Raw genomic sequence first — 72,089 nt, forward strand, 5'->3', positions numbered from 1 at the left:
GTGTGACCGGATGGCCACTGGAGGTTTTGATCGGGACATGGGACCAGCAGGGAAGAGCCAATGGCAGTAGATCTCAGCATAAATGGGAAGAAACGGGAAACTAGAGTTGGCAAATGTACACAACCTTTCAAGGAGGACCAGCAAATATTTGTTAAAGTTTGACTAGTGCTGAGATTTTATTTATATGGACTCAAATTAATGCTTAAGAAAAAATTAAAAAATAAATTTATACAAAGGACACACTTCAATTCATGTCTGCATGCTCTTTAAATGCTAACCTAATTGAGATTCAGAAAGCAAACAAAATTCACAAATTGTGAAAAGCTGAAACTTTCAAAATTCACAAGGATCCTCCCAAGAATATAGAAGCAGCAAAACTACAGTAGACGGGGACACTCTCTGACCATGGCACAAGACAATTCTGTCACTGCAGAAATAACCTCACATAGAATAATTTAAAAAAATCACACAGTGATATTGGATACTTATTCATATTTATTTGGAAGTACTAAAGTACAGATTAGAGACTGTAGGTAGACAGTACATCTATTTGTTTATATTTATTGATGATTATTTTTAATACTTATTTTAAATATGATACTTTTATTACTTCTTTGAAAGTTTCATAAGATATATTTTGATTATATTTATCTCCATCCCTCCCCCAGATCGTCCCTCTCCAACCCATGCCAAACTGCTTTACCCTTTTTAACTTTATGTTTTTTGTGTCCTGATTCTTTAAAAATAACCCAAGTCCAATTGGTGTTGCTCATATACTCATGGGGTGTTGCCATCCCATGGAACATGGTCAACACATTAAGGAAAACTGACTCTTCCTTCTCCTAGAAGCCATCAATTGCCAATAGTTTTCTTTGGGTGGGGTGTTATCATACAAATGAGTTCCACAATAGTCCAGAAAGGAGTATAACAAAGATTTATTTATCTGGGAATAAACTCACAGAAAGAGTAGTGATCTGCAGTCCTCTGCATATGCTGGGAACTAGAACCAAATCCAGCATCCAAGAGGCCCTCGCACACTTTATAGTACCACATCCAAAGTGGGCTGGTATTTTACTTTTTATTTTTTTAAAAGATTTATTTATTTCTTATGTATACAGTATTCTCAGTACTCTACCTGCAGGCCAGAAGAGGGCACAGATCTCATTACAGAGGGTTGTGAGCCACCATGTGGTTGCTGGGAATTGAACTCAGGACCTTTGGAAGAGCAGGCAGTGCTCTTAACCACTGAGCCGTCTCTCCAGCCCTGGGCTGGTATTTTAAATGCTATTGGCTGGAAGAGTTCTCACAGCAGTTGAGGTTCCTGTGCCTTTCCATGCTAGCCAGTGTTGTCATTTCCAGAGGACACACGGCTCTGCTATGGTCCTCCCTGACCTCTTTTACCATGATCCTTCTTCCTCCTTTTGGTCCCTGAGCTGTGGTGTGGGTATGTATGTATGTGTGTGTGTTTATTTGTGTGTGTGTGCATGTAAGTGTGTGTGTGTGTGTGTGCACATGTGTGTGTGTGCATGTGTGATATTTATTAGTGGTATATAACCTTTTAGGAAGATCAGGGAGTAAGTCACACTTTTAAGTAGGTTCACCAAATGTCCAACTTTGGAAGAAATCTCTACAGAACTACTTAGTTTTCAAGAGAAAAACAACCCAGTTTCATTTGTGAGCAGGAGAGAGCATTAAGACCACTAATTACAGCATACTGCCATAAAAGGCATACTGTGAAAAAAGAAGTTTGAGGGTCAGATTTAAACATGTCCTTGCTTTGAGTCACATACCTTAAACTTGTGTCCCATTGTAGGTAATATTCCTGCTCAGTTTCTTCAAGTAAACATCATCTTCTCGGGGAGAAGGACCGAGGGGGGCTTGTGCATCAAGACAAGTGGAGAGCGGGATAATTATGTACACTTTCTACAAGGCCACTTGATTCCACTGTGTGACTCACAGCTTCCAGCAAAATACCTACACAGGGTTGGAGATACTTGCCTCTTGGGCCTCTTCTTGCTAGGGTCAGAGCTCTGTGAATATTGATTTCTTTATTTTATAAGCTAATACGATTACCTTTTTAGTCTATGCTCTCTTACAAAATCATTTTTAAAAAGGCCATCTACTGTTACTTTTTTCCACTTTCCAAGACTATGTGTAAAAAAAAAAAAAAAACCTTTAAACAGCTTTTCTACATTGTTTTAGAATTTGGGAAGGGAGAGGAGTTAAACACATGGTTGATGAGTGTGTTTAACTCGCTATTTTCCTATCCGATCTGTGTGGCTGTGTGCGAGATGATTCAGAGGCGCAACTGTAGTCAGATGGCTGTTTCTATGGTGAATGACAGCCAGGCAGCGACACAGAACATGCTCAGTGTTTGGAGACCAGAATAACTTTTCAATCATTTGACATTTAAACTATAGGCTATATATATCTATATCTATCTGATTCTTCTAAGTCTTTTTTTCTTCTCAAAACAACATGTTTAGATGATTGCTATGATTCATGAAACAGCAAAAAGTTGAGAGATGAGCTCTGATCAAATGCCAAAGAAAGCTTGAAGAAATCCACTTTTCCTAGCTATTTTTGAACTATTCTAGAGTCTGTATAATACGAACAGTTATTTTAGGGAAAATGAGCAGAATTGCTTAGTTTGGTGCAAATTTTAGAATTTGGAATAAGGGTAGCATTGCATTATCTTAAGAAATAAATGATATCTTGAGGTCTATGAGGAGGTACAAACTGCACACCTTTGATCCCAGAACTTGGGAGGTAGAGGTATAAGGATCAGGGAGTCAAGGCCATCTACAACATATAAAATAAGAAGTCAGTCCAGGTCTACATAAGATCCTGACTCAATACCATCTTCCCTATACCAAAAAAGAATGCATAATTTACAAGCAAAACGTATGTTAACTCTATATTTCTATAAGGGAAATAATTTCTGATCAAGTCAGCTAACATATGTTGTTGTTATGTTTTTGGTGAGAATTAGGCTTATTGCCAGAATTTTATCAAACAATGTAATTTGTTACAAAGAGTAGTATTTTTCTAACCGAATAAGTTAAAAACATAGAGATATTGCCTCACTGATCACAGCTTTATGTATTATACTGTATCATAATATGTAGAATGTTTGTTATTGATTTAGTACTTTAAATCAAATTGTTGTACTTATTGCTTATTATATAATCTAAATTATGATTTACTTTTAAAGAAACAAAACCTATTACATTCTGTATGAATATGTTTTATGTATGTGCATTTCCAAAATATCTAAGCTATTTTTCTATATCATAAATATACAAACTTAGTGTCTAAAATGTTTACATATAAAGGTTAGAGTAAAAATTTCTGATTTATTCTGAGGGATGAAAAAGAAAGTCTTGCCTAAATATTTCTCTTTGAATTGGAGATGACCATTTTTTTTCTGTATTTTTCACATCATTATGCCCCTGTATAAATTCTGTGACCAAATTTTCTACAGTTATATTGCATTAGGGTTCAGTATAGCACATGCAAATTTACTATTCTTGCAAAGACTCTGTCTTCACAGATTGTCATTTTCTGAAAGCCAGGGTTTATGTCCTCAGTATGTGAATTTTGAGACAAAAATTCATTTTATAAAAGCTATCGCCAAAACAAAAAACAACACAGCATACAATAAGGCTACTGTGGTTAAAACAGCAGGGTTGGGGGCACAGAGGGCATTACAGCTGGGTATGAAATAGTCACACTAAGGAAGAGGAAGGACAGCACTATGGACACAGCAGGGGGTGGCAGGCTCCAGCTTGTCCTGTGTTATCCTCCCCTACTGCAACCCAGGAGCATATGCAAGACACTGGTACTCAATCCCCTAGTAAACCCAACTGTGTGGGTCGTACCTCCATACACATTCTTGAAGCTAATTGTATCAGACTAATTGTAAGGAAGATTTAATACCAATAATTCTTTTTCCTGTTTCAGGAAGGATATCACCCCAGAAAGCTTCAGAGGTTGGCAGAGGGAGGAGAAATGGTGGCCCAAGACTGGCCTGTCCAGATCCTAGGTGCAGTCTCTCGATGTTGCTGCCAGTCTCAGCCTGCCTTCCACTCTGGGGTGTGTACATAATTTCCACATTCCCTTTCTCACCTACTGAAATGAGCTCTGACTCCTGACTCACTTTACCTGTGCCACAGTGTGATTCTTTTCCTTCTAGCGCTAAGAGCCAAGACTGTTACAGCTGGATTAGGAGGGAATGTGAAAGGAGACATCGCTCTTTGTCTATAACCAGCAAAAAGCAGGGAAGCCTGTTCATCTCTTTCCCAAGGTGGAGGCTCAGTAAATACACTACTCTTCATCCTCCAGCATTGGGAGACAACAGCCATCATTTAGCAATACTCAAGTTTGCCTTCTTTTAGGCCACAGTGATTTGCCACAGTATGGCTTCCATTTACTCTGCCTCATTGACTGTTAGCACTGTTCACACTTCTGTAACTCCCTCTAGTGAAATCATTTAAGGGTATCAATCATATCCTGCTGACACCCTGACTGAATATACCTGTTTAACCAAATATACCCTTGAAATCTATTGGTTTTGATTTCAGGTTATATGGATATTTAGGATATCCCCATGTCTGTTCTTCGACAAATAGCTTATTTTTACACAGATAAAAGTTTATTTGGGTTAGAACTTCATCTTTGAAAATTAATTTTTGGGAAATTCTAAGGTAGAGTTTATTAAGTTGCCTTTGCCTTGACTTTTCATATGTCAATATAAGTTGACATATATGCATATAAATAAACATTGCAATGAAAATATGTATATAAAGTATAATATATACACATATATACATTACACATATATGTTTAAAATTAGCTGATTTTCTCAGTGCCTGTCTTAATGCCATGTTATATAGCAATGAATGATGAATGCTTATTATGTATCATTTTGAAACCAATGTGGCTTTCCTTGACTTTCTGGGAATTTGCAACATTCAGAATGACCTTAGAAGTCACATGTTAAAGACTGTGATTCCCTCTCTTTATATGTGCACTTTTAATATCAAAATTGCATATCTCATGTGAATCATATAATATGTCAGCTCCGTGTTGGCTTGTCTGCCTAGCTTTTAATGGTCAAACCATTTCTCTGGACCTGCCTGATTATTTTCTGCATAAGTTCCTGGAGAATTATTCAAGTTGGATACATTTTTTTTATTTTTAAATTGCAGACTAGTATTCCACAGGATAGATGTATAATGTCTTAGCTGCTCACACATAAAAGCACATCTGGGTTGTTCAGTGTCTTTGGTCTGCTAGCAATGAAGCAAATCTCTGAGTGACTATGTGCCAGACTTTTGGTTGAAAGCCCCAGTTTCCATGTCCATGTGCTAAATGGCCAAAACTATGTTTATTGGTCTACAAGGTAAGTGTGTGTTTAGCTTTAAAAAGACGTGGCTTATGGTGACTTGAGTGGTAATGGCCCCAGTAGACTCTTATATTTGAATTCTTGGTCTGCAGTTAGTGGAACTATTTGGGACGAATTAGGAGACATGGCCTTGTTGGAGGGGGTGTGTCGCTGGGGGTAGACGCTGATGTTTCCAAAGCACATGCCGTTCCCATTTAGCTTTCGGTCTGCCTCGTTGTTACCTCAACAGGTAAAGCTCTCAGCTACTGTTTCCATGCCATGTCTGCCTGCTACCATGCTGCCCAGCATGATGGTCATGGATGCATCCTCCAAAACTTTAAACTTCAAATTAAATTCTTTTATAAGTTACTTTTGTCATGATGTTTTGTCAAGACAATAGAAGAGTAACTGGGACATGGACAAACTGCATTTCAGAGTGGCTGGACCATTGTTTTCCCACTAGATTCATTATGGCAGCCATTTCATAACATATACATCTTAATATAGCAGACGTCTCAGTATATCTTACCACATGCAATTTTAATTTAACAATTATATATCAATAAGTTATGTATTCATGGGGGTGGGTGCAAAGGAAAATGCTTTTTCAAAAGATGATAAGACAAACTCCAGACCAGGAAAATATATTTGCAGGCCAGCATTCGAAAATCTCAGATTTGAGGGTTTTTTAAACCCGTTTTTAACAGAAAGTTATATATTTTATATTTAAGTGTTTGAGCTCTTCTGAGAGAGTTTTTGACATGTCTGTCATTATTTAACTTAGTCCCACAATGGGGGAAACTGACCTGGAGGTGGAATAAATTATGTTTTCCCAAAACTTCAAGATGGCATAACTTATCTAGATATCACAGGCTATCAGGTGGACACATTCCCACAGAAGCCAGATTTCCCAGCTTACAGAGCTTCTCGGTTTCCAACAAGGAGTAGCCATTACTACCCTACAGAGTACCTTGGAGGAATCAAGGGGAAGGGTAGTTTGTATGACTGTAACACATTCATATTTTTTTCAGACTCATTCGTTTAAAAGGTTATTATACAATTTTATAAAGAGAACTTTAGGCTTTTGACAGATTTTCTCTTGGTGATGGCTTCCATCTTAAACTAGGCAATACCCTGAAATGAGATGAACACTCTACAAGCTTGCTAAATTGGATCATTAGCAGAGCTATGGCTAACCTTAGTTCTTTTATTATATTATCTTTACTGAGCTCTACATTTTTCTCCGCTCTCTTCGCTATCCCCCACTCCCCGCAACTTCAACCCTCTCCCAAGGTCCCCATGCTCCCAATTTACTCAGGAGATCTTGTCTTTTTCTACTTCCCTTGTAGATTAGATATATGTATGTCTCTCTTAGGGTCCTCATTTTTGCCTAGGTTCTCTGGGATTGTGACTTGTGGGCTGGTTTTCTTTGCTTTATGTTTAAAAAACCACTTATGAGTGAGTACATGTGATAATTGTCTTTCTGGGTCTGGGCTAAGCTTAGTTCTTTAGTCTTTGACATCACCTGTGAGGCATGGATATACGCAGTTAGGAACTTGCGACTACATTTTATGAGTATTGAAATGGCTCCTCTCTTCATTTATGGCTCACTTAGGTATTTTCTTGCAACTAGATAGTATGGTTACAAAAGAGGTCCAGTAACTGCATTTTATGTATTATAAGCCACATACTGTTACTAGAATCTACGTCGTCTTCCAACTGGTATGTTCAATCCTAGAGCATTTTAAAGCTTTCTACCAAATAAATGCAGGAAATGCCTTCCACATCTAGAGGACATGAAGTACAGGGCCATAAACACGTCATTCCCTGTTCTGTGGATGTGTTTCTGTCTCAGACTAAAACATTTCAATTCCTATTGCATGCTTTCAATGATATTAACTAGATTACTCCTGCAACCACATATGATATTTTGTGTTCCTAGCTCTGGGGTGTGGAGTACGACCCCATTAACCTCTTAACCTATAAAAGGAAGAAATGGCATAGCTGTGACAAGAGCTTCTCAGGTGTAGAGTTCAGAAGCTGCTCACCTGAGTCCTCACAGACGATGCTTATTTTGGGGAGGCAAGTACATAAATCACCCCTTTTGATATATGGCAAAATGGTTGACACAGGCTCTCATCATCCTGTATTTCTTTATTTCTCCTAACCTTTTGGCCAAAGGGGGCAATATTAGACATTCGAGCATGTTATTTTCTGTTTCCATATCAGTAGCTTTATTTACTGGGTAAAACAGTATTGCTAATCCACAGAAACTTATGAAGTATTACTGGCTATTCTTCAGAAAGAATCAAATGGCTGGTATAGCTGATTCAGAAATGAAAATTTCAAGAACCAAAGGAGTTTAAAAAAAAAAAACCCTTAAATTACTGTAAGACACACATTGTGGTTTCATATTGTTTTAAAAACAGAATATTTCCATAATTTCATGGTAGCTTTCAATGGGTTTATCTAGGTAGCAGTAATGATCTCATTCTTTGATATCCATGAAAATGATTGCTCCTGAACAGTTGAACAAACTTAGTGGAATTTCTAGATAACTGTCACTTTGTGTTCAGAGAGCATAAAGTCATTGGATTAAAGCATAAATCTTGGTTGTAGTCTAAAACCTTGTATTAACTATTTCTAATAAAATATAGGTCAGTAAAAGTCAGAGAGTGAACTCTTGTAGCTTAAAAGAAATTACAGTTAATTGCCAAGCACTCTTTTAAGAAAAGCTGCAACTTTTTTTTTGCATACAACGGCGTGAAAGGTAATAATTAAGAAGGATATTTTGACCACTTTTAGACATTAAGACCACTGATTTTCTTATTTCATTTTTTTTGTATTTTATAGTATTGAAGAGTGGAAAACTATGTCTAAATGCAAGAGACCTTCTATATTAAACATGGCACAAAATTCTTTTTTAAAAAAGATCTATTTTTATTGAACTGTATGTGTATATGTGTGTGCCATATGTGTGTAGGTCCTCACAGAGGCCAGAAGAGGGGATGTAGTTATGGGCAGCTGTGAGCCTCTTGTGGGTGTTTGGTGCTGAACTCAGATGCTCTGGAAAAGAATGAAGTGTTGTTAATCACCGAACAGTCTCTCCAGGCTCCTGAAATAAACAAAGAAACATCTGGCTTGACAAACTTTTCCTTTCTTTAAGTAATACTCTTTTTTTTCTCATCAATTATTAACATAACATTAATCATAACAACTCATATTCATACTTTTCCTCAGCCTTTTCCAAGTTATTATCAATTCCTATTCTATCTAAATAAAAACCCAAATATTCCAGTTTTGATGAAGAAATCTAATCTTTATTTCTATGATGTTAGCACAATATACTCACACGATAGCTTCGATCTGTACTTAACAAAATACATTTGTAGCACTTTACAAACTTCCTCAGTGTGGAAAACATCGCATAACATTTTATTAAACACAATACTTTGTATATATTATATATCCATAATTTTATTTACTTTAAAAAGATAATTAACTCTCTTTATTCAATACTTGGTTTTATCATCAATAAAGCACAGCCTAACAAAAGAAGAAGTGCTCTCGTTAGCAAATAAGATAAATAGAACACTAAGGAGAGATAACACCTGCTAGTCTGATTTGTTTTAAATTAAGGTACCAGTGGAATGTAAACAAAGTTTTTGTAATTATTCATTTTTTTTACAAAAGATGCGTTATCAAATATACATGCAGAGGTCTGAATCCTAGTGTCTATCGTTATAGTTTCTTAACAATGTGGTACAATTTGTTAAGTCATTAAAAACGGTAGCCTTTGGCACTCGGAGTAGAAAAAGAATATATCAATAGTATGTAAAGAAAAAGAATTCAATGACTAGAGAAGTACTTTAAAATCTTTTTTTTTTGTTAAGAAATAGGAAAGATTAGGAAATATCATATACTGCACCTCAAATACTGCAGCTTGGTTTTTCTTCAGAGTACTAAAACCAGTCCACCCTTCCCTCTAGGAACTGGCCAGGCCAGTAGGCGGGGACAGCGATGGTGGTGATGGTAGAAGTGGGGAAGGCAACATTTTACACCCACTTCCTTCTCTGAGAAGGAAATTGCCAGAAGGGTTACTGTTGAGTCTGTATTTTATTGCCAGAGTTTCAATTCTGCTGGTTTCAGCTAAATTCCTAACGCCTTAGGAGGTTGAGTTCTCTTAAAAAAAAAAAAAAAAAAAAAAAAAAAAAAAAAAAAAAAAAAANAAAAAAAAAAAAAAAAAAACCTCTGTCCTTTGCATGTAGACGTGGATAATGGGATGAAAGGATTCCTTGCTGGACAGTTGTTCTCACTGAAACCTGCACTGAGGTCAGACCAACCAGCTCTGCAGTTTTCTTTTTGCTGCCTCTTGGCAATCAAGTGTACAATATAATCCTTAAGACACGGCATTAAAGTATTTAATACCAAATTTCAAGAGCCAAATATTTCTCCACCCTATAAATCTCTAACCTGGAAGAATACTTCAAAATGTTTTGATGGTATTCTTCTTGCTACCAATAACATGGTTTCCTTTGATTGAGGCTCAAGGCTTTTGATTCAAGACAGGCAGCCAAAACTACAGGTTGCGGTCTAAGCACAAAAGCTGTGTCTACTCTGACGTCCTGAAGATACACTTTCTTACTTTATACTGTGAGACACTTTTATTTCTCGATTAGCGTTTGCCGAGATTATTACTGTTAGTGTCTCATTACAGGCATGTGAGGGAAGAGAGTCATGCTCGCCCCATCGTGGCTCCAGTTTATGATGAGATAATGCAAAGATGAAACGCGCTGGAACAAAATGAATTTTTATCATTGCTTACTGAAGCTGTAACCTTTGCCATCAGGTTGGAGACATCTTGAACTGGACCAACATGTCTGGCAACGGAACCCACAATCTCAACTTTTGGCTCAGATTTTCTTATTTATGAATTCACAGCAGTGTAGTTTGCACAAGGAATGTAAATAGTTAATATGTGTGATCTCAAAAACACTTAATAAACTAAGGAGAAGCCATAAAGTGGAAAATATAATCACAGTAATTTCAAAATATTCTCTAAAACAATGTTTAACTATGCAAATGTACTCACTAAAAATACCAGAAATCAGCATTACCAATACTTAAATAAAAAGGAGAAAAATGGTGCAGATAACTATTCCCTTTAACTGAAAACATTCCTACAGAGTTTCAGATATTGAAAAATGCATTTTTTTCAAAGAAATGCTCAGAACCCTTTTTAAACTTTTTTTTTCACTGTGAGAGGGCCACTACAGGGAAGCCAAGGATGGCCTAATCTGCCAAGGATGACCTAATCTACCACATCTTCGGAATGAAGGAGCATTTCTCTGACGAGGGATCGCACACCACTATTTCACAGCTAAGTAGAGTTTGAGAGTTTACATGGTCTATGCACTGGAATAATCAGCACCTCCCAGACTGAGCTTCTGGTGCAGATTCAGCCAAAAAAAAAAAAAAAAAAAAAAAAGAATAATATATAATACTGCATGGCCTCTGCTGTAGGGAAAACCTGTGTGGTTTGGGTTTCCACAGCTAATTATAATGAAAAAAAAATCTCAAAGTTGGCACATTCAGAAAGTTAAGTATTATATACATCGAAGGAAATCGCTTGGTCTTAATGCTGCCCTCTGCGAAGCCTCAGTGACGGACGGGTCTTAGGAACTGTTCAGATGGAGAGATCAATTGGGGCCTTGCTTTGTGCTTTTCCTTTCCCTCGGTGTAAAATCGCCACGATTTCTGTGGTAGTTCTATGAGAGTTCCGGACTGATGGTGAACAATCTAGTTGGGCAAGAAGGCTTTCCAAATCCTCCTGAAAAAAAAAAAAAAAAAGAAAAAAAAAAAAAAACAAAGGAAAAGAAAAACCAGAAAAGCACAGGTAGAATAAACGTGTGGTTCTGAGGGTGGTGGTGGTCACCCATATGATGGCACGAAGGGCCAATGCTCAATCCTTATAAGCCCGTGTGGGGGACGTTCCTTTGTAGAAGATGTTTCTCGTGTTCTCAGGGCTGTTGCTTCTCTCGGGGATCAAGACAATGTTGCCCTTTCTGCGCAGGGTGGAGTCGCGTGAGGAGGACACAGACAGCGTCTCTGAACCTATCTCGCTGCCCTCCACTGGGGTCACTCGGATGGTCGTGATGCCATGGTGGTGGTGCTCGTTGCTGTCGATGTTGCTTCTCTTGCGATCTCCAGACCCAAAGCTGTCTTTGAGGGACTCGCAGCTTTCCGAGTCCCTGTTGAGATCATTGAGCTCGTAGGTTTGGCGCAGGCTGCCCTTCTCTGGAGCTTTCCACTTCCAGGAGCCGCTGCCTTCTCCCTCGGTGGTGGATGGGATCTGAATGATAGGCCTGTTGTTCTCGGGGTGGGCCTCCACCCGCACGATGCCCCCGGGCTCGTGGTCTGTCAGGGTTTTGTAGCGGATGGAGCCTGTGCAGGTGACGGTGCTCCCCTCGGCATTTTTGGGGCTGCTCTGCAGCACGCCCTGTTGCTTGGACATGGCGATGACCTGCATGATGCGTGGCTGGCTGTTGCTCCGGTTACAGGCCACTGTCTTCTCTGCGGCTTTCAGCCACTTGGCCCGTGCAGAACTGCTCTTGGGCGAGGTGCTTATGTTTTCCTGGGTCTCCTCGGGGATGTGCACCAGTTGAGAGGAGCCAGGGCGGGACTGGATGGACACGCGTGGCCCACCAGGCATGCTATTGTTGCACCCGGGGACAGAGCCAGGCTGGATCTTGAGGTATTGACTGCCTGGGACATGGTGGTCTCCGTTCACCCCTACCCTGGAAGGCTCTGAGCTGGACCTCATTTCTATGGACCTAGGTGGTGACTGCCCTTCTGGCTCAGTGTCCATAACCTGCAGGGACATCTTGCGACTCTCGTTCTTGCTCTTCCACTGGGTGAGGAGCTGCTTGGACCGGGCAGAATCCATGGAGGCGTGGATGCTCGCGTTTCTTCTCACGGGGTCTTCCACTGAGGGGGTATTGGCTCTGGGCAGCGTGTTGCTGAAGGTCACCATGCTCTCTTTCCCCATGGGACTCCGAGGGGTGATGATTTCTACGTCAGCATTGGCCCTCTTGAGATTTGTTAAGGAGCTTGCATCCCTGTGGTTTCGGTTGAGGATGCCCTCTGTGTGAGCAATTCCATCACTGCTGCTACCATTTTTAGCTGATAGAACCCTGCTGGCGTCTTGACTGAGGTCTGTCAGTGACCTGAAGGCATCTCTCTGCTGGAGCATACTCTCTTCACTAGGGAGAAAATTCCCCACAGCATACAGGCCCTGGTGTTCGAGGGAAAACAACAAACATCACACACTAGAAGATGCCATTAATCACGTTTCTCTTAGAATACCCACAGTTGAGGAAGGTACTGAGCATAAGCCGAGGACCAATAGAACAATGAAAAAGTACAATTAGGGGGTAGCATTAACTATCTAGATCATTGGACTAACTGCTTAGAAATAAGGATGATTCCTTTCAGTTCCACCAGAAGTTGTCACACCCTCTGTATGTGTTTTTTTTTTAATTTTTATTGCTTTATAAATAATACCATTCAAAATTTCCACCTCCTCCCCTCCTCCCATTTCCCTCCCCCCTCCCCCACTAGTTCTCCCCCCTCCCCTTCCAATTCTAAGAAAGGGCAAGGTACCCTGCCCTGTGGGAAGTCCAAGGCCCTCCCCACTCCATCCAGGCCTAGGAAGGTGTGCATCCAAACAGACTGGGATCACCAAAAGCCAGTACATGCAGTAAAGACAAATCCCAGTGCCATTGTCATTGGCCCTTAGTCAGCCCCCATTGCCAGCCACTTTCAGAGTCCAGTATGATCACATGCTCCTTAAGTCCCAGTCCAGCTGGCTTTGGTGAGCTCTCATAAAGGAAAGACAGACAATGAGAGAAGTATGGACATTTTCCCCTGCCTTCCAAAGTTTTTCTTTATTCTTTTTTTTTTTTTTTTTTTTTTGGACTAGTAGCTTCTTTTTGAGTGACAGCCCAAGAGGCTTGAATGATTCATGTTCCCTCCCGTTTTCAATCACTCCTGATGGCAAGCAGAGGAGTGCAGGGAAATATAGAACAGGAACCATTCCTGAAAACACGGAGTGGGGTTTAGAAATGAGGGCAGCGACATACATTGTTGCAAGTCACGCTGACTTCAGCCTTCCTGTCTGCTTCAAACTTGACCTTTAAGTGGGAAAGTTGGATTAAAGTGCTGCTTTGTATCAAATGTGGGCCAAATTGTACTTAATTTTGCCTGCGTTCTTAGACCCTCAGTTTTATTTGTTTGAGATTTGGAAAAGGTTACATTTCTGTTTCAAAATTGTTATCCTGGTTACAGGAGATCTAATGCCTGCTGGATTTCCAGAGGCAGGTTCATGGTTCATGAAGCCGGTGTCTACCTGTGAGTTATTTCAATTGGAGGTGGCTGGTTCTACCACTTAAGTCTAAGTAATGCGATTTTATGATTTTAATATTTTATAGACTGCTTGATAGTGAGGAGTAGCATATATTTAGGAATGATAATGCACCAATTTCAGAGCACAGAGTGCAAATGGAATAAAAATAAAATTCTCTCTCTCTCTCTCTCTCTCTCTCTCTCTCTCTCTCTCTTTCTCTGTGTCTGTGTGTATTGAAATAGGATCTCACTATGTTACACTAGTTGGCCTGAAATTTGTTATATAGATCAGGCTGGCCTCAAACTTATAGCTGTTTATCTGTCTCTGCCTCTCAAGTGCTAGGATTTCAGGCATGTGCCATCATATTTAGACTGATTTTTTTTTATTGTTTTTGAGGTTTCACTAGGTAGACCAGGCTGCCCTCAAAATTGCAGTTCTGCTGCTTCAGTCTCTTAAGGCTACAGGAGTGAGCATTGCCCTGGCTATCCTTCAGTGTCTCCTTTTAAATACCTGTGCTCTTACCACCAGGATATGCTTCCTAATACTCTACCAATAATTGCATCGCATTGGTAAAGTTGAAAAAAAAATCTGCCATGGAACTTCAAGTTCTGACCCTATTGTATAATATTCAGTGCTCAGAATGGTAATATAGTTATTTAATTCTCATTTTGAAAGAAATATGACATAAGTCATAATTAATTAATTAATGAGGCATTGGAAATCAAACCAGGGGTTTGTGTGCTCTACTTTTTTTGTGCTCTATACATCTACTTCAATATTTTTGTTCTGTGGGTAAAGAATCAAGACTATGAGTGGCCAGGAAGAGTTGAACTTCATACCTACATCCTTTGGATCGGTTGGAACACTCATGTGAGTGTTAGGGTACCGTGATCTTACACGAGTGCAAGGAGATGCACAGACTATGGAGTGGAAGCTCTTTTCCCCTTCTTTTACAGCACTCAGTCACTGGCCAGTCAGTAGTCCAATAGCCACCCTGGCCTATGTGCCATGATTCCACACTGACTTCAGTGTGATCCAGGTCCTCTCTGCTGAAGAGGGCATGTGAGAGTAAAGTTTAAAGTGTTATCACCAGCTCTGCTTTCTTATGAAGAGGAAGAAATTAATTGCACACCTCGGGAATATTTCTTCTTCGAGATCCTTTGTTTTTGTGATTCCATTCTTACAAGTACCAAGATCACATGACTGTGGCTAGGGACAACTGATTTTTATTTCTGTCAGCTCCCTTAGTTTCCTTCTTGTTGCCTGTTCATGTCTGTCACCAGCATGTTGGTTATCCTGGAAACTTTTTCACTCTGTGACCTGGCAATTTTGCATACTCTAAATAAATGCAATGATGCATCTATAAGTAATGCCCCTGGCTTCCAACGTACTCATGGCTCTTCTGTCCTTCAGACATAGCTACTAAAATGCCTATTACTTAATAATCACGAGCTCCTTAAATGTGTTTCTATCCAGCAATATGTTAGCTGGATTATTTATCTAGTCTACTAGTGTGATAACCATAAGTCTAGTCTTCCAACTTATAAATTTGGTCATTGTTTCTCACTCCAACACTTCCTTTTCTCTCTGATTGCTCTTTAACATCTTTGTGTGGTAATCTCTTCTCCCTGAATGAGCTCTGTATTTTATTTACCTTAAAATGTTTTTAGCCATATCCTTTCTAGAAAGGGTTACTTGATGCTCCTCTGGCAGTTTCCTGTCCACAAGGAATCACATCCCATCACTAAGTATGTTGTAACCATTTATGCTGATGCTTGTCTTTACATGAGACAAGCATCAGGAGACATCTTATTTCCCTTAGTTTTATAGTGGATAACAATGTGTAGATAATGAATAAGGAAGGTGAATTAAAGGATGTGTGCATGACTGAGTTCAGTAGACAGTGTTGGTCTCCGTATAATGCACATACCCATCTTGAAGGTTTTTAGTGTGTTTGAGAGATTAAAAAGCTTCACTCTTGGTTGGAACATAGCTGCATTCAGAAAAGTGCCACTTTGTGTTGTTGGGGGAAATTATAGCAACTTTTACTAAATCCTCACCATTCCTAGTTTTACTTATATCTGCTTTCCTCATGGATAAAATTTCAGTATACAGGGTATTACCTCTAAGAAAGGAATATAACAATTTTCAAATCAATCTTGGCTCATAAAAGAAATCATTAAATCATTTTATTGGAAGTAGAGAATAATTTGCCTTAGAATAAGATGCACCCTGGGATTTTCTCATGAATATAAATGCATCATGAGTAAATTATTATTTTACAAAATATCCTATGCATGCCTTTCCACATTAAACTGCACTTCACTAAATAGTAAGAATGTTATTTACCAAATACAGGGCGATTCCTCCTCCTATTAAAAAGCCACAATAGACATCGACTGGGTGATTCTTATACTGAGTTATCCGTGTTAGCCCGCAGATGATTCCACAGATGATAAATGTAAAGACCAAGAGAGGTTTCAGGAGCTTGGAGGAATCGGTTAATGTGGAATTGAAGTACATCTGTAAAATGAAAGACGTGAGGTAAGTATGCTAGAAAGGCCATTGTGTTAGAAGAGTCTAAGCAAATAAAAAGTTCAACTCAAAAGTTTGGCTGACACACTTGACATAACTTTCACCCATTCCCCTTGCCATGGCTAAGTTCTCAACTGACCTAAGAGGGAAGTGCCTGACAACATTCATAAGATACACAGCCTCGCTCTCCTTTAATTGCAGGCAAGTCTGCAACATATCAAAGCAGTAGGTTTTCCCCTAGAATCCTAATATCCCTCTTACGTACCACAAAACTTCGGTACATTCGTCTCACAAAAGACTACTCAGGCTGTGGTGTCAATCAAACACCAGGACTCTTCACTGTGTAACACTTATCAACCTGACCGTGACCTAGAACTCGCTATTGTTACATAAACACTGAGAGCTGTGTTCCTGTCTGTGTCTTTGTACACGTCCTTAACAAAAGGCCTTTGGTTTCTGCCACATTTGTGTATCACATAAATGTTTCCCCACCAAGTATTGTGTTCCAAGGGCCCAAGGGTAAGCAAATATTATGACTCATTGTGGAAGAATTCTTTGATTCTTCCTTTTTTTTTTTAAAAAAAATGAAAAGTAGCATCTGATAATGGCTTTAGAAGCTATTGTATTAAATTATAATCTAATTAGTCACCTGGAGGAAATACTCATTCCTCAGCTTTCCTCTAGGTCACAGTTTAGCAACCAGGAGCTTATTACTTACCGACACGTACACAGCGGCAAAGGCAGCAAGGGTCGCGTGTTGGGACGGGAATGACTTTCTGCCAAGGGAAGACAGTCAAATTGTGCATTTAGTCTGAATGCGCTGCCAGCCACCATTGCAAGAAGACAGGGTAAGATGTTCAACTTCAGGTCACGAAACAAGAAGTTATAACCCTAATTTATATTTGGTTTACTGAGAAAAACCAGAGTGATTACAACCCTTGGGAACACTGCTGGCCATCATGAGTATTAAAGAATAGCGGTGACATACTTTTTAGTAAGAAATGAAATGAAAGGAAGTGGAAGACATGTATGAGGTTGGCAAAGGGACACGTGAAATGAGTTGGAAAGTAACTGCGTTTTGATTGCAGGTAGATCAATTCCTTGTTAAAGTCCATAAAATATAGGGCTTTGATGTTTTATGTGCTTTTTCTGCCCTGAAATAGTTTCATGGCAATAAGTAAGGACATTATTTTCCCATACAAGGGGATCTTAATGTACTTTTATACTCTAAAATGCACAGAAAAGCCCTGCTTTAACAAACTGCCTCTCTGCAGAGCTTACTTAAATGTGACTGCTACTTCTAAAACAACACAGAATTTTCTTAAGTTGAACAACTTTAGGAGCAAACTTCATTTGGGACACTGATCAGTGGAACATACACAGAGAAGATACACAGGAAAAGGATTAGAAATTTCTTTCAGTGGATTAAAAACATGGAAATAAACGTCATTGATATTATTTCTTTTCTAATTATTTGTTACTTTTTATATTGTTATAGACAATAAAATATGGAAGTATTGAGAAAGAATACAGGACATGGTTCTTCGGCATAAATTCAAAATTACTAAATAGTCCATGGGAATTTGCTTTGTTGAGATGTCAAAAATAATAACTCCAATTTTTATAATAATTATCTAGAACTCTGCATCTCTCTACTGATTTTTTTCAGCACCTCAGAAACTTCCTCTTGTCTTATAAGTGTATTTTGCTATATTGATTGAAAATAACTTAATGTAGTAGTAGTTTCATGTCCTTAACCTTCTGAACTTTAAAGTCAGGAGCTGTTTAACATTTATGTATTTATGCTGCTTCTTTGTATACTTGAGCAAAAGAAAAATTTATATAATTTTAAAATAAGTGATAAAGAAGAGACAGAAGACGGATTTTTGGTATTTGACTAAGTGAGTCCAATGCACATAGTGTCTGTCAGCTATAACAAATGGATCATTACTGTCTTAAATCAATTGTAGTAGAACACAAAATATAAGTTCAAGCAAAGGAGGGCTTGTAGCAAAAATGTGAAACTGAAATTTGGAGACTTCAAGAAAAGGATTTGGAACAAGTCACTAGCAGATCTCATGTTATGGTTATAGAATTGATTGTTGCATTGATAATAGAAGCAAAATACAGATCATCATACTGAAAACGGCATGCTTGGGTGTGCAATGTTTGCACGACACAGGGACTGGCATGGACTAGTTTTAGAGTTCTGTTTCCAACCTGCCACTGTTGATCACTGTAAGGTCAGATCCTGAACAGATATCCTCCACGATGTAGGAATTTTCTTTGCAGGATACATTCAGAGAGGTGTAGTTCGGCTTGCACACAGTCAGAAAGTACGGGGCTTGGTACCCTGTGGAGAGCTGTATGATGTCTGTAATGAGAGCCGTGGAGCACAGTCCAAACACATGGACACCTAGAAGCAAAGCGGAAAATGTTGTTACCAACGCGATGGCTAACGCTGGGTTTATATTAGTGTCAACTCTGTTTATTGTACATTAGTGTGTTGACCTTATAATGTGCCGTCATTTTTTCTAAGGTAATTTGAGAGGTAATATAGACATTTCTAAGCTTCTACGTTGATATTTAAGGGCGAGAATTTACCAGCTAGTCAATAGACTAGAGTTACTCTTGTCAATTAGGGAAAATATTTTATATATAAATATTTGCTTTTAATTAAGCGTGTCTAGGTGTAGGTCTGTATACATGTTCATACAGGTGCCTGCAGAGTACAGAAGAAGGTATCAGAGTTCCAGAGCTGGAGTTCCAGGCAGTTGTGAGTGGCCAGATGTGAGTTCTAGAAATTGGACTTGGGTCCTTTACAAGAGCAGTGTGTATTCTGAACTGATAAGCCATGTCTTCAGTGACTAAGGTCAGTTTTTAATATGATTTACCATAGGTCACTTTCCATCTATCTGGGGGAAAAAGTTGAGGAAAGATTAGAAAGGGACAGAATATGAGAAATGCAATAGAATTGAAAATGCTTTTGCGTTAACGTTATTTTTATTTTGCTGTCAACTGAACTGATTCATGGCAATCTGTGTGATCATGGGTTTGCATCTGGTCTTTGGAGTCTGGTGGATTTGCAATTAAGACAATGACTGCCCCTACTCCCCAGTCCATCAGTAGCTAAATGGTTCAGTAATGTGGAAAACAACTTGTAGGGAGGAGGAGAAGTTGACAGGGATAAAGGAGATAAAAGCAAATCAGGAGGTGAGAGTAGTAACCATGCATTAAATGTAGTTATAAAACTGTCAAAGAACAGGTTTAATAAAAGTTACTTAACTCTGTAATAAAATGTATACAACACAAGTTTTTAAAATGACAATTTAAGGGGGCTGGAGAGATGGCTCCGTGGTTAAGAGCATTGCCTGCTCTTCCAAAGGTCCTGAGTTCAATTCCCAGCAACCACATGGTGGCTCACAACCATCTGTAATGAGGTCTGCTGCCCTCTTCTGGCCTGCAGACATACACACAGACAGAACATTGTATACATAATAAATAAATATTTTAAAAAAATGATAATTTAAAAATCCTGAGCATTTCTGAGGGGTTCGGACTCTTTTCTCACCTTGGTCTCTAACTCTAGGCACAAGTACTGAACCCCAGAGTCCATTCTACTTCTCTATAAAGCGCAGTGCTGCTGAGAATGATAACTGAACAAAGAAGGGAGAAAGCAGGATTTGCCGTAAAAACAAAACAGAAGTTACAGCCTGGGTAGCTCTGGGAGCTGCCGTATTCGGTGATGATGTCCTTATATATCCTGCCAGACTTTCAATTGTATATCCTGGGACCAATCTTAAATTACAAATCCTCAAGCTCTATGTTATTTGAAGTCACCTGCTTGGCTCATCTTGTGAGTAGTTCCTTCTAAGGAAGGCATAGATGATTTAGAACATGCCTACTCTTCCCAGGCTGTCTTGACTCCCTGAATTCATTCTGACTCAATTGCTTGCATTCTGATTCATGAGATGCTCACTGAAATCATTCTAAAAGACCCTTTCATCACCTCCAGACCAAGAGTGTTGGATTACACTGATCTTCATTTTTCTTCTCCAGCCATTGTCCTCTAATCATCACAGCCTCAGTTCCTTCCGAATTACACCAGGAATTCACAGCATGGAATGGAAAACTGATATCTGTATTCCAGTTCCAAGCCACATGCATAGGGTCTACTCTGTTTTTTTTATGTATTTATGTATAGGTGTGTGAGTATGAACATTATTATGAGGGTGCCCATAGAGAACAACGGAAAGTGTCAGACCCCACAGAACTGAAGTTTCAATCAGTTGTAAGCTGCCTATTATGGGGTGTGTCTTGGAGTCAAACTCCGGTCCTCTGAAAGAGCAGCAAACATTCTTAACCATTGAGCCATCTCTTCAGTCCCCCTAGGAGTCATTCTTAACACGATACAGCATAGGACACAATGTGCTGGACATGAAGAGCAGACAGTGTGATATGAGATTTGCTTGATCCAGGTAAAGACTGAATAAGAAGGGAGTCAACTTATTTTACGTTTAGGGAAATGAGACTCTGCAGGCCCAGGCTGGGTGAGGTTGCAGACAGCATCATTTCAGAGTATACACTTCTTTGTCCATAGCATTATATTCTATTATGGAAAACTTTCTCTGGGTTCAGCTTTTGTCTTGGAGTTCTATTTCCTTATCTCAAATGTTGCTAAGTGGGCTACTGCTTTATTACTATACCAATATGATGGAAAGAAGATACCTTCAAAAAGCAGGGTTTAGGAAATTATTCAGTCAGTCAGGGAGAGAAAATTTCATGTAATTATTCATGAGATATGAGGCTACCAATTTCTTTATGCTGACAAGCTATAGGTAAAAATACCCTAATATTGATTTATTGGGATGAACATAAAACCTTCAGGTTGATTTCTGGTATCGTAGATGATCATTTAAATCAGTAAAAAAATGTAAAATAAAATCTGTGGCTCAAACTTGATTCTGATGGTCCCATGCTAATTGTGATTTAGGAATTAGTGTGAGTCAGATATTTAGTTAGTCAGGCCTGTGGTTTTCTTATAGGCTTCATTAAAAAAAAAAAGTAAGGTGTGTGTGTGTGTGTGTGTGTGTGTGTGTGTGTGTGTGTGTGTAAAGGAGTCTAACCAAGAAAAAGTAGCCAGGATGTAGCAGTCTAGTGTGACATATCCATCCATAGTGACTTTGGGATGAAACCACTAAGAAACAGACTCACTTATGTGAATAAGTTAATTTCTGAAACTTTGTCAATTAACGATGACCTACTGCCATTAAAAAATAAAATAAAACGAAGAGTGGTGCCACACTCCTGCTATCCTAGCACGTGGGAGGTAGTGGCAGGAGGCTGAGGAATTCAAGGCCAGCTTCAGCAACATATTAAATAGAGGCCACATGGAACTTGCCCCTACTTTTTTCCTTCTCCCACGGGAAAAAGATATCAAAACCTAAAAGATACACTTTGTGAAACTATTTTAAAGTAAACTTATGCTTCAACTAGAGTTTGGCAGAATGCCCTGAAATGTGTGGTGTGCTAGCTCACAGAATCAGGGCTATGACTCTAAATAACACATTTTCGATAGAGATCCTAGATTCTGATTTTTAAAAAACAGTTTCCTGTATAATGTGAAACTCACGCGTACTGAACGTATACATCTAAATTACAGCTTTAAGGGTTTAATATCTGTAATTAAGACAATCGTATTTCTATGCAGAAAAGCATTTCTCTTTGGCTCCTCACACCCACCAACGAATCTGACGGCTCTTCTGAGAAAGGAGTTGAAGTTGCAGCCCCCGGCATTGATGTGGGGTTCCAATCCAGCCCCATTTCTTCTTTTGGAAAGGCAGCAGTATAGAATCCCTTCTCCCACCATGATCTGCAAAGGCCACACGGTGTCAGCAAGAGTGTCACTGTACCTGCACACTCGCAAGTATACACTATGCATCATCCGTTCACACATTGTCAATTCAACAAAGAGAAAATGTATCTTTCTGGGCACTTCAGAAATGTAAGCAATTTATTCTGGGGATTTAGCAAGCAGTGAGAAACAAGCAATTAGGGCACTGTAAAGAGTTCTGGCTGTGTCTTGTCTACTCGCATTTGTCAAAGGTGTGAAGATGTCTCTGAATTTCAATTTGATTAAAAGAATCACCCCTTGGTATTTTGCTCATCACACCCAGTAATTCAATCAACCGCACAGTTGCTGATTCTGCTCTAGCTTTGAGATTCTTGACATCAATTCCAAGATGCCTTAGAAGAATCAAATAAATATGGAGTTAGTATCAGAAACATTTGACAAGCAGATTTGGTCAACAAAACACTTTCTAATTTAGCAGAAGGAAAATAAATGCATGGAAAGCGTGTCTAAGTATAAAAGTACTATTGAGTATAGCCATTTCGCACATATTTCAGTAGGGATGGAATGATGTTTTGTATTGGTTAATATGGTAGCAACCACTCCCATGTAGCTGCCAACAATTCAATGTAGGCACTGCAAATGGATCAATTATATAATGTTAATTCTACTATATTAAAAGTTGAAAATTAAATAAATTTAGACATGAAAAGGTCACACGATGGAAGGCTATCTATTGTTTCCAGTGCATGCAGCAACACAGGAGAGGAAGCATCATGTGATAAAGGCTTCTGATGGGGAATGTAGCAATTGGACTTCTTCCAAGTGACTCAGGGTTTATTTGCTCAGTTTATTCACTCATAGCTTAGTGAACAAACAACTTTACGTCTATAAAGTGTGAGTTATTCAAATGATTGCATATAAACAATCCATTTTACCAGGATCGTATACACCCTGATGTACTTTATCTGTTTTATTCCAGATATATCAATTAAATCCATATATTGTATTCTGGCTGAGAAATATTTCCTGATGTGATAGGTTTAAAACAAATATACCATTTCCTCCATGGTCAAATGACTAAGCAAAATGATGGAAAGATGTTGCTATTTGAAGAAATGTCATCCATTAAAAAGCTTTCTCTGCTTCCAAGTGCATCATAAATACTTCTAATCCTTTGAATTCGCTGGAGCTCAAATACCATTTGTTTGCAGCGTGACTAAATTAGGTCTCAATTATTTTATCCAAATATTTCATTAAATGTATATATAGTATAAATAATAAAAATATTATTTACTCTAGGGGTAATACTTGGAGTACAGAATCATGGTTACATGAAAGTATAGAGTTTAGAAAATCTACAAAGAAACTTTCTAGAAACTGTTGATATACTGAAACTCAAAAGGCCAGTGCATTAGAGAATCTTATAAAAGATCTGTTTAATTGTGCCTTTTGATTTCATAAATGTTCAACATTGATGAGTGTAGTGAAAGAACCTGAGATGAGCGAAGGCTCCTTCTGGCATAAGTAAACAACACCACCCAGGAAATGTACTTCTTTTCTTTTAGGCAAGTAGTGTGAGGGCAGAAGAAATGGCAGGAAGGCTTACCTAACCTTATTTATCAATGGATGTACATGAAACATGCTATTTTTGATGTGTTGTAACACATCAAAACAACTGTTTAGAAATTTAATACCAAGGAAATAAATACCAGTGAACATATAGGCAAATGAACTGGCTAGATAATTTTCAAAAAGAGAAATATAAATGGCAAATAACTATTTTAAAAGTTCTCAGTATTCATAGCTATCAGAAATATAAAAATTAGAATTACTTTAAGATATTACCTTTCCTCAGTGAGAATAGCTATCATCAATAAACATGATAAGAAATGTTGGAGGGGACACAGAGAAAAAGAAAGCCCTATGCACTGCTGGTGGAGGCAAAATTAATATAACCATTGTGGAAATCATTTGGAAATTTCTCAAGAAATTAAAAATAGAACTACCCTATGACTCCAGTGTTTATTTATGGGCATATATTCAGAGAAGCCCATACCCTTCTCTAGAGATATTTGCACACCAGTGTTTACTGTTGCTTTATTCACTATAATAATGAATTGGAATCAACTTCGTTGTCCATCAACAGATGAATAGATATTGAAAATTTATATGTATATAAAATGGAATACTATTCGGTTCTAAAGAAAAAAAATACAATCACAAAATTTGCTCTAAAGAAAAAATGCAATCACAAAATTTGCAGCTAAATTAACTTAGAATGTGCAATAGTAAGCGATGTTATACATTCTCAGAAAGATCAAACTGCATGCCTTCCCCTCACATGCAGAATCCGGTCAGTAATGCATGCACACAACTAAACAAGTGTACATGTTGGTACAGTGTGCCATGTAGGAAAGAGAGCAAAGGAAGTTAAATACCAGGGGATGAGGATGGGCTGAATGCAGGAAATGGGCATGCGCTCATTATGAAAGAGGATATAAAAATTGCTGCTTAGTTCTAACCCTGTAATGGATTTTCCATTTTTTTGTTGTAGATAATTACATAAATGCATAAGTAAAAATATCAAATAAAATGTGAAGCTCCCCAACTTCAATATAGAAATTCTTTGATTGCATAGTCTTTGCTAATTTTAACTTGTAATTTTCTTTTGCAACATTTATTTATAGTAGTAGGGTTTCATACTAAAAATAACTGTGTTTTAATTCATATTTGATAGATTGGATGTGTGTGTGTGTGTATGTGTGTGTGTATGTGTGTGCAGTAAGCATGAATACATGACCAAAAGTTAAGTTTTGAGCTTTTTACACTTGGTAAGTCTCATTGATTATAATCAGCATAAAGTACTAATTTAGTAAAATTTAACCTACAAATGTTATTAAAATCATTTTTGAACAGCAAATAATTATTTTCATCTCCCTGGAATTCAGGTAGCAAACAAAACATTAAAAATACATCAATTAAAAATATATCACCAATATCCATTAAGAAGAATTGTCTAGTTATAAAATCTTTTTCATAAATGCAAACATCATTTTGGAAATTGTGGAATTTTTAAAACTGAATGCCATCAATTTTAAGCAATCAACTACCTGATAATGTCAATATGCAATATATCCCAAAGACAAGACCTTCCCAATCCAAGGGGGTTAGAGTTCATCTTTTTCTTGTTTTTTTTTTTTTTTTTTTTTTTTTTCCACACTTGATACACAAACTGAATCAGTTTTTGTTTTCTGGGATTAAACAATAAAATTTGGGGTCAATTCTTACCGTAATTGCAGGTCCAGCAAAAGCCAAGCTAAGCAACATGAGGAACGGGATGGCCTCCTGGGTTGGCTCAATGTAGGGCATGCTAAGACTCCGGTCATAGCAGCTGAATCCAGAGTGCACAGGTTTGAAGACATCTGTGAGCTCCAGGAAATAGAGGCTAACCACCGATGATGCCAGTATAGGCAACTGAGGGTGAAAGACACAGGAAACAATCTATTTTTGTAAATAGGACAAATCGGATCAGTACAACTTGAAGTCTGAAACTGATGGAATTTTCCCCTTCTGTCACGGCCCCTCTGTGGGGCAGAATAAAATGCATTCATAACGTGCTGTGGGTTTGACGTTCGCAGTATGCCTCCTGGTCCTCTACTTTGCCAGTACACTCTCATCTGTTACTCTTTGCCTAGTCTTTCCACCTTTCTCTTCACTTACTCGTCCTCTTATCCACTTCCCCACCACTAACGCCACAAGAAGACTTTTGGACATATTCCAACTCATCTCACTTCCCACCGTATTGGTTGCCATTCTCACCTGAACTGAATCCAAACGTTTAACATGAACAGAATCCAAGAGCTACACCATGGAATGGAACTTTCTTCAATATGGTTTCAATGTGGCCTTGGTTTCAGTCTCACGCTTCTATCACTCCTCAACTCGCTACTGGTCACGTTCAGATGGTTCTTCATGCTTGTCCTGTCAGAGTCCTTCCCAAGGTCCTTTGCCTCTGCATCTCCTTTTCCTTTCATCTCCTTTCCCTAATTCTTTTCATGAAAGACATCTCTCCATGATTAATGGGATGTCCTACATCCTCTAGCTATGGTGACCTTTGATCCATCTTCAACCTTGTCATCTCTCTTGATTTTTCTTATTTATTTATTTATTTATTTATTTATTTATTTATTATTTATTATGTATACAATATTCTGTCTGTGTGTATGCCTGGAGGCCACCAGACCTCATTACAGATGGTTATCAGCCACCATGTGGTTGCTGGGAATTGAACTCAGGACCTTTGGAAGAGCAGGCAGTGCTCTTAACCGCTGGGCCATCTCTCCAGCCCCTTGATTTTTCTTAATAGTACTTATTAATTAAAATTATTTTGTGAATTAACATTATGTTAGCAAAATTAGCAATTATTTAATTTTCTTCTTCTATAAAGTATAAATAAACTACAACAAACAATTAAAGAAGTAAGAATCTGCCAGTGTTGTTTATTGCTGAGACCCTGGAGTATAAAACTATTAGTTTAACATAGTAACATCTAAAACATCACTTAGTAGTTATAGTGGCCAATTGCTACTTATCAATAGATGACTAACTGAATAAAAGTGTAAACCCTAATGTATTACAGAAAATATATTGAAGTTGCCAGGTTTAGCAAATAAAAAAGCATGCTAACCAGTTAAATAAACATTTCAAATTGCAATAACTAATTTTTATTGTAAGAATATCCCGTTCAATGATTGAGAAATACACAAAAATTATTCAATGTTTTTCTTAAGTTTTGATTTCATTGGCTACCTGTTTGACTACCCTTAAACCAATCACAATGTAGCTTCTAACCTTTTGTTTTATATAATTTGTGAATTTTTCTTTCATTCAGCCTATAACGCTCCAGGTTCTCACTACACAGAAGTTAGGTATCATAGAGAACATGATGTGCAATTTGCCATCCAGGAAAAAAAAAAAAAGCCTAGAGAATGAGCTACTGTCAGTTTGGAAGAAAATATGAATTCTTTGCTATAGTAGTCCTGTCAATGCGAACAATATAGACTTATGCATTAATCAATGTTTAGTTTGGCACTGGGAAGATGGTTCGATCAGCATACTGCTGCATATGTGAACATTTGAGCTTGATCCATGCAATAAACTGGCCGCTACACACACTTAATCCTAGAGTTTGGGAGGTGGAAAGAGGAGAGTTCCTGGAGCATACTGAGCAGACAGTCTAGCAGAATTGATACAGTTCTTTCCCAGTGAGCAGTCCCATCTCAAGACCAAGATGGAAAGTGACCGAGGAAGACACCCATCAGTGGCTTGCCTCTCCAGACGTCCCGCCCCCCCCCCCCCACACACCATGGTTCCCTTCTTTAGTTTAAGGTTTTGATATTTGTGGAATACATAATGTTTACATAACTAAACTGGAAAGATATTTTATAAGAACATGATTAACCAGTGATGATTTCTGGCTATTTGTTTAAAATATAAATTTTCAAGATAGAGTTACACTTTCTATTTCCAGGAAGTCTTTATTTGTAATGAACTGAGCATTAGGTTTATTGGAAAAATTAGTGATGAATGGTGATTACTCTACTTGTGGCTTTTCAGATGGGTGGTGTCTATGGAACAAAACATTGCGTTGAAATATTTATGCTTTATCTTATCCATTAGCATTCGATGACTCGAAACAGCTTGCTATTTTTTCATACTCCTTCCTAACTTGGTCTACAGTGATAGTAGCTTTTCATCATGAACAATGAAGCAGTTCTCCCTGGTGTGTACATGTGACTGAAATTCCCATTTCAGTCTGGATTAATATATTTTATCTTTAATTTAGTAAGTAGATCATGCCAGATAATTTCCTGCTTTGGAAACTGATGCGATTCATTGATTTTGAATTCACTTAATTTAAATCTTATTGCTTGGCAGATAGGTTATATTGCTGTCCTCATTTTTATAGGTGATAAGCATTCATAATAACAAGTGGCAGAGTTAGTTGTTGAACCTAGCTCATTCCAAAGTCTTACGTATTAAAAACTACTCTATCTTCCTTTCCAAATATTAAATAGAAATAAATGTTTCATATAATGAATTAATGGCCTACATCAATTTAAAGGATAACTGTTAGCTTGTGGCTGTTCTGTATTTATCACTCTTTAGTGAAGCTATGCATTAATTAGTATAAATAGACTTTATCTTAAATATGTGGTTTCTATAAAACTGGAAAGAATTTCTCTACATATTTGAATGCTAAATATTTCATCATTAATCAGATTTCTCCATCTACTTTCTATCCTTTTTTTTCCTGAAAAATTTCTTGTGTCACCTACATGTACTTTGCACATGGGAGTCAGAATTGTGATCTTCAGTGCCCATCTGGATAACATGTGACGATCAATTTTTTTAATGCTCATAAACTTACAAGTGAGCAAAAATTTTACCAATATAATCAATCTGAAAATAAAGTTGCCCTTATTTGTCAGAGACATATCCCCCATAGGACGTTTGTGTCTGATCACATGTAGACTCCATGCTCGACTACATTAACAATGACATAGCTAAAGAATGAAGGTATTATTTTCAGTGCATATGCATGGGCAATGTGAAAGAATGCTTAGAAGTTTGCAGTGTAGTAGAACCAGTGGCGTCGAATGGCTTTCACGTGGCTAGGAGGGCCTAGTTCCAGTATGTTCACTGTACCAGAGATCACATTGGAAGGGCTTCTTCAATTTCAGTTTTCTTATCTCTGAAAGTAGCTATGTTATGAGTACCCATCCCTGCCAGTCAGCTGACACTAAGAAATGTGCTATTGTAAACAAAATGACAAATGCCTGGGATAGAGGATCAGCGCTTTGATCCCATTGTGCACTTTCTTTTCTACCCGTGACTTCAGCTACCCATGATTTAAAAATATTAAGCAGAGAACCTATGGATAAATATGCAAAACACCCATAATGACTTTTATTATAGGGTATGATAATTGCTCAAATTTATTATTTGTGTTGCTAATCTCTCCCTGTTGCTAATTCCTAAGTTAAACCTTATCATAAGCCTGTGTGAAAAGAAAAATGCACACAGGGTTTCTATAAACAGCTTCAGGTACCCTTAGCCATTCCTGGAATAGAACCTCTACAAATGGTTTATGGCTGCTGCCTAAAGTTGTCCAGTGTAATTGTATAATGTTAGCAATATGCTTCTTATATTTCTCACCTTAATTTCCTAGGACTTCTTTTTTTCAGGGAATTATTGAATACTGCCCCCCCTTTTTTATTGTTTTGGAGTTAGGCAGACTGGGTATATAGAATGGGTCTGATGCTTTCCCCAACTAATATCTTTAGGCCGTGGTCTAATCATACTTCCTATATTGCCATTAATGGTTGCTGATACAATAATAACTTCCAAATAGATACACATGCATTGGTACACGCAAGCAATAAGTTACCTTGTGAATGAAAACAATGTCTATTACTAATCTCTAGGTCTTTTTGTCTTTTTCACATTAGTCAATTTTTGTAGCTGTATTATAGTTATCTGTGTTTCAGTCAAAGCCTGTTTCAATACCTTACTTGTTTTAAAAATTAGAAATAATTTTCTATCCCTTTGATGTTAGTATTTCCATTTTTTTTCTTAAAAGGCCAGTTAGTTTTTGTGCTTTTCATCGATTTTGTCTTTTCCCACCCAAGTACAGTGGATTAAATCACAATGTCATTTAAATCTGTCGTACTTGTCTTCAAAGTGTTTTTTTTTATCCTTGAGATGCTTAGCAACGGAAGTTGCTTTTGAATGGAGAATGATAGCAGATGAAATATGCTAATTTGAGAAAACATATATAGAATTTTATATGCACAGAATAGAAAAAGTTACACAGATTTTTGATAGCGTTTAAAATGAGATCTTGAAGATTTAAAACTTTGTACATAGCCAAGTATAGGTCTTTTATTCTTTAATTGTGATAGAGCTAAGAAACCAGCGAGAGCCAGCCTGCTTTGTGCAGGAGCACTAAGAAGGGAAATTACCGGAGCGGTGGAAAAGCGGCTTTCAGGAAGAACAGATTGAGTCTTATAATTACTATGTACTGAGGAACTTGGGGGTGACAATGATAGGGCAATTTAAAATAAAATAAAACGGTAACTTTTGGAGCACAGAGCCGAGGGGAGGAAAGTTATTTTAAAAGACCACATTTGCTGTGTAATTGTTGTTTTTTCTCATTTCAGTTTTTAAAGCCCAAATCTACAGCTATGTATCAATTTTAGTGACACATTTTTGCATTCCACCATGGCGTCTTATCCAGGACAGATAACTTACTTGCTTTCGGCACGCTGATAATAAGGGCACAGTTCCTCCCCATAGGGGAGCATTCACTTTGCTCTCCACCTGGTGGAACACATATTCGTTCCTGTCTTGGGCCGATTTCATGGCCATGGATGATTCAGAATCCTAGAAGAGTCTCTTGAGGCAGTTGCACCATCTCCACCAAGGGCGCTCAACAGACCCAGCAGTGTGGGATAATAATATCCAATGTTTTCTTTAATAAATATCTATCAAGAGCCTGCCTGATCACGTAAGTCAGTGTTCAGGTTGTGATTAAACAGAGACCTTAATGTCACGATAGATTTTCTAGATGAGGAAGGCAGATAAAAATTAAGAAAGAAAATTGAAAAACCTACGGTGTCTGAAGACGAAAGTGGTAGTATTTCAGTGCCGCCTGGATTCTCTATACCTTAAGCAAGACCTAGCTTAGATGCCACCTAATTGTATACAAGTAACCCGAGAAAGTATGGAACTGGTATGTTCTGCAAAATAAACTGAACATATTTGGAGAGAGAAATGGAGGTATAACAGAACTCAGTGTATCTTTTACCAAGATTGCCCTGGATGTGGGATTGAGGACAGACAGCGGGGTCCCAAAGTAGAAGTAGAGTGAAAATTTGAATGCCCCCCCCCAAAATTTAGCAAAACGTATGTTTGCACGCAGCAGTTTTAAGGAACTTGTTTTTGTGTGCTGCTCAAACTCAATGGGGGAGGGAAGAACCTTCCAATTCAAGCGACTTGAGTTCCAGGGGATGCAGAGTAGACCTAGCTGTCCATTCAAGAGAGGAGATAACTGTGATGTGGCCCAGAACTAGAGCTATAGAGAACTCACTAGTTATAGTTGTAGTTGTGGAGACATGACAGGAATTCAGTGGATGGTCAAGGAAGAAGAGAAAACAATAAAGGTTTTCATTGCAATCCAAGCAGCAGGGCCAAAAGGACAATTTCCTAGGCAGAAGGATACTGGGTGAAACCTGGGAGAGAGTGAGCAAATGTTCTGTTTCACAGCTGTTCAAACTGAGGTGTCTCTTGGTTGTTTACTCACAACTGTCCAGCAAACTGTAATGTGCTATTTGGAAGGATGAAGCTCCACGGCATTCGATGGTTTAAATTTGAGCATCATCCTCACTCTCAAAGAACTACACTTGCACAAAAATTTCCAAGTTGTCTAGGTTTTCCTATGAGTAATGCCACAAGAAATCAAAGAATATTATTATGTGAATTTTTCAAAGGAACAATTGTAGATTAATAAGAAATTTGAAATGAGAAGTCTAAAGGCCATTTTGACAGATATTCCAAAATCAAATACAATGGGAAATTTAGGACTGAGGCAATGACTCAGACAATAAAGTGCAGAGAAAATGAGGAACTGAATTGGATCCTTAGCACCTTTGTGAAAAGTAACCCAACATGGTCGCCTCTGTAATCCTGGTGCTGGGGTAGAGAGAGGAGCTAGGAGGAACTGATGTTTTATGATGAATGGTCTGTTTCCTGGCTCAGTGAGAGACCCTGCCTCAAAAATAAAGTGGAGAAGCTTAGCAGATAAAACACTTACAGTTGTGAGCCTCCTTGAGTCTCATAAAACCACACAGACCCACATAAAAACTGTAGAAATCACATCTCTAACCCCAGTGGTATGATAGAAAGATGGCAGGCAGTAACAGGGGAATCCCCAGAAGTTCTCAAGTCTGTTAGCCAAGGTCGCAGTCTCCAGGCTTTCCTCTGACTTTCACACAAGTGCATGTATGTCCCTGCATTTACACACACAATCCACATACACACAAAAGAAAAAAGGAAAATAATGGAATGGTGGATAAGGAACAGGCTTGATGTACACTTCAAGCTCCCACATATATTCACACACATATATTTAAATAAAAAATATTAATAGGTCAAAATGGTTTTTATTAAGGACTGACTACTATGAAGTGGAAATATAAATTGTTTACAATATTTAGTATGTGGCATAGGGAGTAATTAGGAGGAGAAATTTAGGCTTGGAGGAGAAAGAAAAAGGGACCAAGAGACACCAGGGAGATGTCAGGGACTGGCCAGCCAGACAAGAAGGAAGCAGGAAGTAGAATGAAAGACAGGTAGAAAGCCCCAAGGCAAAATGTAGATGAGTAGAAAATGGTTAAATTAAGTTAAAAGGGCTAGTGGGACAAGCCTAAGCGCAGGCTGAGCATTCGTAACTAATAATAAATCTCCATGACTTTATTTGGGAGCTGTTTGGCAGCCCAAATAGAGCTCCAGGTGCACTTGTGTGCTTTGAAAAACAGGCTACCCTTTTGTTTTTAACTCTTAAACACTTTCTATATTCATTTCTTCCTTATAAATTAATCATAAAGTGTTTCACTTGCTCAAATCTATGATCTGTCCTTACTAGATCCCATTGTATTTTGACTTAAAAACAGAATTTATTGAGCATACTCGTGCTTAAAGAGAGAGGTGTGGATTTTGATTTTTATTTAGATGGTTCCTCCTACTTATCTGATTTAATTTACTTCCTTGGGAATCTTATGATTTATTTTAATATAAGGACTCTGCCCCAGATAAGTTAAGCAGTGTTCTTGATGTCTGTGTGACAAGGCCAGTAATTGAATTCTGCTCTGTTAAATTCCTGGAATCTTGTGGCCCCATTACATCTTATTGCTCCTTTGTCACATGTCACCATCTGGCATCTGTCTAATGCTTTTCAGGAAAAGTAGCCCCAGGAGTCAGTGGCCATGCCAGTTCGGAGGACAGACGGTTGGAGGGAGCCATGTGTGCAAGGGGCTTGAGCAGTGCCAAGAATGGGGGATGATGGACATTTTCAAACTGCGGTCCTACTAATACAATATTCCCAGGTCTAAGGTTCTTTGCGCAGTTTCTCCAAAGCCATTCTTGTTTTTGTTTATTTTGGTGATATCTTAAGAGTTTTAAATACTTAGAATTTGGACTAATTTTGTCTCCACTTTTATCTGCCTTAGTGAATTGCTTTTAATACATCAGAAATTGGGCACACCTAAGGCTCTGGAAGGTTTCTCATCTTTGGTACTTCTCTGGTATTCCTGCCTTGGGAACACTGCTGTTCTGAGGATGCCTGGATCATAGCAGTTGTCATTCATCATTGGGGATAAAAATTGTTCATTTGCTGGTCTATTTAAACAACATGGTCTTTTAGGGCAAAGAAAGTCTTCTGTTCCTATTCTATTACTTCTTTATTCCTGATACCTTGATGGCCCTCAATGCAGAATAAGTTAATGCCTATATAGGTGATTGAAAAGAAGATGACATATGTTTAGGCTATTCCTATAATGGAAACACACACACACACACACACACACACACACACACACACGTAGTCTTATAATGTAGTTAAAATAGTCCCATACTTGAAAGCCTTATTTATATCAACCATGCACACCAACAGAGATATTTCCTATTTTGAAGTTCTAATGATTTTGCTAGCATATGAGAATATAAGAAACTTACATTGGGTCTTCCCAATTACAGTGTTGGTTAGTAGAAAATAGTTACCATACCTAGTATATATTTTACATCTAAAGGAAAAATCTGTTCTATGTCTTTAAGCCTGAATATAAACTATACGTCTATAGCTCTAAGAAGACTGATGACAACCACTCAGTGATTTAATAATAGAATCTAATATAACACTTAGTGGCTGCTTCATTACCTGAACATTGATGTGGCATTGGGCTTGGGGGCTGGGCTTTATGAGCATCAGCCTTAACCCCTGGCACTGAAGACTGCTTTCTCATACATGATTAGGCACTGAAGTATGTGCAATGTCTTGGAAAAAATTTTGTTCTTGAAACCAAATTAGAGATGAAGACCCGAGGCGATGGATCAGTATTTCATGTGTTGAAAGTAAATTGCTTTGTAAATCCTTTCTTATGGGCATAATTTCTCTTTCCCTGTAACATACAGATGACTTTCAAAAAAAAATGATACTAACAGCAATTTAATGCAACTGATATTTGACAGGTACTATTTAAAGGGCTTTGCATGTTTGAGTTATGCAATCTCCAAGATTCATTTTTTTTAAGGAAGGTGCTACTATTATAGATGCCTTAGGGATAAGAAAACAGAGTATGGAGAAATTACATGATTTTTTTGTAAAGTTATTCAGCTTGGTAGCTGGATTACTAACTCAAGGCATCTAGTTCCTGAGTTCACGTTTGTAATCACTGCATATATTTTCCTTTCTTAGAAACATCTACCAGTGACCTACTCTTTTTCAAAATCACTGAGAAATTTGAGAATTAAATATGGAAACATTTTCCTTTGGATACCATCTACTGCTTGGTGTGGATATCAAATGTTTCTTGATATCTTCCAAAGAAAAATGAGGTGAGTATATACTTACCTAGAGTGGCATATTCATTTCTAAGTATCGATTTCATTCCAAAAGAGAAACCATACAGATATTTACCAGATATTCTGTTTTTCTTTCTGCCTTGAACAAATAGTCCATAGTGTTTTCCCATTAGATGATAAAATAAACCCAAGCAGAGTTTTAAAATGAGGACTCATGTGGACCACAGACAGAGACACCACTCTCCAGTCTTTCAGCAGTCTAGAAGACAGGCAATGTTTCTGACACAGCGCTCACTCTCATTTACTTTACAGTTAAAAATGTTGACACAAACTAAATACAACAGTTTAAAAAACAACTACACACACTGGAGATGTAGCTCTGTGGGAGAGTTGTTGCACAACAAGTACCCAAGACCATGGGTTCGATCTTAGCACCAGGAAAAAGCAAAATGAAAAACAAATGCTTCCACTATTAGCCTTATTTAATTCATTCACTCATTGACAATTTACAGAAGAATTCCTTCCTCAGAGGACATAAGCCAACAATGCTTAGATGTTGTTTCCGTCCAAGTAACAAAGAGCCACATCATAAGCAATCAGTACATAACTTATTTGATGGATAAATAGATTTTCATGAAGGCATAAAATTAATCAACCCCATAACACCATTTTAACATCTATTTGACAGAGTGTAATTGGTTCATTGAGACTCCGTGTGTGAGGAACTGGTGTCTGAATCTTTAGAGCTGGTGGTACACCTGTAACCAGTCTTGAAGAACAGTTTTTTCATGGCATATTAAATCGCTGATAATCTATCTTGTGTGTTTCTGTTCAATTTTTCAACAATATTTGTCTGTTAGCAATACTGATAGTTTTCTTTTCTTTGGCCAAAATTACATTTATTTTAATTACACACATTTTATTTTCTCCTTAATATGCCTAATGGGTTGGCCAGCTTTAGAAAAGTCAGAAACCATTTTGTTACAACAAACAAGCAATTATCCTTTCCTATGTTGATTGACATTGTTTTGTTTTCTGATTTAAAAACAACCAAGAAAACAGTAATGGACTTCAGTGCCAGTTAATTTAGGGTCTAGTTACTCTCAGCAAAACACTTCAGCATTAATTTGGTCATAAATAGCATTTTTTATTCTTGACATTCAGCATTAAAAAACCCACTTGACCAGAAAGAAATTATCTCATTGCATGATTATCTGGAATTTTAATTCTAATCTATTCTCGAAGGTACCTTAGAAAGCTGAGATGCTCACGGCCCTCACAATCAAGCCAGTTCATACTTTAAATATAAACTTCTCATTTCCTTATTCCGAGATAAGAGAACATTGCTTGTTGATAGTCTTTCTTTTTCTGTTGTATGTGTGTATGTGTGTGTGTTGCATGTATGCATATGTATGTGTGTGAATGAACATGTTTATAGGTGTGTTTGCATGCAGAAGCCAGAGGTTGCTGTTGAGAATTATCTTCCAAGAAAAGTGAGAAGGGGAGGATTGGGGGAACTTGGGGAAACAGGAAGATTGGGATAAAGGAAGGTTGGATAGGGGAGCAGGGAAGCACATATCTTAGTTAAGGGAGCTATCTTAGGGTTGGCAAGAGACTTGAACCTAGAGTGGCTCCCAGGAGCCCAAGGTGATGTCCCCAGTTAGTCCCTTGGGAAGCTGAGGATAGGGAACCTGAAATGACCCTATCCTATAGCAATACTGACGAATACCTTGCATATCACCATAGAACCTTCATCTGGTGATGGATGGAGATAGAGACAGAGACCCACACTGGAGCACTGGACTGAGCTCCCAAGGTCCCAATGAGGAGCAGATGGAGGGAGAACACGAGCAAGGATGTCAGGACCACGGGGGGTGCACCCACCCACTGAGACAATGGGGCCGATCTATTGGGAGCTCACCAAGGCCAGCTGGACTGTGACTGAAAAAGCACGGGATAAAACCGGACTCTCTTATCATGGCGAACAATGAGGGCTGATGAGAAGCCAAGGACAATGGCACGGGGTTTTGATCCTACTTCATGTTCTGGCTTGGTGGGAGCCTAGCCAGTTTGGATGTTCACCTTCCTAGACATGGACAAAGGGGGGAGGACCTTGGACTTTCCACAGGGCAGGGAACTCTGACTGCTCTTTGGATTGGAGAGGGAGGGGGAGAGGAGTGGGGGGAGGGGGAGAAGAGTGAGGGGAGGGGGAGAAGGGTGAGAGGAGGGGAAGGGAAATGGGAGGATGGGAGGAGGCAGAAACTTTTTTTTTTCCTTTTCTCAATAAAAAGAAAAAGAAAAAAAAAGAATTATCTTCCAGTGCTCTTGCACCTCATTCACTGGGATAAGATCTCTCAATCAAACTCAGAGCTCACTGATACGGTAAGTCTTGCTAGCCAGCTTGCTTTGGAGAGTTCCCTGTTGGTTGGCCACCATTTCCATTTGACATTTATTTAGGCATCTGAGGACCCAGCTCTGGCCTTCACACTTGCTGGGAAAATGTTTCAACTTCTGAGTCATCTCTTCAATTTCTAATAGTTGAGTTTTAAACAAGTTCCTCGACTTCCCTGTGTCAATTACTTAACTAGTAAAGATGAGTTAATATCTGCTCTTAACTGGTGTTTAAGAATTAGATGAGATAACAAAATATTTGCAAGATTACATTAAAGAATCATGGGAAATTCAGTTGTTTTATAAATAATGTTGTAAAGCATATACTTATTTCTTCCAGTGTTCCCTTTCCTCTATGTAAGAGACTCCATTCATACCAAGTGAAGAAATTGCGAAATTACACATGAACAGTTTGGCAATGGGACAGGAAAAATGTGATTTTTAGTATTTTTATATTTCAATTCAACCATACTCCATCAAAAAGGGGGGGGTAACAATTCAGTAAAGCAACAGATCCCATCCTGATTACTGTAAAATGCTGCTTAATATGATGCCATGAAGTGCACCAAGAAGCTGGCGTGAAAACACACACACACACACACACACACAGTACATCTACATGCTGAATTAGAATGACCTGCATGAATGATTATTCAGATCAGAGCATTCTCTTGTAAAGAATGGGAGCATGGTGGAAAAAGACGCAGAAAGATTTTATGAACCAGAAGTTGGGGAGGACTACTGAGAAATAGTGTCTTCTAGACATTACAGGACCATTCTTTCTTAAGGTCCCACAGTTATGGTTACCTGTGCAAGATCAAGCCAGTCAGAATCACGTCATGGATGTAGGAGAAGCTCACAAGGTCCTAGCTGATGGTCACCGAGGGAGGCTTAGTCAGTTTTCTTTGGGGTTGTGGCCCCTGGTTGTTTGCTTATGCTCCATATTAGAAACACTAATTCAGTATGTTATTATTTTTTTATTTAAAGAGAGATGGCGTGAAGTTAGGAAGGGGATGTGGATGGTGGTTAGGGAAATTGGAGTGGGAAGTGGGGGTGGGCATGATTAAATCACACTATATTTATGCATGAATTAAAATATTTATTACATTATTCTAAAATAAAATACATTTAATAAAGAAATTCTAGAAATCATAATAACTAGGAAAGAGCATTACAATAGAAGTCAGGAGAATTCCTGGTCTGATATTAACTGTATACATCTTAAGTTAACTCTAACTTCTTAAAACAGTTTTCTTTTACCTGACAGAATTGTGTCAGACCAGATGTTCTTGGATTATGGAGTTAGTTCTGTAATAAGAGTTCCTGATTTTGTATTTTATACAAGAGTGTTTGCTTGGGGCAAAGCCTTGGCTTCTATATATAATATATACTCACACCAAGAGGACAGTTTTTCTGTAAATGAAATTTGTAACACACTTCCAGTATAAAAAGCAACAATTGTTTTCCAGATGCAAAGTCATCTCAGACAACTTGAGTCCCCAAAGGAATCTCCAAATTTTATTCCTAGAGTAGGTTTCCAATGATCTCACACACGCTTCACCCTATGTTCAGGTTTTTGGACATGCCTCTCCTAAGCCTGATTGGCTTAGCCTCACTTTGTTTCTACTTTCTAAGAGTCATTTCCCTAGCTCCATCACTTGTGAACTCGCCCCACCCATTCCACTTCCTTAAACTCTCAGTTCCAAGCCTATCCTTCTAGCCTGTGCACAGCTCCTCATTAATTTCCACGGGTGCCTGGTGAATCCGTTTGTTCTTGCTGAGAGGAAAGAATTCTGTAAGTGAACAACCATCACAGTTTCAAAACATCCATACCAGAAAGAAATCCCTTACCACTGATAGGAAATAGTATCAACAAAGTCAAATTTAGGAGTTAAAATGCACAGAAAATTGCTATTCTTCAGTTCTGACAAAATCCCAATCATATGTATCTAAGCAAATGACCTCCAATACCATGAAGCAAGCCATGTCAAAGAGAGGCAGGTCTCTATTCTATGTCTTCACTAAACCTAGCATTATTACCGGAAGCATACAGGATGGGCGTGGTGCAGTCACAGTGTGTGAGAAAAATGGGTCTGTACTCAAATCTCGGCTTCATTCTTTAATTGTAATATGCCTTTGGTAAGATATTTTTCTACATGAACTACAATTTTCTGTTTAAAAAGCAAAGATAATAATGCCTTGTTTGAGGTTAGGCATAATTCCAGCACTTGAGAGGCTAAGGCCAGAGGGTGCAAGTTTGAAGCAAGCCTGGATCTGTAAACTGAAATTGTCACAAAACATAGCTAAAGTAGGAAGGCAAACAACAAAAACAAACAACAAAAGAACAAGAACAAACTACCTCCTTGTTCTGAGGAGTAGTGACAATGTAGCCAGAGCTTCCTCCACATAAAGAACACTTGAAATTCACCATACTTTATTATTATTATTATAAATAAGATCTTTGTCTCCAACATCATCAACAACACTACCATTACAAATCTCTGAGGCTAACAGGCAAGAATTAATTTCTTTCCTGATATAAGTGTAGGAGTGATTTACTCATGGAGAAAGATAGAGATTGTGTCTCAGAAGAGGAGAGGAGTCACTAACAGAAGGTTATGTGCTCCATACTTGGTGTTGCAGAAAGTGTCCTCATTTAACTCTGTCTCTAGGACCAGGAATCTCTTCGCTTTCTCTTGACCTTCTCTTTTGCATCAATTTGTGGATTGTAACTAACTGGGGAGGGGCGATTTGCCAGCCTCTCTCACTTGGCAGGATTTGGAGTAGTTTTTGAGGAGACTATCTCTATCCAATCCAGGAAAGGAGGAACATTCACAGTTACTATTTTGGTACACATAAATGCAGAAATGTTGTGATGTTATTTTTCTTGTTGATATTAGTGTTCATGTAAAAAAAATCTATATTTCACAGAAAGATCAAAGAAGCTACATAAACTTGAAAAACCATGATAAACAGCAGAAATGTGAATTCATGGTAATGAAAGTTAAGACACAAATTTCTTGATAAAAAACTTTCTCAAAAGAAGTAATTATTTTGAGGTTAAAATACTGTTTCTGATGTTTTAGATGCCAAGTGGAGAAGCATGATTTTTTTCCACACCATCAGTGCTTATATGCATTTGTGTGCAGAGTTTTGAGTGTGTGCTTGTATTTACATGAAACAAAATATTTCAGTCTTGTATTTATGAATATACCTGTAAAACATGTGAATAACATTAAAAACATTTCCTCTATTTCCATGGGTAAGCATTATCCCAGGAATTGGAAATGATGTTACAAAGTTGAAGAATATTTAAATTAAAAAATATCTGTGACCCACTTATTTTGCTTTCAGAATTTCCATTTTGGGAACTTTACAAACGACTTACCATGTGTTTATAATACTTATTGAATGATCTTTAAGTAGTGTGAATAATGAGAAAAAATTATGAGTCTGGGCACAGAGGGATTGTTATAGTGCTTAGCATAAAGGGGATGCACCCAGACTACAACCCTACCTGAATGTAATGCTGTGTGATTCAGCCCCAAAAGCCTTTGGCTAATAAATACTACCTATGCTCTGAGTTGCGATCAACAACATAGACAAGAGAGCTATCACTTGGAGAGGACTTTGCCAATTAAAATTCAAGAGCATTTTGATCTGCTTTTGGTTAATGTAAGCCTGCCTTGGATATATACTTGTGTGAGGGTCCTCCCATAATTGACCTTTCTTTTCTCATGCTGAGAACACTGAGAAACTGAATTATCCAACTTATCCATAAAGTAGGGTGATATTCTAGGAGCCATCTTGTTTTGCAAGCTGTCATAGAATGCTGCTACCAACCATGGACCTAGTTCTCAGCTAAACCAAAGATAAAGGAGGAAACATTCTGTCCACTAACTCACTGTTGAGTGTGGCAGTAAACAAGGACACCATTACTTAGAAGCTGAACGCTGGGGCTTGTGTTCACAAGATTATAGAGGTTCTTTACCAGAGTAAGTGGGTTGGGGCATCTCTCCTCCTTGTCTCTCCTGGGGATACTAGTTGCTGGCTAGCGAGACAGCTGAGGAGTGCCCACTGCTCAGTCTTTTCCTGAGTGTCTTCCAGCTGAGAACTGAGCTGAGGAAGCATGTCTTCCTCAAGAAAGATCTCTCACTGTCTCTTATTAAATCTTCCTGTTTTGTTGGTGCTTCTTTATCTGCTGTTTTCCTTCTGAATCAGGGTCTTAAAAGTGTTGCTCAGGCTGGCTTCAGACTCCTGGACTCAAGTGATCATCCCACCCCAGCCTCCCAGGTGCTGTCTTCTTGTTTTAGTAGGGAGGAAGCAAATGGAGTAACTTTGTTTGCATATACATTCTCTCTGTAAGTAGAATGCACCAGTCTCTGTGATGGTGAACATGAAGTCTGAATTGGTACCCACTCTACCTCAACCTTTGCTTTGTAAACTTGGCTGCATTATTTAATTTCTATCTATTGCTTTAAAAAATCTAGTTAACAATGGCCTCTTTCATTTAAAAATTAATTTCTTCATTTTGTGTGTATGTATGCATGGTACATATTATGATATAAAGATTAAAGGGCAACATGTGGGTGTGAGTCTGTCCTCTCCTTCTAACCTTTCCACCATGTGGGTGCCAAGGATTTAACTCAGGTCACTGGGCTTGAGCCATCTGGCTGGTTCATTGGCTTCTTTTTAAAAACAGAATCACTGAAGACTGAGCAAGTGCATACCCTTCTAAAGGCTTCATAAATAATGGTCAGATTTCCTATACAAAATTAGGAACACTCCACTGTCCCTACCCGTGGCCAATATTACCAAGATTGATTCAAAGAAACCTATGAAACTCAAAGGAGATGGCTTTCTGGGGATCGGTGTGAACTAATGAAGTAGACCTTGTCCAGTCTAGCAGTGAAAGAATCTACTTCAAGTCAAGGGCAATTGTAAAAGAGGAAACGAAACAGCACAGTGTATCCATTTTCACACAGGCCTGATGCTTTAACCACAGAGTACGTTCTGTAGCCAAACAATAGGCATCTTATTTTCTATTATAGGTGAATATATGTGTGCTCCTATTGAGCCTATGCCGGGTGGTGGTGGCACACGCCTTTAATCACAGCACTGCGGAGGCAGAGACAGGTGGATTTCTGTGATTTCAAGGCCAGCCTGGTCTACAAGAGCTAGTTCCAGGACAGGTTCCAAACCTACAGAGAAACCCTGCCACAAAAAAAAAAAAGAAAGAAAACAAATAAACATACTGAGCCTACATATTTTTCATCATATCAAAAGAAGTGTGGAATGAGAGAGCAAACATAATCAAAATTATGCACCATAAGGCACTGGTGATAGTTGAACCAGGTCAACTCATCTTTAAGGTCTACTTTGTTCTCAGTCAACCAAATGTTGCTATTTTTATGCCAGAATTGCAGCCAAGTTGATTATAACACTCTCTGGTCCACTTCAAAAATTTCCCAACTAAGTTCCTTTGTGTCCTCTATGTATTATAAATAGCAATCCAAAGCGGTCAAATATCTTGAAGAAAGACAGCTTTGTCCCCCACCATCACAAGACTCCCACACTTTCCCCCTAAATACTGGTCCTCTCACACACTTTTTGTTACCTCGATTATGATATCTAGGCTCTGGGTCTGATTTGTGATGGAAGATTTGCTTGTGTTTTGCCAATCTATCTTAATCCCTGGAATCCTGGAAAAGTATGTTCCAAGGCCAAGCGCTATCTTTCTGGTGCTTTATATTGACATGTTAATTCAAGCTCTGTTTATTCATCTTGCAAAAGAGACTCATCCTGCAAAGATTCATCCCACTAGCTTCAAAATGAGTCATTTCTAAGGAGCTGGGTAGTGCTTCCTGCCAACTCCTAAATAGCTGGAAGACTGATGATCTCCCCAGTCTTCTGCCGTCTCTTTAGGGGTTCATCATGCATTTAAGGTTAAGGGAGATAATTTGCAATCCAAATGTGTAAGCTCTCTATTAGAAGTCTATTACCCCTTGCCAAATACAGTGCTGTAGGTGCTCATTTAAACCTCATGAAGCAGGCACAGTGGTGCATGCCTGTCACCCTAGTATGTGGAAGGGAGAGAGGCAGGAGGGTCAGGAATTCAAGGCCTGTCTTGATACTAGTTAGTTTGAGACCACCGTGGACTCCATGGAATCCCACTTCAAAACACACACACACACACACACACACACACACACACACACACACACACAACCCAGAAAGCAAAACAAGAAAATGACTACAAAAACGAACCTTATAATAAACTGGATAAATGGTTTCAGGTGATCTTTTTGTGACTTGCGTTGGAGTAGGTCAGAGTAAAAGTAGTGATTTCTACTCCTGGACAATATATGACATTTATAAGATATTTGTTCCCAGAGACACCATTCCCATAAATTATAAACACGTTTGCCATTAAAATCTTAGGTTAAAGGGTATGTATTCTGTAAACATTTTCTCAAAAGTCTGTATTTCTATTATTTAAGGGAACAATTAAGTTTTGGTTTGTGCCCTCATTCAGAAAGTGTTCCTGGAAGCCATACAGCTGTGCTCCAGTGTAGTCAGCTTCCGGTTGATCTCAAGTGAGCATCTCCTAGAGACAGACCCAACAATTCATTAATATATTTCCAATAAATTTAATAGTTTTAGATGTGATTAAAAGTGATTAAATTAATTAGATGTGATTAAAAGCAAGACACCCCATTAAATGTATTAGCAATGCCACAAGTGGTCTAGCCACTGGAATGCAGGCAGCCTGTTTTTCTAATCCTTTATTCTGTTCATGGAATCTTCTGGGCCCACAGTTTTCAACCACCCAAGCAATAGCTTCAAGATTCTTTGTAAAAGGAACAATAAAGAAAACAATGATTTTAAGCAAACAGGACTCTCTCTCTCTCTCTCTCTCTCTCTCTCTCTCTCTCTCTCTCTCTCTCTCTCTCTCTTTCTCTTTCTCCCTTTCATTCCCTCCTTTCTCTCTACTTCTTTTCTATAGGTCCTAGAGGAAGGTGTCACAGGTCATTTCTCTGAAGTGTATGCAGGTCACATACACCTCATTAACACTTGAATTATTTCAAAATATATGGCACATAAAAGAAACTACCAAATATATAGTAATCTCCAAGGACAGGCTTGACACAATATTTCTTCTCCAAGTTTCAAGGCAATGGCTCTTGCCCAATCCAGACAAACCTCTCAGTCATCAAATACAGAATCTGCTACCTATCTGTACTTGGAAGTGAGAACCTCCATGTTTGGCTGAAAAGACAACGAAGGAAGGCTATTTTTAATGCAGTAATAGTTTCAAAATTTTCTATTCAACATAAGATGTAATTACATGGACACAGTTTTACCTTTAAAACTATTAGATTTTCCTAAATGTATGCAATGCACCCTGTCTCCATGTATAATTTAAGAAACCCCTTGCTTTAAAATGTCCTCCGAATGCAATGGATCACAGTACACGGAATCCTGTACCTGTCAATCTTTACACCCCTCCCATAAACTGTTCCTCCCTCAAATGCTGCATTAGGTAAGCCAGAGAGGTTCATTATGAGTGCAACCCCATGTTAATTGCTTAACTGTAATACTGTTCAGGTCAGAATAAGAGCATGGATACAAATCATGTGAACTCAGATGATGTCATACATTTAAAATATATATTCACTTGTTTTTCTATGTATCTACACCATGCTGTATAAATAACTATGAATATATGTCCGTGCACACACCCACACATAGCATGGCAAAAGGCCAACAGACTGATGATTGACATCTAGAAATGACCCAATTTTGGAAGCAGATGAAGTACCATAGCAACTGTAGTAGGAGAAGGGTTTGGGAGGGTTAATAGACGCCACATAATCCTAAAACCACACAAACATCTCCTACCCTATAGCTCAGGCAAAGCTGTATGCATTTGAATTCCCACCAAAAGCTCAGAGTTCTAAATACCGTCAGCAAATTGAAAATCACAAATTCCAAATATAGGCATCCTCCGGGGCACTTATGGACCCTGGACACACAAGCACTACAGGGCCGAAACTAGACCTATACTCTGACAGGTATCCCTTCCTTTAAGGCCACCCAGCAAGGCACCCCTAGTGTTAAGCAGCTGGTGCTGGCAGGTGTCCCCAGGCCGACTCAGGGAAGCTCTGGAGAAAAATCTGTAGGGGGAAAGGGAAAGGGTCCAGCGGGGATAGCAGTGACGCACACCCTGGTGCTCCGGTGTGGTCACCAATCTTACCCAGGACCCAAATTCGTTCCGGAGCTATCCGGAAAGATCTGCATTACGCCAGGGCCCTGGGCCAACTCACCTCAACGAAATAAAAACAGGGCAGGAGGGTGACACTGTCCTTGATCACTTTGCCCTTTGGCCTCTCCTTCGCCGACATCCCCGCCGCCTGCCGGGCTCCGCGTCCTCCCCCGGGCGAGGTGTGCACCGCGCGGGCAAGGCAAGCTGCCTGCTCCAGCCGCAAGCGCCGGGCGCCGCTGATGTCACATTCCCCGCGGGCACCGCTGGAGCCAGCGCGCTGCATGCAGCGTACCCGCCTTCTCCCCGCCCCTCTTTGCAGTAACCCCGCGGTTCCCTGAACCCGCAGGTCTTCTTCTTCAGCTCTGCGTTTGCCCCGGTCGGGGTCGTGCTGGCAAGGGATAGATGTCTGTTCCCTCCTCCAAGCTGTTGCTGCTACGGCTTCCCCTCCCTGCCGCTCTCCCCGTGCTCCTCGCCGCCCAGGCGAAAGGCTCCTCCGCTGGCTGTCGGAGCTTGACGTCAAGAGTGGGGGGGGGGGGGGGAAACTGGTGAAGCACTCCAGGTTTCTGCAGAAGCAAGGCTGAGGAGCCAGGCACCTGGCCTCAGATGGTCTCCTATCTGGTATTTGTCTTGGCTTCCTGGAGAGCAGAAACCTGCGCAGCACCCCTACCCATAGCAAGAAAAGCTCCCTCAACCTGTGCAGAATTAAAACTCGAACTTCATTCTGATAAGTAGGCCAAGGAGGGAATTTACTGGGAACTGGCTGCTACCCAAGAGTGTCAGCCTGCCTGCAGATCTCTAGGGAGGTAACTCCCAGGAAGCACGGAGAAAAGTTTGGTTCAGCTGGGGACCTAAGTGAGTGTTTCCTGCATTTGAAGAGATAGGGCGAAGTGGCATCGTCATAAGTCCCAAAGGTTCTAACTTCACTCTTTAAAAATAATAATAATAAATTTATTCATTTATTTTACTGTGCAACAGCAGTTTCCCCTCCGTCTTCCCTTGCCGTTCCCTCCCGCTGTACCCCACCTCCCTTTTCCAACCTCACTCTTATTCCCTAGCACAGTGTGGGAACACACAGCTATAAGATGGAAGTAAGACTCTATAAACACTGAGGTCTTAAGTGGAGCCCTTTACCTGATTGTCAGTGTCCATGGTTTCTCTCAACTTTGTGATTCTTTTGGCAACCACTAGAATCAAGCAATACAGAAGAAACACTCAATGAACACAAAGTAACACACCACGCTTATGATCACTCACTTGGGTCATTCTAGGTCATTTCCAGCACTTTCAAATGCTCCTCATCAACCACATGACTTTGAATCCCCAGCCTGCTATTCAGCTGGCTTTTCTCATCGCTGCTCCAATGGGGTTTGGGCGAGTTAGGGGCCACATCCACTAACATTCATGTTTAACTACCCACGCAGTGTTCTGCCGGGATTAGGTTACAGAGTCCTATGGTATACTTTCCCATCCGGATGCAACATAACTCAGTGACATTCTATCTCCAGGTAAACCAGATGTCTATTTGAATAGCAAACTATAGCAGAATAAAAATATTACATAAGATCTTGACTTCCTGAGACTTGGGACCATAGCTTTAAGTCTCCCCCACCTTACGATCTTAGTGTTCCCCTTTTAACTGGCGATGGTTCAATTTCCATTGACTGTGGTTCCACCCATACCTTTTTCTTCCCCCTAAAATTTATATCTTAACTTTACATCATTTCTGTGTTCCCTACCATCTTTTTTTCAAGTTTATATAGGTATTTGATCTTTATAGTTCTTTTACATGATAACTTATCAAAGGTCAATAGAGTCAGTTGAACTTGAACTCACTCAGAAAATAGAAGCCACGGAAAACACTATATTATCTTTTAAAATCGAGTACTCCCCACCACCACCCATAACCACTACCAGGTCTTACTTTGATTGGAAGAAAAACACTCAGTCCCTACCATCTTCAAATCATTCCTTATCCCTCATACAATAGCCAAAATGGATTTCTGAAAAACAAATACTCATTTCATTTCTCTGATTTACCTTCTAGAAGCTTCCTAACCATGCAAAGAAACCAAAAAAAAAAAAAATAAAAAATAAAAAAAAAACCTCTATTTTATCTTGAAGGGTCATACTCAATTCTGTTTGTTGGACTTTACTGTTTGTTCTGGGCCTGAAGGTGAGGGGATCCAGTTTAGCTCTTCACTACCTCAAAATCTTTGCACTCACAGTGCCTATCTGTTCACAAATGCAGTTCTATCAACATTGCACAGTTAATTGCCTATGCACTTCATGTTTCTGCTCAAAATTTGAGTCCTTGAAAAAAATTTTCATTCACATAATAAATAACAGTTACAACCCAAGGCTTACCATTCCTTCCCCCTCCTCCTCCTCTTGCCCCTCCCCTCCCCCTCCCTCTCCTCCTCTTCATCCTCCTTCTTCTTCTTTTTAGATTTTTGAGACAGGGTTTTTCTGTTGCTTTGGAGCCTGTCCTGGAACCAGCTCTTGTACACCAGATTGGCCTCAAATTCACAGAGATCCGCCTGCCTCTGCCTCCTGATTGCTGGGATTAAAGGTGTGCACCACCTCTGCCCGGCTTGTTCTTCTTGTTGCTATTCTTGTTCTTGGGTTTTTTTTTTTTTTTGTTCTATCTCCTCCTTCATGCTTACTTCTTTACATCTATGAGTGCTTTGTCTATATGGATGCTTACACACCAGAAGAGAATATTGTACCCTATTATAGACGGTTTGTAAGCCACCATGTGGTTACAGGGAACTTAACTCAGTACATCTAGAAGCTTTATTATTTTATTTCATGTTTAGAGCTTACTACTATTTTAGTAATTGATCAAATATTTCACCCATCTGAATTTTTAATTTTTAGATGAGAAAACTGTTTTAAAATGTCTCTCCCCATACCATATTGGAAGTCTATTTCCCTCTCTGAGCACTTTCTACCCTGCTTCCCAAAGCTACATGATCAGTTCTCTTGAAGAATTTCTCTTTTGGAAAAAGGCAATCAGTTCTTACACCATCTTTTCAAATGCTGTGGAATAGGCTTCTACTTGGAAATAATACTGCTAATTTAAAATTAAATAGACTTATGACCTTACAGATAAATGCCACACACATATCCCAATGAAAATGTTTATTGATAACGGGAAAGTGGTTTGTGCTTGGCTATAGGAACTCAAAACCAATGTAGAAACTACTTTTTCCTTAGTTAGCTGAGAAAGTTGACGGATGGAATAATGACATCAAATGCATTTGGGGGATTTTTTTTCCAGGTTATTGGTGCTGTGAAATATTCTGTCTTGAAATGTCAGAGAACTGCTTTTGCAGTGGGTGCCCTTTTTCAATGGAAGAAGATTTCCACTGAAAATATTCATGTTCTGGGAAGCATATTAAACTGCTTCTACACAGCTATTATGATGAAGATCTCTAAGTAGCATACTTAAACAACTTATCTTGTCCCAGATGTGAATTATTCACATGGTAACAATGGGTAGAGAATAGTGCTGATAAGAATGTTTCCTGGTGTCCTCAATGTTGAAGGTGGTTTGTAAAAATGGTTTCATTTTTTTTCTACCAAGTTCTATATAGCTGGCCCTAATTTTCTTTTAGTTTACAGATAAGTGTTATGTTGATTAATCACTTCATGAGTGAAAGTTTTGAGTAATACAAGCAAATAAATTGTCTATCTTTTTCCTTGGTTGCTACATTATACAAAAGTTTCCCATATACCTTACTGGAAGAAAACAGAAGCTAATTGAAGTATTAAATGGCCACATCTAGCCAGTTCAAATATCCCATCATTCTTGATGCTTCTCATACTTAGTTACAAAATCTTTTCACTTTTCAATAAGATGTTACCTTTGTGACTTATTCACTTCTTATTTGCATAAGCATCAATTTAAATTTGGTTTGTGACATAATGACAGAACCAGTTGATATGCCAGTATGGATGGGGGAAATTTTGCAAGGCCCTATCCCTAGATAAAGAGCTACAGTAGATCAATGGCTGTTGAGGGAGGGTAGCATGCATATATACCTATACCTACATATAAGATGTATGTTTGTGCTATATATTATATGTGATATATATGTATGACACATAGGCATTATATATAATATACTATAAAACATATATTACTTTATAAATGAAAGTATTGAGTATGTGTGTGTGTAATGACAATAGAGACGAGGTCATGAGTTTAAGAGGGAATGGGGACACAGGAAGAGTTTTAATGGAAATGGGGAAGAGTGAAATTGATGCAAATTTATTTCTAATGCACAAAGTTAACAAAAATACAAAATTAAAATAGAAGTCTTTGGTTTTCTTTTTCAGAAGTCCAGCCCAAAGCTCTTTCGCTCCCTTGTGAAATTACTCTTAGACTCTCCCGTCTCAGCCACCTGCTTGTCTATCACTCTGTATATGTGTGTCCTTTCTTCTGATAAGTTTCTTTAAGCTGTATGTGTGCTGCGTTTATTTTTCTTTAGTGAGTTCCCACATGCCATTCTCTCAGAAATGCACTATGATGCCACATATATGAATTCTACCCATTTTCTACCAGCTCTCAGTAACCTCCTGCTCCAAACACCACCATCTATTTTTCTCAACTATGCACATTGGAACTTGATTATGAACTGTTTTATTTTACTATGCATATTCTTATACTTCTAATTAAAAGATAATTAGAAAAATGATAAACACCATTTTTCTTCTGTCCAAGTCATCTTTTTCATTTCTTCCCTCGTCATTTTTGTCATCATCGCCATGAAGTTGTAAACACCATTTATTTAATTCTCCTCATTTCAAAATTTTCCTTTTCTGATTAAGCCTGTAATTTTGTACCAGGAAAATTTTCATAAGGTCCAGTAATGACTGAGTTGCTCCTTCAGGTAAAATGTTCGCAAAGAGGCTGAGGAGACAACTCAATGGGTAAATCACTTATTGTATAACCCTGAAGACCTGGGTTCAGATCTTTAGACCCAACATAAAAGCTAGGCATGGAAACATGCATCTGTAATGCTGGCCCTAGGGATTCAGAGACAGGCAGACCCTCTGTAGCTCCCTGGGCAGAAGCCTATCTGGCCAATCGTGAGCTTCACCAAAAAGACTATGTTTAAAAAAAAAATACAGAAAGAAGTGACAGAGTGGTATATTTATCATTGACCTTTGACCTACACATGCATGCACATACACAAGTATGCACATCTTTATATACTTGGGTACACAAATACATTAGGCAACATTCTCATACACACACAAACATAAATACAATGAAATACTATGTTCCTTGACTTTATGTAGCCTAGGAAATTATACTTAAATTCACAAACTTGGTATGTAAGAACACCCATAGCCTAATCTTCACCAATCTTTGCATCTTATCAATTATTCTCTGTTTGCAAAGACTGAAGTGGTGTTGATTAAGCCTTATTTTCTTGAATTAAAAATCTTTCATCAGATCTTTTTTCTGTCTTTTTTACATTCTTAACTCTCAAATTTGTATCAACTTCCTTGTAGACTTTCTTTGGCCTTTCATACCTCTGTGATATTTGGGGCTTTTTTAGACATCTCTGGTATATCCTGTTCCATTTTGCTTTGCTTTGGTTCTTGTAAAATATGAAAAAAATGCTTAATTCATGTTTTTCTTTTGAACCATTAGTATGATATTTTTCATATGTCAAAATTTTGTTGAATAATCATTGAATATAAAATTCCATTGTTTCTACCCTCTAGAATGCTGTCAAGACCTTTGGCATTGTGATGAGCTCTTCTGAGCTCTTCCTCTACAAATGTGTTGGGCTGCATTTATATCTATCTTAGTTGCATTTGACCATGCACCACAGGTTGGTCATGCCTGAATTGTCACACTGATTTGTGTAACATAAGAACAACGTTACAATTCTGAGGGAATGATTATTTATTAATTTAACATTTCATCTTTTTATTCTTTTGGGATAGTTACCTTCTTTCCCCCACCCCCCAAATGTCTTTGTGAGAACTTTCAACTCCCACAAGAAGTGTTAAAAAAGCCTGACATCTACAACTGAGAAATTATTTTAATTAGCTCAGAGTAGCTCCTGTTCTCTCTGTCTTTCAATAATTATCCATGGGTTGGTAGTTAGAGGTTGGATTATAATTAGTCCTACATGAAAGTTCTGAGCATTTCTTTGGAGCTGCTGAGAAATATGCTGTAATGAAGTGCATCTGTACCCTCTCTTCACCTCCCAGTGTCTAACCATCACATCTTTTCTTAAATGTTGTTATGCAAATTATCCTAAATTCTACCGAGCATTTACTTGCACTATGAAAATTCCCAGGGTTGTCTTCAGACTATGAAAGCTTAAAATAATTTCTATACTGTACCTGTCATTTAGCTCCCTTAATTTAAGTATATCCATGTGTGCATGTAGCTTTTCCAAACACCTTCCAACCTGTGGTTTACTTAGCTCTGTAACTCTTTTTTGAGCTGCAACTCTATTTTTTCACACTGAATTATAATTCATGTGATTATTTTGCTTGATTGTCATGGTGATAATCATTATGTATCACAACCAGTTCTCAGATAAACTAGGGAAGGAATCTAACTGGTTTTGGAAGGAATTAAAGAAATTAATGAAATGTCCTTATGGGCATGATGTGGTAATGGAAAGCAGAGGATCTTAAGCTTCGTTGATGCTTATTCAATTCGGTTCATACAGCATGCCCTAGAAGATCTTGTGAGGAGGAAAGAGGCATTCAGGGCAGTATGGTCATATACTAGAAAAAGGTCTTATGAAAGCAGCTGAAGCAAGATCATTCTTAGAGTTGGTATCACTTAACTTCAGTATCAAGTAGAATTATAGTTTAATAATACAATATATCAAATACCTACAAGCATATGCTTACATCATTTATCTGTAGCTATTCTACTGATGGCTATTTAATAATAGTTAAAAAGAACTTTTCCTTCAGAGCTTATTTTGATGGACCATAACTACACAGATTCGATGGATGCCGCACCAGTTAGGATCTGTTGTGTGTCTTCTGCAAATGTGGAGGCTGTGCTCATTTAACTCAGATTCATTGACACATGCCCACACAGAACTGTGACTAATAAATTTGCAGTTGAATAGACTTTGCTTACAAAATCTTTTTGAATTTGGAGAACTTGATCACAAATATCGACTGATATGAAGTCCCAGGAAGTGGCAGCACTGTCTGAACTCACAGAGCTAATAAGGGACTGAGCACTGAATTGAATGAGGCTTCTTATAAGTGCCAATATCTGACGGGCGTGCAATGCACCTTTTTTCAGAGATGACTACAAAGTCAGTGTAGCCTCTCACAAGTGTCATTTATAGCATCAAGAGGGAAGAACATTCTTCTGTTTTTGGTGGCAAGGCTATACAGGTATAACATATAAGTTGCCTGTTGGTCATATTTACATCACCAAAAGAAGAAAATTTGTAACAGAAAGCAAAGAAAAAAAAGTAGTCATAAACCTGGAAAGATGTGATGTGGGATGGCCATCTCTATGCTATATGAGACATATGCTAATATGTCTTATTAAGGATGGATAAGAGGTATGTGATACCACAGAGTTTTAGCACCTGAATAAAATTATTTACAAGCAGAGCTCCAACACAAATACTCCCGGGGCTCAGCCATGTGCATCAGTAAACTCTCACATTAACATTTTTATGTGTTATATGACTTTGACACTCATCACCAAGAATACCAATATAATGTATACTTTATAAAATATACAAATATAGGTAACATTAAGGATCTTGTAAAGGTTTCTCTGTGGGAGTAAGGCATACATAAATTAAGCCTCAATGCAAGTCACATATCAAATCTTAATTTGGTACCACCCACAAATTGCAGGCAGGAGTGATGATCAGGATGTCTGCCAAACCTGGGTCTGGAGTGACTCTGGAACTCCATTTGTGGCAAGAATTCATCTTGTTCATGTGCATAATTCAGTGGGGGTAACTGGAGCTGGTGTGTTCCATTGGTGAATTGTGCATGCTGTGTGTTGGGTCAGCACTAGGAAGGTGGTACCAGAATGGATATATATCAGTAGAGCACTACCACTCTAAAGGAATCAGGATGTGAAATGTTGGCTCCATTTACATTTTGAAATATAGAGCTTGAAATTTAGAATGTCTAGTATTTCTAGAAAAGGCTTCCTTCTATCTGAAGAAGATGATCTTGCACTTGGTTAACGGAGCTTTGTAAGCAGGCTAGAAGATAAGTCATTTTGGAGCAGATCATGGGGAAAATGGCAAATGACAATAATTAGGGTCCTAGTATCCTTAAGACAGGGCGTATAGTTATGCTTTTTTTTTGTTGCTTTGATAAAATTTCATGACCAAAAATAGCTTAAGGAATAACATTTATTTTGACTTGCAGTACCGTAGGGCTAGAGTCTGTCATGATGGGGAGGCATATCAGCAGGTAGCTGAAACAGAAAACTCTTTGGCCATATTTAATAATACAAAAAGCTGAGAGTGAACTGGAAATGAAGATAGATGATAAGCACTCAAACCCCTCACTAGTGATATGCTTCCAACAGCATGGCTCTACCTACTAAATGTTCAATAACCTCCCCAACAAGCAACACCAGTTGAAGACCCCATATTCAAATACCTGAGCCTATAGGGGACATTTCTCTTTCAAACTACCCTAAAGGGTTTCACACAGATGAGTGTTCCAATAAGTTGTTTCTCTATCTTTTCTGTCTGTGGAGAGATGAATCTGTCTTACAAAAAGCTAAACATTTTTTCATGGAAGAGAACCAGACTCTAATTTTAATTTTACTGATTGAGAAGTTAAAGGAACTCTTAGGTAATCTAACTAGACCTGGAACAACAGGTCTCCTGAAAAAAAAAATCTGATAAATTATTTAAAAAGCAGAATTCACTAGAAACAGCAACAACCACAGCAGGGGCAGGGTAGGGGATCAGGATGACAGTGTTGGCTTACTTTCTATCACTGTGCTAAAAAAAATATGACCAAAAGCAACTAGAAGAGAAAAAGATTTATTTTGCTTATATTCCAACATCACAGTTTGTTGCCAGGAGAAGCCAGGGCAGGAACCTAAAGGTAACTGAAGCAGAGACCATGGAGGAGCACTCCCTAGTGGGTTGCTCATCATACATCATATCAGCCTGCTTTCTTATATGCCCCAGGACAAACTGCTCAGGGGTGTCATTCTTGTGAGGTCCAGCTTTTACAGGTTCAAACATTCCAGGGTAGGGGTCCATGGATTAGAAATGTTAGGCAGAAAAAAACAGAGATATAAAAGAAATATATAGAGACACAAAATAAAGTCAGGAAGGCAATCCAGTGAATACTGAGTCAGCCTGCATTTATTTATCATATGGGATATATTTATCATATGTCCCAATTCAAAAGGGGGGGGAGGCAAAAGACTTCTTTACCACGATACAAAGAACAAACAGAGCAATTACCTTTTCTATACCTAAAGCACCAAGTGACCCTATCCTGAGGCAAATCTTCTGTTGTTTAGGCAGGATATGCAGTGACCTCACCCTAGGCCAAGCTCCTGTAATAACCTTGAATGATCAAGGAAAGGCCTGTACTCTCTGATCTCTAGTCAAGATGTGGAAGAGATGATCCACACCCATGGGCTCTGACATATTCCTCCTTTATAAATTTATTTATTAAAGCCTAAGCTTCTGTTACAGGACAGATGACTGTGCCTGGCTTAGGTTGTTCTCTTCCACCTTCCAGACTTACGTATCGTCAGTATATCCATTCCATCATGCACATCCTGTCTTAGATTTCCTGGAGGGAAAAAGATCTTACCCATCATTGACTACCATAATCTCTTTATAAACGGTTAAGGGACGGTATGTAGCTAGATGTTGTACACCCCTGAGCCAACTTTCCATCGAGAATGTTCACAAAAACCTAGATAATCATAGGAAAACAGATAATGCCTTACAATACACATGCCCCTCTAGCCACAATATCTCCTACACAATATCTCCTTAAAAAGGAGTAGAGGATGACTAAGATGGGATGACCTATTTAAATAGGTCCAGGATAGCTTTGATAGTTTTTAGCTGCATCAAAATAAAAATTTGTCTTATTAAACATAACAAATCTAAGGACTCATTAGCTCCAGGTCAAATTTTTCTCATATAAACTCTAACAATTTTTTTTAACCAGTAACGTCTTCATAGTTAATCAAAGTAGTTACAAAAATTAATAGGTCAATACCATACTTCTAGAATGAAAATTAATAATAAACACACAATCTATAAAATCACAATTTTCACAACTTTATTCTGATTAAAAAACAAGAAAAAGTTTCTGTAATAGGTGAATTGTGAGTCTTTTTCCTTTCCTATAGTCCAATTGCATTGCTGCTTCTAACTTTCAAAGATAAGTTTGAGTTGTTACAGTTCATCAGCAAAACTTTTGTTCTACCCATCAACCTGTGGGGTCTCTTCAGTATCTCCAATGAGGTTTATTGGACTGAGGAGGGGCTTTAGCCAACACACTGCCTCTATAATAGTGTTCGATTGTTTCAATGAGTCTTTTTTTTTAGATTTTTACTTTTATTTATTTATTAAAGATTTCTGTCTCTTCCCCGCCACTGCCTCCCATTTCCCTCCCCCTCCCCCCAAAAAGTCCCCCTCCCTCATAAGCCCAAAGAGCAATCAGGGTTCCCTGTCCTGTGGGAAGTCCAAGGACCTCCCACCTCCATCCAGGTCTAGTAAGGTGAGCATCCAAACTGCCTAGGCTCCCACAAAGCCAGTACTTGCAGTAGGATAAAAAACCCATTGCCATTGTTCTTGAGTTCTCAGTAGTCCTCATTGCCCAATAGAAAACACTATCCTGAGTGAGGTAAGCCAGACACAAAAAGAGGAACATGGGATGTACTCACTCATATTTGGTTTCTAGCCAGAAATAAAGGGCATTGAGCCTATAATTTGTGATCCTAGAGAACCCAAAGGAAAACATATAGGCATCAATGAGTCTTTTTCCCATAGAGGGGGAGTCTCTGAGATACCCGTTTTCCAGGCTTTCCATTTCAACAGCAGACAAATATTATACAGACAAAATGAGTTCTGTGTCCCAAGATATAGTATGGATAAATTGCTGAACATTCAGTCAGTGTTCTTGGGCCAGCTCCAGAGTAAATAGGATTCACTAATATCTGGAAATCTGTGTAATAATTCTATATGGAATGTGGGAATCATCAACCAGTCAACCATTACCATGATCTCCTTTCCTAAGGCTTCAGCAGCTACTGTGCCATCAGGGCTTGGACTCCTCTGTTCCATACATTGCACCAAGTGAAGCCACTGAGCTTCATTCTCCTCCTGTGGAAAAGTACAAACTTACCCTCAACCCCATATTAAAACAGGGTCAGGCCTTTTCCATAATCTAGTACAAGGGTATTTCCATTTTGCTTTATTGAAGGTTACTCTGGTGCCATCATGCCAAAATCTACCTATTGCAGATTGCTCATGGGCATCTATTTTTAAGAAATTTAGAATTAAAAGGACATTATTTAAGGCATTACATGACAACTGAGGGTATTATATTTTTAAGTTGTGTTTTCAAGGACCCATGGGTACTCTATAATGGTTTGTCTTTGAGGATTATAAGGAATGTCTGTTTTATATTCAATATTCCCTGGAAACAAAACTGCTGAAATGCTTTGTGAATATGTCTGGATCTATTAACCATTTTTATAATTTTTAGGGATTCCCATATATGAAAAACACTTTAAGCAAAGTGTGATCGCATGCTTAGTGGCTTCCTCCAGTTTGTATAGTGGCCATTAAGAAACCTGAATATGTATCAATTGTCACATGCACAAATCTTAATTTGCCAAATTCTGTAACATGCACAACATCAATTTGCCATAAATGATTTGAAAGCAGTCCTTGGGGATTTACTACCAGATGAGGTACAGGTAAATATTATAGACATGTATCACAATGTTTAGCAATCTGAAGAGCAATTTCCCTTGTTAATCCAAATTATTTTCTTAAACTTTTACTATTTTGATGATATAAAGCATGTGATCATTGTGCAATTGCCCAAGAATCATTATTTTGAAATAACCAATCATCCTATTGCTTAGTATAAGGAACATTGGTCACCTTAAGTTCTCTACCAAAGTATTACCTAGATTCCATCTAGTTTCTCTGTATTAAACAAGCTACTACTTCAAAATAAGGGTTTAATACCTTGACTGGTGAAGCAGAAAAGTATATCTGTAAAAGAGAACCATTTTGCCATAATACTCCTGTGGGAGTAAGTTTTGTAGGTAAAATATATGCTTGCTAAGGTTGGTTATAATTAATATAAAGTACCTTCTGATTCTGCATTGCATATTCCACCTGCTCCAGTACCTGTCTAGCAGTGTCTTTGAAGTGTATGGGAAAAACTGGGATCACTACTCCTCTTAAAAATACCACTTGAGGGGCTAAAGACACCTTTAAATAGGGCCATAGACACTGAATACTTCCCAATAATTTCTGAAAATTATTTAAAGTTTGTAAGCCATGTGTTCTAACTCAATCTCCAAATTTCCCATTAGCTGACAGGCAGCAATTTGCATTCTCATGGATGCTTGGCTGGGTAGGGTGAAGCTAGGGCTGGCCTCTATGCAGCTTGCCAATCTCACCTGGGAACAAGAATGGAGAGGCCCGGGTTAGCTGATGCCTGCTGGGTCTGGGTGGAGTACAGGCCACACTCTCCATGGCTGGGTGGTCCCACTGGAGGCCCACAGTGGTGCTGGCTGACAAGCTTAGCTGAAGTACAGGTGCCCAGGTGACCATTGCAGGGTCTCTGAGACCTAGACGCCCACAGGCTTGGCTGGCTGGGTGTTTAGGTGAGTGGAGCTATGCCACTACCCCCGTTTTTCTTTCCCCAAGATCAGGAGCAGATAGGTGGGCCCATGCCACTTTTACTTCTCTGAGCCCAGATGCAGGCCTAGAACTGCAGCGATTTCCAGAGGCATTGGCCTGCAGTCATTGCCAGGTCTCGGACCCTGAGCTCTCTTTGCTCTCTGACCCACTAAGCAGTCACAGCGGCTATGGCTCTGACACCACAGCACCAGGAGTTTGCTGGGAGCATGGGCGGGGTTGCTTCCCTGAGTCTTGGCACAGTCTGAAAACGCCCTAGGGTGGGGGATGAAGTGAAATATTTACAATATCTACAAACTCTAAAAAATCACTGAATTAGGGCTCCACCCTAGCTCCTCTGGCTATCAAAATACACCCAAGCAAACGTACAAACAGCTGTCTACTCTTTCCTCGTACCATATCTACAATTATATACAATCTTACTCCTGATATTCACCACCCTTCCACATTTATTATTCATTTGAGTGCTCACTTCTCACCTCTACACCTGCAGTGTGATATTCAATACGGCATCCATCAAGTTCTCCACCTGTACCGCTAGCCACACATCTGGGCGCCATCTATCTGGGTCTGGACTCATGGGTTCATACTTTCCAGGGTTGGGGCACGTGGATTAGAAATGTTAGGCAGAAAACACAGAGATCCAAAAGAAAAGCCAGAGACACAGAATAGAGTCGGGAGGGCAACCCAATGTATACTGAGTCCACCCACATTTATTTTTCATATGCTTTATATAACCCCAATCCAAGAACAGGGGAGAAGGCTAAAAGACTTCTTTACCATGATTCAAAGAACAAAGAGAGCAATTACCTCTTCAATACCTGAAATATCAAGTGACTATATTCTGAGTTAAGTATTCTGTTGTTTAGGCAGGACATGAAATAACCACACTCTAGGCCAAGTATCCTGTAAGTAACCACACCCTGAGTAAAATCTCCTGTCATAACTTTGGAGGAGCAAGAATAGACCTGAACTCTCTGACCTTTAGTCAGGGTGGACGGATTCCCATCCCTGGGCTCTAGCACATTGTCCTAGTGGGATGGAACCTCTTATATCAATCATTAATTAAAAAGATGCCCCACAGGTTTATCTACAGACCAATCTGATAGGGGGCATTTTCTCAGTTGGAAAACCCACTTTGCAGATGATTCATAGTTTGTGTCAAGTTTGCAAAAAAAATCTAACCAGCAAAATAGCCCCAATCCAAAGCTCTGAATAGTCATGTTAAGATTAGCTATGGGAGAATGGATAGCTGAGTTTAAAGCTCTCAGCACTTGGCCATGTCGTGTGTTGAGAATAAACGAGAATGTGATTAAATTGGTTTTACTATCTTCTGGGAAGTATTTCATGAAGAGTTGATTCCAAAGAGATTGCCTATCTGTTTTCTGTTTGTTGAATGATAAAATGACAGAGTTCTAAGCGAACAGATTAAAAATTCTTGCTACTGCAGACCATGCTACCTTGCAAGAGCTTTGAGGTAACCTGTATTGGACCATGGAGAAATAGTATATGCGTGAAAATGGGTCAACATTGCCACGGGGAAAAAGCTTTTCAATATTCTCTTCTCTGGTTTTGGAGTGAAATGCTTTAACCAACAAGTAAGCCTTTGTGGGGTCCTATCAAGCAGTGTTTGGAGCACCAACTCACAGACCAAGTCGATTGCTTGTCTCAATAGCACTCTTGGAGCACTAGCTCACTCACATCTTCCTGTACTGACCATGGCTGTTTGGGGGCTAAGTACAAAGTCAAGTAGCTATGACACAGATTACAAGTTTAAGAGAATTATAATAGTCACTCTTACACCCCCACTAATTATGAATTTTAGCCTGAATTTACTCTGCACCCATATGGTTGATCTTACTGTCTCTAGAATCAATCCTCACTTTTTTTTTCATATTCAGTTTCTAACAAATCTGTCGTGACTGAATTCTTCTGCAACATTTAATTAAACCACGATATCTAGAGCTTGGCTCTGACTGTCCCATTCTATGGGTATAAATTCACTGAACCAAGTCAATCCCTGACACCACTTCAGACACATAGGAATAACATGGGTGCAAAATACAGCCTAAGCTTTTTTTGATCAAAGTTGATGGAAATGAAAGAAAATGTTCTAAGAAGCTGTAAAGTGAGTAGGGTGATATGTTTAATGTGACATTTAAATTCCAGGCATCTATTTGCCATTGCAAATATTATCCAGAGAGACTCTTTAAACCTTAAAATGTCATAAAATGGCAAAAGCCACATTATACAAATATCTTTAATTTGCTCAATCTGTGCTGAGTTCTTTGAAAGTTATGCAAAATGGCATACTAATCAGAGTAAATTAACCAATATTTCAGGAAAAGCAGATGGCATCTTGGTCTTCATGCCATTTGAATACTGAAACCAACTGCTGTCTTGATCAGAGAGAAAGGGGATTTGATTTATGGAAATAAAACATTTTGCACTGTTGGCCCTTATAACATAATGTAATTTTAAAAATAGATATTTTTGGTATATATGTACATATATTCAAACATAAATATACAAACATACATAAGAAAGAGGTAGCTACTTTCCAGCATGTATAAATCTTTGCGAGAAACTGTTCTTACCTAATATGAATTTGACATGCAGGGCCCACAGAAAAGTGACTGCTGAGCTTACCTAAAAGTGAGACATTCCTTTGGGGTTCCTGTTTCATGAAAGAGTCTGCCACAAATTCTGTAGACACAGAAAAAAGTGACTGATAAAGTACCAATATAGGTGGAACTGTCTTTGAAATTTTCTGCTTCATGGAAATCTCTGACAGATTCTATGGGCATGAAGGCTTAAGATTGGTGCCCCAATGTAACAGAAGAACTTTGGGTGACTGTCCAGGCAATTGAGATGTCTGTTTCAATTCTAGAGGTTTGGCAGTTGCTGACAATGCACTTCCTGTTTACTTAGTTAATATTATATCATTCTGGGGTCTTTGGTGGAGTTGAAGGATAGAAAGTTATAGTTTTCCTTAGTTATGATAAACAGTAAAGGAGATATAAATACTGATATTGTAATTCTAGTCTGATACCTATTTTGTTATATGAAATTTTATTATATTAAAGTTAAAACCTTCCTTTATATTTAGACATTAAATGGGAGGTGGTATGGGATTCCCCTCTTATGCTTTGTTACTGTTGGTTAATAAGGAAGCTGTGAGGGCCTGTGACAGGTCAGAATAGAGTTAGGCAGGAAAACTAAACTGAATGCTGGGAGAGAGAAGGCAGAGTCAGAGAGAAGTCGTGTTGCCACCTCAGTAGACAGATGCTGGACAGCAGACAGAACTGTACCAGTAGGCCACAACTTCATGACAATACACAGATTAATAGAAATGGGTTACTTTAAGATATAAGAGCTAGTTAATAAGAAGCATGAGCTAATAGGCTAACCAGTGTTGTAATAATAGTTTCTGTGTGATTATTTTGAGTCTGAGCAGAAAATGAATGAGCAGCCTCCAGCTACATGCCTCTAATAATTCCATCTTTTGAAACCCTACAGAAATTCTTACTGTTTGTGGGGTTCTTGCCTTCAGCCTTAACTGAGCTAACTCTTCTCTCAGTGTATTAGTCACTGTAACCGAAGCACCGGTGTTTTTTGACATACAGTTATGAGTTTATATCTAAGATAAATTCTGCCACGTTCAGTTGGAAATCCTTCTGCTGGGCAGCACTGCTCACTTGAAATCACCTCAGCTGAATTACAAGTGGAGATTTCCCAGTCAGGCAATTAATTTAAAATAGGTCTGCAATGGCATGCAAGGGCGTTCTATTTCTGGTTCAACTTGACCCTGGGGATATAGTCTCCTGTAGCTTATATTTGGGGGAGAGAAGGATGGCAAGCATTGCTGGATGCCTGGAGTTTGTCTCTGCTGTTCACAGGCTCTTGTCAGAAAGCTCTGAATCCTGCTGTCCGTCCCTGCCCTACAGCTACTGCTGTGGTCTACCTCCAGCATTTCTCTGGCTTCTTCTTCCTCCTTTAATTTTGGCCTAGCAATTAATCTTTAGCTTTCTAGTAACTTTTCAACGATCCTAAAAGTACATTCAGGACAACACACGCTTGCGTGTGCGTGTACACACACACACACAATGGAAATAACACAGTTTAGTCCTGCTTTCTTTGTTACATTGAGTTGGCTTAGCACTGGCATCCTCATCTACACAGGGCAAAGGCCTAACTGCGATGGAAATGGGGTCATGTTTCCAAGTTGAACACATATCCTTATCCCCCAAAATTAAAAAGTCTGATATGTACTTTTTATAAAAAAAAATTGACTATTTCCACCTAGTGTTTTTGTGGATAATCTGTCAACTCTCAAGAAACAAGTAAATAACATTTTTTTTTTTTTTGGAACAGAGTTTCTCTGCATAGCCCAAGACTGGCTGATAACTCATTTTGCAGGGCATGCTGGCCTCAAATCTATGATCCCTGGGACCCAATCTTCTGAGTGCTGGTATTGAAGATATATATACCACACCCAGATAGTAGTCTGTAGTTGGTTTGTTTTTTTAAACCTTTTATTCTTATTTTTATTTGGTTAGTATATAAAGTAATGGTCCATCTGTATTTTTCATGTACCTTAAGATCTCTTCCTTCTTTTTCTTAACCCCCTTTCTAGCTTTGTGACCAACATCATATATACATCATAAATATACACCTACCCATATATATATATGTTTTTTTCTTTTTTTAAAATTTATTTATTTCTTTATTAATTAATTAAAGATTTCTGTCTCTTCCCCACCGCCGCCTCCCCTTTCCCTTCCCCCCCCCCGATCAAGTCCCCCTCCCTCATCAGCCCAAAGAGCAGTCAGGGTTCCCTGCCCTGTGGGAAGTACAAGGACCACCCACCTCCATCCAGGTCTAGTAAGGTGAGCATCCAAACTGCCTAGGCTCCCACAAAACCAATAGGTGCAGTAGGATCAAAAACCCATTGCCATTGTTCTTGGGGTCTCAGTAGTCCTCATTGTCCGCTATGTTCAGCGAGACCGGTTTTAACCCAGGCTTTTTCAGACCCAGGCCAGCTGGCCTTGGTGAGTTCCCGATAGGACATCCCCATTGTCTCAGTGTGTGGGTGCACCCCTCGCGGTCCTGAGTTCCTTGCTCGTGCTCTCTCTCCTGGTGCTCCTGATTTGAACCAGGAGAGAGAGCACGAGCAAGGAACTCCAAATCTGTATATATGTTTATAGTTTTAAATGTATATAATTTTAAATATTGATTCTGGATTGTTTTGTTTTATACGATGCTCTTCGGTCCCATCCATTTTCTTGCAAATGATGTAACTTCATTCTTTAAGGTGTATTAAACTCAATTGGATCTACATACCACACTCCCTTTACCCATTTTTGTGCTCACTGATATTGGTTACAAAACTTGGACACCGTGAGTACTGGTTACAGCAGAAAACATGGATGGGCACTGTCAATGTAAGAACACATCTCTCAACTCAAAGTTCATAAGACATGGTTTATTCTGAAGCTCAGGAGCAGAGCATCAGGTTGCTTCAAATTACAGGTTCTAACTTGGTAAGAATTCAATGGAAGAGTTATATAAACACAGTGAAGGAAGCTGTAAATCAATGTGCTTTTAAATACATGGATGAAAACACCAGATAGGTGGGTTACAGCAAAACCAGAGAATCATAGCTGTAGGCCTGAGGTGCATTAAACCTTTTGGTTGGTAGAATCCAGGATTTTATTAATACATTACAAAAGATTTCATAGGTTAGTCACAAGGATGTTAATTCAGAACAGAGATGATCAAGGAAGGACTATTTGTGAGGCTAAAAATAGGTCAGTATAAATTGTAGTTAGGATCTGCACCTGCCTTATTTCAACCTATCCACTGTCACTGACCTCAGAGAAGGTCCAGTGTAAGGTATTGCTCTGTCTCAAGCTGTCACTCACATAAAGCATCTCTCATATTATGACTAACATATTCTTGGGTGGCATATACCGAAGAGTGAAATTGCAGGGTTATGTTTTTCTGTTTTCAATTTTTTGAGCAGTTCCCATAATGAATTTTATGGAGGCTGCCCCAGTGTATGTCCCTGTTAGTGTTGAGTAAAAGCTCTTTTTTTCTCCACATCTTTGCCAACATTTCTGGTCAAAGGAAATATTTTATTTCTTAAACATGTTTTCTTTGGGGGAATTTTCAGTATTACTCTGTGTAGTATTTAAAAGACAGCAGAAGATTTATCTGGGACTAAGAAGCAGTTTTCCCCCTTTAACTTGGCTAAAAGATGTCAAGAGCGGGAGTGCATGCCTGTTTTAGACTTCAGGGTTAAAGAGATACATAACTTACCACATTTTCAGAAGGCTTACCTGTAAAAATAAAAAATAAGTGATAATATAAGACCAGAGGTTCATGTTGGGTGATTTCCACCATCATTCTCCACATTGTTGTTGTTGTTGTTGTTATTGTTATTGTTATTATTATTAGGACAGGGACTTTTACTGAACCTGGAATTTATTGCTGGCATTTGAATGAGAATGGCCCCCATAGGTTTATATCTTTGAATGTTTGATCTTCAGTAGGTGGCACTGCTTTTGGAAGGGTTAGAAGATATGACCTTTTTGGAGGCTGTGTGTCATTGGGATTAGAGTTTTGAGGTTTCAAAAGGTCAGGCCCAGACTCTCTGTCTGCTTGGTACCTGCGGATCAGATGTAAGCTCTCAGCTACTGCTCCGGCATCATGCCTGCCTGCGGCCAGGCTCCCTGCCATGATGACCATGGATTAATCTGAGACTGTAAGAAAGCTCCCCATTAAATATCTTCTTTTATAGGTGACCTTAGTCATGGTGTCTCCTCACAACAATAGATAAGTAAATAAGACATTGTCCTACAGCCTGATGAGAATTAGAAAGTGAAGCTCCTCTCTGGCCACAGAAGGAGAATTTTATTTATTTTTTATTTTTTTATTTTTTTTGGTTTTTCGAGACAGGGTTTCGAGCCTGTCCTGGAACTAGCTCTGTAGACCAGGCTGGTCTCGAACTCACAGAGATCTGCCTGCCTCTACCTCCCGAGTGCTGGGATTAAAGGCGTGCGCCACCATCACCTGGCTTCAGAAGGAGAATTTAATACTAAATAATCAAAAGCTTGTTGCCCTGTGCAATACTGTTCTGTAGCGCTTCACCTCTACCTCACAATAGCACCGATTTCATTGTCATGCAGTTGTTGTATACATAGTGATGTCTTTCATTAGGATATAATCTACTTAGATTGAAGCCTTTAGTCATTTCTTTCTTACTCTATCATCAACCCTGTCTGTTCAATGAATCTACACATTCCAACAAGAAAGAAATCTTCAGCTGACAATCTTGGCACCTCTGTGTTACTCTTCACATGTATTTCTAAGACTGTCAGCGTCTAAAACCATTCAGCATGAGTTGCTGGAACAACTTCACAACAGATTTCTCCTGTTTACAGCTTTCTCTACCTGTTCACAGCTGTTTTCACTTGTTTAGGGCATGCTCCCGAATGGCCTTACATCTGGGTTAAGTAGGCATTATTTTAAGAGCGGACAGCATTACAACCATGACTGTTCATCCGGCTGGACACAAACAATCCAATACTGCCCCAAAGCCAAGGGAAAACCTTCCAAGCTGCTTGCTAGATCCATTGAAAAGTAGATGGTTTAGAAGTATCTTCCCCATTTCCTCTCTTATCCCCTTCTTTTCAACATCTTGTCCTATTTCCATGTCTTTTGTTTCTGGTTCACTACGATTAATTAGGGTCACACACATGAGCTGTGGTGGGGGATATTTACTCAAGTAAGGGCAATTGACCTTCGCATGATTATCACTACACAAAACATCTCTATATGATTCTCTCCAAGATATAGGAAAAAGCTTTTCCATGAACCAAGGAGATCTGTATTATGGAAGTCTATGACTAAAACCCGAGGGAAATCAATTAATAAACAAAAGGTAACACATAAATATGTGTTGTGCTTCCCATGTGAATGTATAAATACAGATATAAATTAGGAATATTATTGAAAAAAATCCATTTAGCTAAACTCATGAAGATTTAATGAATGAAAGAGAAATTGGGTTGTATTAAAAAATAACCAGAAAAGAATAGGTTGGCAGAGAGAGCAACTTGGGAGTGATAATGCCCAAAGAAGTAAGTTAGCAGAGAGGGGACCAGAATCACACATCTTTTTGCAAGAGTTAGGATGCATCTAGTCAAAATCAAAATTCATCTATTGTAAATGTTTGGTAAACGAGTATGCTTATGGAGTAGTGCCTGGGGTATGGGTAGAAGATACCTGATGGGTCCATAGATACAACTTACTCACTTGGGAACTTTCAACATCATCCCAAAGTTCACAGGAGATGTCGTCCAGAAACAAGCTTAGGAAAAATGAATATAACAGATATTATAGAGATAGATTATTTGAGACTGCTCACTTAAATGCTTATACTTATATTGGCTGACTGGAATATGTTCTCAAATACTTATAGGGTTGATATCTACAATTAATTGTTTACTTCTCTGAAGAAGACATAATATAGAAATTCTAACAATTTACCCAAAGTCAAGCAGATACAAGACCATAGCCTTTACGAATCCAAACTTCATATTAAAAGTGGCATATTAATTGGTTGACTTGTTACTTTAAATTTCAGCATGTGACTCTTTCCATGGTGTTGAAAGGATGCTTTTCATCTTATACTCTCCTCAGTATTCAACCCTCAGTTTCTAGAGTCCATGTCAAGTCTAAGGCTCAGTTGGCAGTAGATACTAAGCCTACTCACAGGAAATTGACAGGTGGGAGACAGATATGAGTGCCCAGGTAAACCATTGCTTTTTATCTGCAGGAAAAGGATATGACAACATTAGGTACATGTACTGAGTTAGGACCAGTGTGAGCTAAAGAAGTGACATCATTAAACAGGGAAGGGTGTCTAGTTAGTGAAGCTATGGATCAGTGGCAAACCTGAAGTGCATTCTTAGGCGGAAAAAAGCACATAGCTTTGATGGCAATGGCTGGCTTTTAAGAATTTCCCATAAAGTGGGGGTGAGAAGGCAGGTAACACTACAAAGAAATTAATAATTTAAATAAAGGAATTCTTGAAATTAGAATGCACCTTTTCTTGGAGGAATAAAATTAAGCTCCACAGGATTGAAACATCTCCAGTTATAAGAAACGTGCTACTTTTGAAGAAAGCTTTATCCACTATTGGTTGCACACTCGTTTACCTTCTACCTTGTAATGTGCTTGAACTTGTTCCCATTGCTAAGTAAACCAGTCACATGATGGTATTACCTAAATGATAGCGTTTCAGTGTTTGTTAGCAGCTAGACGTCTTCAACGTAAACATTTTCTCTTCTAAATGATTAATTTCTTTGTGCCACCAAGTGCTTTCTGTGTGATATCGGCATTTGCCGTGGAATCCTTCAAAATGTCAGCTTTTTTTTTTTTTTTGAAATGGGCATTTTTCAGCACAGCATATGGTTAACATTTCTCAAGTTGATTGAATACCACATCACACCCTCAAGTAAATACTGTAACTTATTCAGCAAATAAATGTTAGATTCAGAATCTAAAGGAGGTCAGTTACATATTAGCTGGGTTTCCTTCTAAAAATATACATGAAGAACTTCTCTTTCCTAATCTACAAACTGTGTGTATATCTATGTAGGACTACGGATTAGATTATGTGATACATCTATTTAATTAAATACTCTTATTATTAATACCTCAGTGAACTTTAGCTGAGTTACATTATTAGTTTATATTGGCTTTATGTCTTCTTTAACTTGAACATTTTTCGAATTATGAATTGTTTCCAAGCTAGATTCTTCACATCGTGCACTTTGTAATTGATTTTTTAATTTCTAAAGCCAGGAATTCACAAGTTTCCCAGCTCTATTTTGGTCTTAGCTGTTAAATTCACATTTACACTCTGTCTAAAAGTATATGGATATTGATTTATAATTTTCTAAACGGGCTATTCTTGGAAGCATTCTGAAGGCTTCAAAAATCTTTCTTGAGTGCTCATGTGTGGAATGTCTTCCATTTGTCAAGTAGTAAAATTGCATCTGAAGCTCATGATCTAAAAAAGTAGAATTTAAAATAAAACTGTTTTATAAGTGATATAAAATGTGCTGTTAATTCAGTAAATACTAATCAATTTACTTTGCACACAGAACTGCATTAAAGATCTTCAAAACATTCTCTACTTTAATCTTTATTCCTTCTTATTAGGCAGCAGTTATTATTATGTATAATTCTAAATAAATAAAAAAGAAACTCAAAGACTGAATCAAAAATGTTTTTTATTGGTCATGAGATCTTAAGGAGCTGTTCTGAAAGAAGATGGAAAAGGAGTGGAGATTTTATTGTAAGATCAAAGTGGAAACTTCATCTGTGGTGTGATGGTTACTCTCAGTTGTCAACTTGATGAACCCTAGAATCATCGGAGACATAGGCCTCTGAGTATGGGCAAATGAAGTGTAAAATCCTGCCCATTGTGAGTGGTACCATTCCCTTGGCTGAGATCCTGGGTTGTACAAAGAGGTGAAAGTGAGCCGAGCACAAATGTTCCTATTTCTTGGCTTACTGATTGCAGAAACATCTGGCCAGTCACCGCAGGCTCCTGGGGCTGTGACTTTTCCATCATCACAGACTGCAACTTTGAACTATGAGCCAAGTAAACAGACCCTCTGCCTTTGTTAGAGTGCTTTGACACAGCATCAGGAAATGGGCTTAAACGTTTTACATTATGTTTCAAATCCTTTTTCTTTTTGTTTTAAGTAATTCTTTCATGGGTCAGTACAAATATTTTAAGTTATGTTAAACTCATAATTTAAATAAGAGAAAAGTATATTATTGCAGTTCTTATGATAATAGACTCAAAACCAAGAAGACAACCTTATTGGACATGAATAACTTCTTCAGTTGATACAAGCCCATTTCTTTGGTTATTTTTATATTATAGTCATAAAACTCTACAGTTGTCTTCCTTATCAGACATTTTGTTTTCTTTAGTTTTAGTTATCAGAAACCAATCATGGGCCAAAAAGAACAGTGCTGGGGAGTAGACAGAGTCAGATCTCCAGCATTCACTGAGCAGACAGTCTTGTCACTTGGCAAGAGTTAGAGCAATGAGAGATACTGCTCACAAAATGGTGGATAGTGTTATTCTCTAACATCCATACACATGCACACACGTGTGCACATGTCTGCACATTCACATGCACACATGGACACTTCTATATATACATATACCTGTGCACATGCACACACTCACACAGTTCCAGCATATCTATTTCATCTAAGTAGTATGATGAAATTTTGTGCTACCGAGTCTTGTCCTGCTTGGAACATGACTCATCCCATTGTCCAGTGTTTCCATTCTTTATGCACTCTACACTTGTCAGTCACTCAATCTTGGTTACCAGGCTGACTGCTGAAATATTACAATGTTTATGTTCATGTAACCTTATATAAGACCCCAAATCTAATCACAATGATTACATCATTTCCTTCACTTTATATCAACATGTAGGCATTACATCATCTCATGAAAAGAAGGGTGGATTTAGTACAACAGGTTATTTTTAGACAGATACAGGACACAGAGACACAGTAAGACCGAGAAGCAGAGAATATATTTGTACAACTTCTTTTACAGTATATTATTTTACTTGTTCTGTTATTAATTATAGGTTTCAGTCTCTGACTGTGACCACTTTATAACAAACTAAATTTCATTAATTAGTATGTAAGTATAGAAAGAAATATAGTCTTTGTAGGGTTTTTTGTTAGTCTGTAGAATATAATTTTTAATGTTGGAAACTTTTCTGTTAACCAGCATCCATTTTGGTTCTTGGAGCATATGAAGATCATACTATCATTTATTTTTACTCTCCTCTGTCAGTTATTAAAAAAGGACACTTGATGGTTAGACCACTAAGATGGTTCGACGGGCAAAGACCCTGGCCATAAACCTTGGCAACTTGAGTTCAATCCCCAGAACTGGTGGAAGGTCAGAACCAATTCCTAAATGTTGTCTTCTGATCTGCACACATACCCTGTTGCATACATGTGCCCTCCCACCATAAATACAAAATATATAAAAGGTAATTCTTTTAGGGATTGGAAAAAGAGTTCCTAACACTTGCTGAAATGTAGAGATATTTGAAGTTCAGCATTCCCCTCATCAAGGGCTTAAGTCCTCTTTCAGAGGAGACAAGACAGGAGAGCATAAAAGTCCCACCTAGAAAATAAGCTCTCAGTTGGTTACCCTCCTTGCACTAACTTACACAGCCCATCTGTTTGTGTCTCAGGATTTCTTTCAGAATCATTTGTTTGAAGGATGGTATTCTTCTTTCAAAATATATGGCATTTCATGCTGCTTTGAGTACAGTGAACCAGATTTTCTCTGCTAGTGAACTTCCCTGGAGAACTAAAGTAACACTTTGAGAAGCTCCAATAATTCTCGTTGCCTATTAGGGCACCACTCCAGAAACTGCCTCTAAGATGCTCAGGAATAAATAGCATTTTATGGCTTAAAGCAATAGCTCATATGTGGTACCTCCGTGATCTTAACTTGCAGGTGGGGCACAGCTTGCCTCCCAGCTCTCTGTCTAAGAACCATGCTTTGTGATTTCTAGAATGGATACTGCTATTGACTATTTGTGTGGCTGTTGACAAATTGTCAACTTTTCCAGTTATGTTTCTGCATCTAATCCCCAAAGTCCCTTCCTGTCTCCTGAAGCCATAGTTCAGAGTCTTATCTTCAATATGCTGCAAAATCAAAGGATATATGTAAAGCTGTGTTTTTGTGTGTGACTTGTATTTGTTCTAAATAAATTATCTCAGACAAACTCTCTGAAAGACTGCGATTTCACACTATCTTCTACAACACACCGCAATGAATTTGTTCCCTCTTTCTTACTAATAGAAAGTTCTTTTTATACTCATTAAAGCTCAGAACAACCTAACTCTAATTGGTTAGGGAAACTTTGAGGTGCATGACTTTGAAACAGTATTAATTACAGGTTGTCTGCTAAACAATAAAAACAACATCTAGGCAGACTGTCTCCAGAATGAGTCAATGAGGCTTCCCAGGCCCAGAAAGGTAGAGCAAAGGATGCTACAAGCCAAGAGTAGAGATAGGAGAACTGGTTATTGGAAGCAAGGTGTTATGGCTAGCTGTTGAACTCAAAGAAGCTATACCCATCTCAAAGAGACGCCTGCGTTATGACTTGAGATTCTCTATGAACTCCTTTTGTGGGAAACTTCTTGGCAGAAAACATTCTGCAGCTAGAGACAGAATCCAGGATGTTGTTTAATAGGACCCTAGGCCTCTTACTTCAAAGCTCAAAGGAACACAATCCAAGGGCACATTATCTTCTCCCGAAGATACCAAATCCTCCTAATTATTCCTGTATTCAACTTTCCCCAACAAAAATCCAAGTGAAGACCAGGAAGACACAGAAAGGAAAACCAAAGCTGAGGGAAAGTGGGGAAGTTCCAAGCAGAGAACACATACCTTCTAACAGATATGCAAAGCACAATAGAGAAACACAAAACCCCAGAGATGCCTCACTTCTGTGACAAACTGACAGTGTCTAACTCCAGAAAACAAAGACGTGAGATAGCAGAGACGCGAGAAAAGGTTCTGAAGATTATTCTTAAAAAGTCTTAGAAAGTCAAAGATAAGGAATTCAATCCAAGAT

General features: G+C 38.6%; 1 protein-coding gene across 1 annotated transcript; it reads right to left on the reverse strand.

Moving 5' to 3' along the window:
• Positions 1-8,797: 8,797 nt before the first annotated feature.
• Positions 8,798-45,886, reverse strand: Plppr4 (phospholipid phosphatase related 4). The gene is made up of 7 exons (XM_050137312.1): positions 45,537-45,886; positions 25,468-25,653; positions 22,068-22,197; positions 18,546-18,741; positions 17,044-17,101; positions 16,140-16,313; positions 8,798-12,680 (listed from the first exon to the last, which is right to left on the reverse strand). Exons 1-7 carry the CDS (start codon positions 45,756-45,758, stop codon positions 11,349-11,351), a joined length of 2,298 nt encoding a protein of 765 aa, XP_049993269.1. The 5' UTR covers positions 45,759-45,886; the 3' UTR covers positions 8,798-11,348.
• Between the last annotated feature and the right edge of the window lie 26,203 nt (positions 45,887-72,089).

This window comes from Alexandromys fortis, unplaced genomic scaffold (assembly GCF_014885135.2).
Source record: "Alexandromys fortis isolate MF-2015 unplaced genomic scaffold, M_Fortis_MF-2015_v1.1 scaffold_19, whole genome shotgun sequence".
NCBI classification, from domain to species: Eukaryota; Metazoa; Chordata; class Mammalia; order Rodentia; family Cricetidae; genus Alexandromys; species Alexandromys fortis.

Coding starts and splice junctions, on each gene's coding strand:
- Plppr4 (XM_050137312.1), bottom strand. CDS start 45,758: ATGCAGCGCGCTGGCTCCAGCGGTGCCCGCGGGGAATGTGACATCAGC. Junction 25,654..45,536: donor CCTGTTTTTATTTCGTTGAG/GTGAGTTGGCCC, acceptor TTTCACCCTCAG/TTGCCTATACTGGCATCATC. Junction 16,314..17,043: donor TTGCCGCTGTGTACGTGTCG/GTAAGTAATAAG, acceptor TTCATTTTACAG/ATGTACTTCAATTCCACATT.